The sequence below is a fragment of the Telopea speciosissima genome, chromosome 2 (assembly GCF_018873765.1).
Source record: "Telopea speciosissima isolate NSW1024214 ecotype Mountain lineage chromosome 2, Tspe_v1, whole genome shotgun sequence".
Classification (NCBI taxonomy): Eukaryota; Viridiplantae; Streptophyta; class Magnoliopsida; order Proteales; family Proteaceae; genus Telopea; species Telopea speciosissima.
The window spans coordinates 9,095,354-9,167,442 of record NC_057917.1 but is presented as its reverse complement, the minus strand read 5'-3'; the positions used below and the strand labels follow the sequence as shown (position 1 = coordinate 9,167,442).

At 38.0% G+C, this 72,089-nt stretch overlaps 4 protein-coding genes across 8 annotated transcripts in view; all 4 read right to left on the bottom strand.

The window, feature by feature from the left end:
• Positions 1–1,689: 1,689 nt before the first annotated feature.
• On the bottom strand, positions 1,690–2,127 carry LOC122650418. The gene has a single exon (XM_043843834.1). It carries the CDS (start codon positions 2,125–2,127, stop codon positions 1,690–1,692), a length of 438 nt encoding a protein of 145 aa, XP_043699769.1.
• Positions 2,128–8,367: 6,240 nt separating this feature from the next.
• Positions 8,368–9,461, bottom strand: LOC122652500 (probable aquaporin PIP2-5). The gene is made up of 3 exons (XM_043846260.1): positions 9,155–9,461; positions 8,776–9,071; positions 8,368–8,689 (listed from the first exon to the last, which is right to left on the bottom strand). The coding sequence occupies exons 1-3, from the start codon at positions 9,459–9,461 to the stop codon at positions 8,429–8,431; spliced, it is 864 nt and encodes a 287-aa protein (XP_043702195.1). The 3' UTR covers positions 8,368–8,428.
• Positions 9,462–23,366: 13,905 nt separating this feature from the next.
• LOC122652498 (probable aquaporin PIP2-5) lies at positions 23,367–53,679 on the bottom strand. 4 transcript variants are annotated; one of them, XM_043846255.1, is made up of 5 exons: positions 32,636–32,713; positions 28,042–28,047; positions 24,146–24,404; positions 23,753–24,048; positions 23,367–23,667 (listed from the first exon to the last, which is right to left on the bottom strand). In XM_043846255.1, exons 1-5 carry the CDS (start codon positions 32,675–32,677, stop codon positions 23,407–23,409), a joined length of 864 nt encoding a protein of 287 aa, XP_043702190.1. In that variant the 5' UTR covers positions 32,678–32,713; the 3' UTR covers positions 23,367–23,406. The 4 variants fall into 4 exon arrangements, with proteins under 4 accessions (XP_043702190.1, XP_043702192.1, XP_043702191.1 ...); XM_043846257.1 differs by lacking the exons at positions 23,367–23,667; positions 23,753–24,048; positions 24,146–24,404; positions 28,042–28,047; positions 32,636–32,713 and adding exons at positions 30,652–30,934; positions 42,183–42,188; positions 52,972–53,261; positions 53,366–53,679; XM_043846256.1 differs by lacking the exons at positions 23,367–23,667; positions 23,753–24,048; positions 24,146–24,404; positions 28,042–28,047 and adding exons at positions 30,652–30,934; positions 31,020–31,315 and having other exon boundaries at positions 32,371–32,713.
• A 10,511-nt stretch (positions 53,680–64,190) lies between these two features.
• LOC122652499 (aquaporin PIP2-1-like) overlaps positions 64,191–72,089 on the bottom strand; it is a 10,553-nt gene continuing 2,654 nt past the window's right edge. The window contains exons 1-3 of one of the 2 annotated variants that reach the window (XM_043846258.1): positions 64,954–65,288; positions 64,560–64,855; positions 64,191–64,469 (exon numbers count right to left, since the gene is read on the bottom strand). In XM_043846258.1, coding sequence (XP_043702193.1) covers positions 64,191–64,469; positions 64,560–64,855; positions 64,954–65,260 — 882 coding nt within the window. In that variant the 5' untranslated portion in view covers positions 65,261–65,288. Of the gene's footprint in view, positions 64,470–64,559; positions 64,856–64,953; positions 65,289–72,089 lie in introns of those variants that run through there. The other variant, XM_043846259.1, reaches the window with a different exon arrangement.

The window sequence follows — 72,089 nt, the reverse complement described above, 5'->3', positions numbered from 1 at the left end:
CTTTCTATGGAGGCGTGGCGGTCATTTTGCACGGTCCTCTGTCTCGGTGTAGGGGCTGCGTGCCACGCGTGACCAGGTAGCATTCTTTCTCTTGAAAAATTATTAGGTAACAAAAAGTTTCTTAGTCTAACTAGTTTAGGGATCGAACTCCTAAGCATTGCCAATCATGGGACACAAAAATGAGTCCAATGGATATTCTGATCAATACAAATCATTGCATCTCATCAAGTAACAGATTTTGTTCATGTTTTTTTGGGTGGAATAGGTACCAGTTAGGGCTGCAACAGGGTCGGGTTGGGCCGGGCTTTTTAAAACCCTAGCCCAACCCTGAGTCCCCTTAGCTGGGCCCAGGCCCACCCTGATCCTGACTCAGGGCCTAAATACCTTGACCCTAACCCTGACCCTGATGGGCCAAGCCCACCTTGATTGGCCTGGCCTGCAATAATTAAATTAAAATAGACTATATAAGATGTGAGACAGATGGCTTGAACTCAAGACCTTTGATAGTAAGTATTTTTTACACAACACAAATTGCCAATTGTGCTAAACACTTGAAGAATAGCTTCTATTTTTTAATAGATAAAGAAATTTCTTCAGGGCTAAAAGCAAGGTCAAAATCAGGGTCGGGCTGACCTGAGGTCTCAACCCTGACCCGACCCGACCTTGACTCAGGGCCAGGAATTTCTGGCCCTAACCCGCCCTCAGGGCCAGAAATCTTAGCCCAGGCCCTGTTAGGGCTCAGGGCGGGTTCGGGCCGACAGGGCCAAATTTGCAGCCCTAGTACCAATTAATGCAGTTGGTAAGAACCTCAATTGGCCATAACAAGGTTTGGGCTTAAATCCCTCCAATATTCGATACTATTTTGCTGCACCTCATTGGTACATTCCTCTATGCAACTTGTTTAGAGAACTCTCTCTCATTTTTTCTTATTCTAAAAATAATAAAAATATGTAAGAAAAAGATCGATGCATTGAAAATTTAATGTATCGACGATTCATCAAATAAGAAGAAGGGTGCAGTTGTCTGTTGTCATTTCGATGAGGCTTTTGTCCCCATCTAAGGGCTTGTGCATCAACCATGCACGATCATGCACAAGACCTCTTGCTGTATATGTATCATTCCACCTCTTGAATGCGACAATTTTTTTTGCATAATCAGATTCCTAATTTAAATCATAGATGGTCTAAACCCAAGGATCTTTGATTCCTGGTTTATTACTCCAGATTTTGTTCCAGGCTTTCAGCCAATATCAGCCGTCAAAACAAATTCTTCTTCTATAGACATTTGATTGGCGCGATTATTGCATCATCGTATTTCAAATTTCATCATTCTACCAACAACTGCCTAGTGTAGTTGGTGACCTGTGGTGCGTTTCATGCCCATGCTCACCAGGAGGTCTCGAGTTCGAGCCTATTTCCCCCCTCCCTTAAAAAAGTAAGATATATATAAAAGCTCCCAACACCAAAAAAAAAAATTTCATCATTCTTTGATTTCTTGATCTATTCTCCCTGATTCTGTTTCGACCAATATTAACCATCAAAACAGAATCTTCTTCCGTGGTCCGATTTCAAACTTTAATTATATGGAAGTGATCAAATATAAAAAAAACCTCTCTAACAACACATCTACATGAGTTCTGAACACCACAAAAAAGAAATTGAACTAAAAGAAAAGGAGTCTAAGAACAAATCAAGCATCAGATCGAACAGAATTAGCGCGAGTAATGTTAGATCTACGTGTGATCACTACATAGTAGACACCCATTGCTAGAAGCACTGCAAACATAAAACCAAAAACAATCCCAGCAATCCCACCAGCTCCCACTCGGCTTCTAGTCTTAGGGTCCAAGAAGTTGCTTTCGTGTGCTTCAGTGGACTGTGCAATAGCTGAAGCAGAAGAAAATGTTGATAGAGGCAAAGGTGCGCAATCAGACTTGACACAATGGCTGTGAGTGATACTGTGGCTGGGGCTTTGGCTATTTGGGTGGAAGAAGTCATAAGCAGCTGGAGAGAATGCTGTGGGGTTGTTATAGACAAGCCCATGAGGTGCTCTGCCTTTGGCACAAACCAGAGAGAGAAGAGGAAAAGGAAGAAGAGAGAGGAAGAAGGTCAGTAAGAGGGCTGACATTGCTTTGGTAGTGTTTGAATTACTATGGATTTTCATGGATGCTAGGGATGGGTTTTTATAAGAGCTGAGGAAGTGGATGTTGCTTGGTTTTGAATTTTCTTGATGCCTAATACTGTTTTCAAAGGAGGGAACAAGATGATGGGAGGTAGCTTCCCAGTTACCCATCAGGCCATCAATAAGGAAGAATGATGATGTGTACTTAATTTCCCAAAAATGACCACTCATCAAAGGTTAACAAACCCACATTGGTAAGAGAGTAGTTTAGTTAAGGGAATTAGTGTTTGAAGTTATTTTTACCACATTAGGTTCCTTAATTACATTCTTAATTAGCAGTTCTACCCAAAAAAACAAACATTCTCATCAGACTTGGTATTGATTTGGTGCCTCAATGTGAGATTAAAATCCTCTACATGCAGTTCCTTCATCTTACGGTGCCTTGCAGGTCGAGTCTGAGAGCTGGACATGTAGAAGATGTTTTATCCAACGGTTTGAGCTCGATTGACCCAATTTTTTTTTTCTTCTCGAGTTCAGCACCGTTGAATGTCTCATCTTCCACGTGTCGAGCTCACAAGCCCGAACTGCAATACACTGCAGAGTATTTTTTTTTTCCCCTCAATGTGGCTCACAAAATTATGTGTCTTTACTTGATTGCCGTATAAAACATATGATGAAACCAATAGAGGATCGCTTTGATTTATGGGCCAATATCACACATTTAATGCACATATAAAAGGGCGAGAGGAGCATAAGGTCCCACTATCTTGGAGCAGCAGAAGCAATAAATGAATAAGTAAGAAGTTTGATGTGTTGTACAAGTTGTAATTATAATGGGCGGCCAGGCCCGACCCATTCAATCTTTCCTCTGTTCTCTAGTCTCAACCTTTTGAGGAAACAAGCGCAAGAGCTAAGCAAAATCAAATCTCTGGTAGGCCCAGTCAATATTAAATTCCTTCTCCTTTCTCCTATGCGCAGTGCACTGCACTGTACTGCACTTCCAAGCAGTTGTAGTTGCAGACTTTTCAGCCTCTCTGTTCTCTCTTGTGACTTTGAGAAAGATAAAGTCTTCAGTAAAACACTGGAAGGTGGAGGCCCAATTTAACATTTACACAAGAATTTTGCTGTAGTTATTGGGCTTTAGTGGGCTTCACAGGTTTTGCTATGCAACTCTCTCACAAGTCACATGAAATAGTCTTTCTGTGATAAAAGAGGAACCTTTCCATGCTTTCATGTATTCATTACTGTTGGACTGTGGTGTGGTAAGCACACACGCTGCACTTGTGATACCATCTTAATGTTTGGGAGTGTAAGGTTAAAGGAGGCCTTTGTATTATTGATTGATGGGCTTGCAAGGCCCAACTTAAAAAGAGTGCAACTTGGACATGGATACTTAAGTTGCATTCGTTTTGTATTTTTTGAAATGCATTCTATTTCGATAATGCATTCTGAGATGATAAAGAAAGTGAAAATTGTCATCTTCGAATTAATGCATTATAAACCTAGATTGCATTTCAAGAATATATACCAAATGAAACCTTAGTGGGCTGTGTACTCATTATATATGCATGGATTGACCGTTTCTTATTCCAGGGAAGCCTTGAAAATAGAGCTTCTTAAAGTTGCCAATCAAGGACATGTGGGTTGACCCAAGACTCAGTTGAATAGTGCACACAGTGTTTTAGAACCCTAACACCCCCCGCCCCCACTGTCTAGGTTATTGGTTGTGTCCGGTATGCATTCTCGGAATAAATTATGTGTCTAAAACGTATTCTAAAATGAGAAAATAGAGAATAATTGGGTTTCAGAATGCATTATATACCCATAATCTATTTCAGAAATGCATACCAAACATGGTCTCTCTCTCTCAAATACATTGGTAGGGGTGACTCAAAATTATATTGAAATATCCAACCCAAAAACTTGAGCTAATAGTCAGAGAGGTCAAACTGGTTTATGACGTCATCTTAGGTCGCAGACTTAGTCGATGTTGAATTATGCCCTATCAATCAACACTATGAAATTCTCTATTAATAGCTATAACAACAATAATCCTATGTGTTTAGGGGGGGAAATGTTGATTTTTTAGGTTTAGGGTTTATTGCCACATTTTTTTATAGAGAGTTTGTTGGAATGTAAATATTTTTGGGAAAAATTGTATTTTAACAGTCATTAATAGAGTAACATCCTAATAGGCTAAGGGGAAATTGTTTATTTCTTTTGTATTTTTTAATTGTTTATCTATGTGGGATAAAATGATTGGACTGTGAGGCTAGAAAAACATATTTTTGTGTCCTCTTCCTCAATGATTCCCTTCTTAAAAAATCACATTTATTGCTATTCACCTGGGTTTACTTTGAATCATAATGAATATTTCTTGTATAAATTTATTCAATTAGGTTAAACTTATTTTCATATAATTTCCATTTCCTTTACTAATTTGTAAAGTCATTTTCACTTACATCTTCTTTTTTTTTTTTTTTTTTTTTGGGGTAGAACACTTTCACTTACATCTAATATTATGAGAAAGGAAGTGGGTATGTAGTTTAAGTATTCCCACCCAATGAATAATAAGGATTTGTTTCGAATAGAATCTTTTGCAGTTCGTAGGTGTCATCATTCCTATCGCTTCTCGATTAATCGCTAAGCCTAAACTTTGCAATAATCAACAATAAGGTCACTTAATAAATAATTATAGGCTAGTGTGTACTACAAAATACTCTATATTATGAGGAAAAAAATGTATCATGTAGATTATGAATTGTTGTGATACACGTCCGTTAAAAAAATTATATAACATAGAAGTATTTGTGCATATATTAAATAATATAACTTTTTTTTAGCAATGCTAAATAATATAAGATAACATCAATACATATAATGCATGCAAATTTTTTTATTAGAGTAATATTACGATAACTATTTTATTACGCTAATGGAAATGCAATTAAAATTTTAATTGCTAGTTTAGCATGTATTATAAGGTGATTGATATATCTTTGAAAGTTATTTGTTGATAAAAGATGCTACTTCTTCGAATACCTATTATTAGAGGATTGAATGTTGTTATCACTTGGCTCACCCACAACACCTAAATAAATTTTTTCATTATTAGAGGCTATGACTTTATTTAGTTTTCATTATTAGAGTACCCAATTATTAGAGAGTATGCTGTGGTATGGAAGATCACCCATGTAACCTATATTTTTAGTTATTTATTTATTTTTGTGAATATATAGTATATTAGCGGTATCTATTTATTACAAAAGATTCTCCGAGCTAGCGGTATAGAGCACACCAATCAGGATATGCTTCAACGGTTCGTCAATAGGGGCAAGAGGAGAGAGAACCCTCTCTCTCTCTCAACAAATAGAGAAGCCTTAGTTCTCCCTTGGGGCAACACGCACACACACACACATACACACATATACTTAACAAATAGAGAAGCCCTTGCTCTCCCTTGGGGCAAAAAGATGCTACATACTTCAAGAGAAGGAATCCTAAGCACCCCAAACCTAACACAGCTTAAATTTTCTATTAGAGAAGTAAATATATTTTTAGGGTCATCATTTGCAACCTCATCTTGTTTATTTGGATTTCTAAACATAATTAAAGAGACTTAACCCAATAGAATAAATAGTGAATAAAGATAAATAATGTTAGATTTCCTCGACTCATTTCCAAATTTCAGAACATCAAAACCAAAAAATTCCAAAAAAAACTCATCATCACTAAACCTGTTAATATTAATTAAGCCTTCAACATCGATTAGAGTAATCTGTAGTTGCAAAAAGCTTAATTTTCAAGGATGACATGGATAAGCATGCATGGTACGTGTTGGAATTGAAGCCCGTGGTTTCAGGCATTTTTACTTTCTCCAAGGATGTGTTTGGTGATTTTTTAGATAAGAGACAAAAGCCAGATAGGCTGAGGGTTGTCCTTGGGTCTTCTTCTTCTGGGTCTATTCAAGATTTAGTTTCCTTCTCTAAACTTTTAATCAACTTTTGTTGCCTAGTGACTTCAAAATTTATGACAAATTAATTGAAATGAACCACCAACGAAGCCTACACCTCCTCACATTAAAAATTTGGGCAAGAGATCTCTACTTGGTGGCATGGAATCTACTCAAGCGTTTGGGTCAATGGGTGAACACGTCTGGGTATCTTTCCAGGGGCAGAAGTATCATTTCATGGTGCCCTGGGAAAAGGCGTAGGAAATACCACCAAATAGAGATCTTTTTCCTTAAATTTTTTATTAATTTTTTTTCTTCTGAAAAATTAAAAGGAAAAAGGAACATGCACAGGAACATGGTCCCTGAGTCCAGAAACAAGTCCCCACGAAATGATTGCCCCACCCTCATCAAAGGTAGAAATCCCACCTCTATTGATGCTTTTGCACAAGTTTCATTGGCTCCCGCACTGATGTTGGGGCTACGCCCCCAAACAAAAAATTCTCCCCCCAAAAATAAATAACTCAATATGAAGAGATGTAGGGTACGCTGATGGTTCAAAGAAAGCAAGACAGAAAAATATGGATAGAAATATACAATAATGAAAGAGAGTTCATTCTCATTCACCTTGTGTTGCATATAGTACAGTCCGTATTTCCCTTGGTTGCTACTTATGATGTCCTAAGTTTCAAACTTTATGCATTTTAATCATTGAAACTATCATTGTGAATATTAAAGCCGTTTTCCCAAACTTAAATTTGAATGAAAAAAAAAAAAGAATTATTTCTTTTAATCATTGATTCAGGGGACGGTTAAAAGGTGGCATAGGCGTAATGGTAAGGTTGCTCTATTGCAACTTGGTGGTTTGCAAGTTCAAGTAGGAAAACAACCCATAAGCTACGTGGAGGTAAAACTGCATACACTATGACTCTTCTCAAACCTCGCAATGGTAAGAGCCTCGTGCACCATGTACACACTTTTGTTGATTTAGAGGACGGTCGATGAATGACATCCTCAAAAGTGTTGCACCGATCTTTTAATATCTGAGACTCAAATCAACTTTTTTGTACATTTGTATGATATTTCCCTCCCCAACCCCCACCCCTTTTTTCTGTTTTTTTTTTTTTTTTTTTTTTGAGTACTTTGATAAGTTCTATTGTACTGAAATTTTGTAGATTTCGATAATATCTAGTGAACATTTTCAAAGAAATATCTTCTAAGGTGTTGAATCCCTGACCCACAAATCAATCTTTGGTGACCATTTTTTTGTTTGACTTGATTAAATTAGTTCTGAGATCAATTCAATCTTTTCGGTGGAACCCATTCAAAGGCAATTGAATCACCGGCATGTGGTTGGTTAATTATGCATGTGATAGGGATTTCTAACCCCCACCTACTCGAGACACACACTATTTTTCAAACGAACAGAGAAAATCTTGTTGTAATCAAACTTGGTGAAAAATAAGTTGTAATTATATAATTTTTTTCTATCAAAGAGGATAAAATAGACTCGACTTTGGTGCAGCACCTTGCCCGCTTTGCACGTGCAATGTCAAACACAGTGAGGTGTGCAAAGACCGCCTTATCCTTGCCTAAACGTCCTGCCCGAGCAGAGGTAAGGTGATCTTTGCACACCTCGCTGTGTCTGACGCTGCACATGCAATGCGAACAGGATGCAACCCAAGAGCCTTTTCGGGATAAAATCTAATCATTTCACTTGTATTCGAAAAAATAGATACAAATTAATTTTTTTTTATATCTTACATAAAAATAGGCAATCAAAAGAGGTTACTATAAATGCACCTATTAAAATCAACTGGATATTTAATATGGATGAATCATTTTTCTTCCGTTAACTATATTCAATAAACGATTTGTGACTTTTGGGCAAATCTCAAATCTACTTTGGCTCAGAGGTCAAAGATTAATAATGTCTTTACCCCCAAAAAAAAAAATTAATAATGTGGAAAACCTAAATGAGAAAAATTGCAACTGAGTCAAATGAACTTGAAGAAGGGGGGGAAAGAAAAAGAACACCACATTTAACTAAAATTAAGGTTTAAAGATACATACAGTGATGATAGAAAGAAAAAAAATTCAGAAAAGCAAAAGTGATACATAGAAAACAGAGCACTCCCCCCCACTCCCTAGACTCTCCCACCTCCACCAAATAAGACTTGACTTGGAAAAAGACATATTTGTTTGTTTCTTTTATCCACAATTTCCATGAATCTTCAAGACTTGCAGACACTACCCTTTATTACAAACAATTCTCTCTTGGACACAACATCAAACACCTCATGACGAAGAACCAACCACGAACACCAGAGTGTCTCACTGAAGAAGAAGATGGAAAATTTAGTTGTGGGGGTTGCTTCTGAAGGAACCTAGAGCTTTAACAGCTCCGGCTCTAAGAATGAATTGGTGGTAGAAGGCGGCGATGCCTGCCCCAATGAAAGGTCCAACCCAGAAGATCCAATGTTCATCCCACACCTTATCATTGTTGTAGATTACAGCAGCTCCGAAACTTCTAGCTGGATTGATGCCTGTGCCATCGATTGGGATGGTGGCCAAGTGAATCAAAAACACCGAGAACCCAATGGGGAGTGGCGCCAACACCTTTCAATACAAAATCCAAAAAATTATATTCATCATCATCGAAGAAGAAGAAGAATGAAAATTTTTTGGTTATGTGTTTTGCTTACGGGGATATGAGAGTCTCTGGCGCTCCTCTTTGGGTCGGTAGCGGAGAAGACGGTGTAGACAAGGACGAAGGTGCCGATGATCTCAGCCCCTAAAGCAGTTCCCTTGGTGTAACCTGATGCAACTGAGTTGGCACCTGCACCGTACCCGTCGAAGTAGGACTTCTGGAATCCCTTTGCCAACCCTACACCACAGATGCAACCAAGACACTGTGCTACCATGTACATCACTGCTCTGATCAGCGACACCTTCCTTGCTAGGAATAGCCCGAACGTCACTGCTGGGTTTATATGTCCACCTGTTCACACATAAATAAAAATAATTTATAACTCTGATATCACTTGTTAGGGACTTTGATAGAACTTGAGAGAGAATACGAACCAGAGATACCGGCGGTGCAGTAAACGAGGACGAAGATCATGCCACCGAAAGCCCAAGCGATACCGAGTAAACCAACACCATTGCAACGATCAGTGGTTTTAGTCGGATCAGACTGGTTCTTGTACCCGATTATGGTTAAAGTTCCGATATAAAGGAAAAGAACGGATGCGACGAACTCAGCTATGAGGGCTCTGTAGAAAGACCACTTGGTGAGTTCATCACAGTTGAAGAAGGGTTCTGGTGGTGGGTCGTGGTAGTCCCTCGCTGCGAACTCGCTTTGCGGCCCTACCTCCATTTCCTTTGCCATATTTAAGTTTCCTTCCTTCACAAAATAATAGGACAGAGAGAGAAACCTTGGAGGGCCGGGAGTGTTAGTGGTTTCAGGGGAAGGAGAAGGCAAAGCTTTGCTTCTCTGTGTTTGGTTGAAGACGAGGTTAATGCGACTGATTGGATAGTGAAGGGGGAAGGGGGGAGGGGCCCCTATTTATGGAAAATTCAGCTTACAGACAGATTGTGTTTATTATTATTTTTTCAATTAATAATTGGGCCCCACCGCTCTCCCCACCAATTTCGGTGATTTTAATTCGCTTTCACGGCCTCCACCTCTCTCTAGAGCCTCCTGGCCCTCCTCGTTATCCCGTAATTTCGATTTTTCTTTATAATTTAAGGATTATAATAAATTTTTTATTTTATGACCGTTAGATAGAGAGAAGTTTTTTTTCCTTCTTAGTACTATCGACAAAAACATAGGGACACTTGCCGGAATCAATTTGTCAACTCTGTAACGGAATTAACTTGACGTTAATGCAACCTCACTGCAGGTGTTAAATGACAGCCTGACCAACTGCCAAAGCACCCTGGCCAGATGGGTGTCCATGGATCAGGATGTCTCTAGGGAGCCCAACGCCCAAGCTGACAGAGAGCATCCAGCGGTTGAGTTGTGCCATAAATATCTCGATGCATATCTAGGGATGTGTGCGGCATAGTCTAACAGGATATGTTGGGTTCTCCGAAGACGAGTTAAATTCGGTGTTCACACCCTATCTGTGTGAGGCCGCAACCGTGGCTGCTCGACAGCCAGGTCATAGAGGATCCAAATTGCAACAAATAGGTGAAAAGTCATTTTTTTTTTCCATTTAATTATATGATAGACAATGAAACTCAACGGTCTAATATGCAACCAAAGGGATTGGAGTTTGTATCTGCACCCATACATTTAAATATATAGTTTTCTCATAACTTGCGTTTTTTCTTTCCACAAATGTTCCTCTAAACACTCTTATTGACAGCATGAGCATGGAAGAACATTTACATAAACAAGACGACATATGTCATTACAAAATGCATGAAGCCTTCATGCATGGGGAGCTAATCTGGGCTAAGGTTTGGAGCTTTATTCATGCAAAAACATTGAACTTTTTTTTATAATAAATAAAGGTTTTGTTCATTAAAAACGAAAAAAAGGGGGGAGGGGATCCCCACGACCCTACCATCCTAATCCCTATTGTGAGGGTGTCCTAATACCTCCCCCATGGGGATCTTTATCCCCTACAATTCCTTGTGATCCGTCCATTTCCTCAATTTCCTCTCGTGGGGGAGGAGAGGGGGGAGGGCAAAAATGACCACCCTACCCCCTTCTCGGACATACTGGCTGGGTGGGGTCCACCCCCCCCCCCCCCAACCATATTAGAGGAACTTGGGGAAATGGATTGGACAGGGAATTGTAGAGGATAAATTTCCTTCCCCCTTCCCTTCCAATGCCCAAAATTGCACAGGAACATCCGAGGGAACCCTCTCCTAAGGTTTAGGGTTATACTTCACTATTTAATAAATTATGAACTACTATTTTTATTATTATTATTATTATTATTATTATTGCATTACTACATAGTGAAGTATAATGTTATATTATTACTACTTGGCATTAGATGTGTAAGTCCATGTGATAGATGAAGTCATATGCATCTCAATGGCTAAATTTTAGCCTAAAATAAGCAAGGAAAGTGGCTTAAACTCTAATTCAAATTAGAATGGTAAAATCAATGTAACTTGATGGAAATGAATTTAAAATATGAAACCACTTCTTTTGTAATTTTAGCTATTTCCTATACTAATTTTGAGTTAAAATTGTATTAATGAGCTGGTTCTCTAATCCTCATTCACAGGGATTTATTTGTGTACTACCGTATGATTGTTAGTAAAACTCTATAGGGAAGCAGTTTTCTGTTCGAGAGAGTGGCCTACGCCAACACTTCCATGTGTCTATCTCTCTCCTCCTTAAAATAAGTGGTAGAGGTGTCTTTTCACGTGGAGAGGAGAGAGATGACTTAGGGAAGTGCTGGCATAGGCTACACTCCCAGATAGAGATCTTTTTCCCAACTTTATATTTCACTGTGTATATAGTGATATCTAGATTTTCCCCATTAAATAGATAATGCAGCTTCTCGAGAGTCTTGTGCTTTAGTTGGTGAAGCATTATTGGAAAACTAGGTTTTCTGACTCGACTCGTCTCTGATGACTCGGGGGCTTGTCAAACCCGATCAAGATGAGTCATGTTTCTTAATTTATAATGCAATAATTATGTATAAAGTAGTTAAAAATCATAGAAATACAGAAAAATATGGGGGAAAAAAAATCAAGTAATCACATATCAATGCATTTTGAGTTTATACCATTGAACAAGAGAGAGGATTTGAGGAGTTGAGGCTTTCTTATTATTTTAGATTATGGATTTACTATTTAGTTAACTCCGTTTCTAATTGAACTACTTTTATAATTTTCTTTTAAAACGACTAAACTCGTCGATTTTGTCATGACTCGAATAAAAAATACCGAGTCTTATTTGATTCAGACCATTTATCCTAGTCTCGTCATTTTTTACCCTATCTTAGTCTACACGATTCTTGACCAGATTTTCAAAATTTTGACTCGAGTCAAGCAGTTCATCCCAGTCAAAACCCGGCCGATTTTCCAACTATGTGATGAACAAATGGACCTTTTTAATTTCGTCCTAAACTATTTAAGAATATATTAAGAAATTTTGGAGCAGCCTATTTTAGAGTTTGAGTCTTTTGAAAGGCTTTTTCACTTCATTATTGACTGTATCTGCCTCCTTGTGGAAGGTTCCTGTTCCTTAGATCAGCACTGTTGGATGGTATCGCCAGGTAAACTCACATGTGAATCTTAAAAAAAAATCTTAACTACCAATTTTAGTTAAACGCGCGCTTTCTAACTTATGCGTTTGCTATCTTTTACCTTCTCTCAATACCAAAATCGAAAGAGAATACGCAAGGGCCAACTCCTCAAACAAGAAATCATGAGTTCAAACCACATTGGGGTCTATCCCCATTCCCCATCCCCCTATTAAAGTTCTTCAACTTCAAAAAATAAAAAAATCGACAGAGAGAAAGGTCGCAAAGAGCAAATACTTTCTCTAAGTGGGCCCTTAGACCATCACCACCGTTGGATCTCTTAAGTTCAAAACTTTTCGAGACGTTTGGGCTTGTGTGTTACTCCGTCAAGGTTCTAACGTCTTCGGAAAGGAAAGCATATGTCAGCGTCTCGAAGACTGAAAACTTATACCAACGACACGTGGAACATTCTCCCCCTTATGTTTTGTATCGGAAGTCTCGGGGGAGCAAAGAAACAGATACTATATTAATTAATTCCCAATAACTCCATCTACAGAGATAGATGGAGACACATTACTGAGCGAATGGACGGATGCAGATCCCCAGGCATTAGGCATGCTTTCGGACCTTTCTTCATTGGACCCCACATCGTCCTTAATGGATGGATGGCGTTGATGCACCGTCGTTGTGGGGTCACATCGTACGTAGCGGTTCTCCCTTGGCTCCTTCTTTCTTTTTCGTTTTTTTTTTTTTTTTTTTTTTTTTTGTGGAAGGCCTTTTCTGATTACTATTCGGCTTTTTAGGTTTTGATTTTTTCTTTATTCTTATTTTTGGTGTGAAAAGATTTATTCATTACAAGTGGAACACGTGGTAGGTGAAGTACAAGACTCCTTTAACTACGGAACGGAGAATGACTATAATGTCTTATTCGTAATAGACCGTGCCTTTCTTGTAAGGATATTCGAAAGACGGTTGATTTCACACGTTATTTGTCTCGAGTTTGGCTGCATGTACATCCCAGCAACAAACACATTGTCTTTTTTGTTGAGAAATTCCCTCTTTATACAGTGAGTGAGAAATGTGTTTCATTGCTAACCAGTGTTTTAAGATTCGGGATTGAATCGATCAAGATTAATCTCGATTCTCGCCAATCTGAATCAATTCATTCCTACTGGATTTTTAGGGATAAGGTACATTTTAAGTTTCCGGGTAGTTGAAGGAGGCAGTGGAGTTAGATTACAGAAATGCCTACACCATATCTATATGCAACGGAGGTTAATTTTGTCATTTGAGGTTTGGGTGGTTTCTTTGGATTTGGGGAAGTTTCTAGACATTTTGTTATCCCAACTTGTAGTTAAAAGTTAAAAACATTGACGTCGTCGTCGTCGTCGTCGCAATAAGGACCCGCGACGATGATGATGATGATGCATGAGGGGGGGATTGAGGACTGACTAAGTCGAAACTGGACTATCAGATTAAGAGGATGAATGAGATGTGTATGATCAGCTATGACGTACGCCAAAGAGGCAAAAAATATGAAATAGATAATGAGAGTTGACTCAGTCCTTAAGACCAAAGCCACGTCTTTTCTTACAGGGAAGTGGGGGCCCCACAGCAGACTCAACCTGAGGTCACGGTTCATAATTTCGGATCAGTATCAGTCGAGGCCAATCCTAAGAATAGACCGATATGACAACGTTTGATTGGATCGTTCTCTGGATCGGTCAACTCAATCCGACCCTTGATCAATCGGACTGATTTTTTTTTGGAATTTTTTCAAAATTTTTCAGTTTTTATTTTTTATTTTCATATTATCTTGATCGATACTGACCAATACTGATCGATACCAACCGATATTAACCGATTTGATCTAAATAATATTGGCTAATCTGATCCTGAGATCACAACACCCACCAACTATGGCCGATACATGACCCGATCCATAAAAACGATTTTAAAGGATTTTTGACAGATCCAAACTGATATATACCGATCCGATTCCAATCTAAAAAGGTTTCGACCATGACCGATACCGACTCCAATACCTAGATTTTGAATCTTGACTGAGATATCCTGATGGATACGAGGAGCATTCAGCAGAGTGATCCGATCCAGACCCACCCGCCTTAAATGAGTTTATCACGCATCCTCGAAAGAGTGACACCTCACTTAACCTCCATACCCACCTGTACATAGCTCCACACATCTTCTTTTCCTGGGATTCGTATCCTCTCTTTCTTAAAAAATAATAATAATAATAATTCGGAATCTATCCCCATCTTAATCGTGGGGGTCCATTTGCCTAGGCCAAGGAAAGAATCAGATAAGCATATTTATAGATAATGTCTTTATTAAGCCTACCTCACTTGACCGAAAGCTGTAAATGGTTCGAATACGGATTAAAATTGATTGGATCCTGATACCTTTAAATGGATATGAATATAAATGTAAATTGAATTCAGATTTTTGATTATCCATTTACATCACTAATTTGTGTAACATAGATTTTTCTCTCTCTCTCTCTCTCTCTCTACTTCTACAAATATGCTTTCCCTTACAAATACGATTCGATCTCAATCTATATCTTTCGATCATTATGGTTCATTTCCTCATTCTCATGAACATGTGTAAATCTTCAAGAACCCTCAAAATCATTAGTAATTTTATATTTTATAATTACTAGGACACTTATTCGAATCAGATAAATTATTTTTCAAATTATCCAAATTCGGATTGAAATACCTTCTTACCAAATATGGGTATCCCTAAATTGATACAAATGCAAATCAGCATTGGATTCTTGTGTATTTGTTTGCATTCCAAACTGAGATAAAATATAAGGTATATAAGGGCAGAACATCGTTGCCAAGTTGTATGGCCCATATACAGGAACTGAAACCAATGAGAACTTATACATAGGCATCAAAATGTGTGGGAGGAAACGAGAATTTTTCATTTTGTGGGAGTTGAGCCCTAAGTATATATTGGTAAACGTACATTAACCCTTTTAGTTAAAAGAAAGTTTTCCGCATGCAGTTATTCCTTGAATCTGAAGTTTTTTATTTTTTATTTTGGGAGAGGTGTCTATCCTAATCTACTAGAGCGTACAACTATCAAAGGAACCAAACGAGTAGCTGTTCACGTTGCACTTGAAGTTTGTCTATATCATTTTTGGGAAAATGCTCTGAAAGACTAAGCCGTACACCCGTCTTCTCACATGAATTATTATATTATTTAAAAAAAAATCAAATAAAACTTAAAATAATCAATATGAATGGGTATAGAGTACCTTGTTTGCTCATAGAACCTTATCCCATCATTTTTTATTTAAATTTATAAGTTTATATGATATTTAAAATAATTAATGTGAGAGAGTATAGAGTACCTAGCTTGCCTAGAAAACCCTCTCCCTTCATTTTTTATTCAAGTTTATACGATCACATGAATTATTATATTGGTTTTTTTTAGAAAGAAAAATAATACTTAAATAAAATAAGAGAAGCAGTTTTCTGTATGGGAGTGTGGCTTACGCCAGCACTCCCATGTGTCTATCTCTCTCCTCCTTAAACAAGGGGACAAAGGTGTCTTTTCACATAGGGAGGAGAGAGATAAACTCATGGGAGTGCTGGCATAGGCCACATTCTCGGACAGAGAAGCACTCCCGGACAGAGAACTTTTTCCCATAAAATAATCAATGTGTGAGACCTAGAGGGTATAGCGTATCTAGTTTGCTCATAAAACCCTTTCCCATAATTTTTTATTCAAGTATATATGATCACATGAATTATTATATTGGTATATTAACAAAAAAATAATAATACTTAAAATAATCAATGTGAGAGTACGAGAGGGTATAGAGTACCTAGCTTGCTCAGAAAACCATATCCCATCATTTTTTTATTGAACTTTATACCATCACATAAATTATTCTATTATTTAAATAACCATGTTAATAGAATACCTTACTTGCTCTGGAAACCTTCTCTCATAATTTTTTATTTAGACTTATACAATGAAAACAAAACAACACGAAAAAGACCCATCAAATTACACAAGTTACCGAGGGTGAGTCATAAGAGAATGAGTCTAAAGGCTTTCGTTCCCGTTCTTGGTTTGAGGGCATTTGGTCCAATCTTGAAGGTCCAAAAAGAGTATTCCAACTATTGGTTTAGCGTGGGAACGTGATTTCTCCCTTTCAAAAAGGATTTGGATCTTTTGCGGCCTCGGTTGTGTGGCCAACGTGCTGCGCGTAATTCTCAAGTCACCACCTTAGCACAGATGTCTATCCAATGTTTGGGCAACAAGTTTCTAAAAAATGCTCTTCAGAATTCAAAATTTGAAAGGAGCTCGATGCCCAACCACTGGATGAGCATATGTGTTGAGGTGGTGACCTAAGAGCTATGCACAATACGATTTCCTTGTACAAGTACTGTCCAAGGCCTTTGGGGCCACTCACATAGAATCCATTCCTCCTGTGGGTTCCACAATGGATTCCATCTAGAGGGCCTTGGACCATACTTGTATAAGAACATGATTCACACTCAAAAAAACATGGGTGATGTTATATGTGAAACCAATGCATGCAGAATTGGGATATTTTCCAACGACATTTAACAACCAGAGTCGATGTCACACAATCCATATAGGATGTGGGGACCACCTCTGGGTGGGAACACTCCTGAGCATGCATAGTGCCATAGAGTTTTGACCAATCAGATTGGTATGTTGGACGTACACTCCCCCGTAATATGGATGGGAACCATGCATTAATGGTGAACGAGAGCACCTGCGAATACCTACGTCGACTCTCCATTTTGCTACCAACACTTACGTTGCAGAAGCAGGTCACTTCTACGAACGAAATCATTATATTTATATCATTTGTAGACATCGGCATTGATACATGTGAAATAAATTTTATAAAAAAAATCAAAATAATAATTGTGAGAATTCAGAAGCTTATTGAAGGATTTTGTTCTTAATGCTAGCATTTCCCTCTTAAATACATTTTAATTAGAGTAATGCATGCCATGCCATTGCCCGTTAAGGGTTTTGTTCCTAGTGCTAATATTTCTCTCTCAAAATACTTTTTAACCAAGGTGATGCATTCCATGCCATTGCCCATAAGGCAACTATATATGAGAGAGAGAAAGAAGTCTTGTAGGTTAGAGATTATATTATGGATTGAGATTCATTAGTAAATTGATGGAATTATAGGTATCAATAATTAGATAGAAAATAATTTATGCCCAAACGAAAGCTGAAGGGGAACTGCTATTAATTTATTGCCAAATAAACCCTGGAAACAGGTGGTGAGTCAAAGAGGAACACTCACTTTATATATATTTTGCAGAAAAAGAAGACATAAGCAGTAAATCAGATTTATTTAATATATGCTCATATGATACTTTGACAATGTTTTCATGGAATTCTAGATAGTACTTGTTACATTTAATCTATCTGCATTCTTTACTAATTCTAGCTTCTTCGTTTCATTATTTATATTTTTCTCTTTTCTTATATTTCCACATCTGGCATGCATGGGTCATGCAAAACCTAAGATATGTATAAGAGTGGACGCAACGTGTGAGTATTTATTCTTAGGGTAAAGTACACGTACCCCCTTAGAATGCACCCAATATTCCTCGTACTCCTCTAAGCGGCTCAATATTTCACGTACCATCCTTCAATATTCCACCTTCCACCCTTGCTTTACACCCCAAATGCCATTTAAGTCCACACCAGGTATTAAATGCTATAAAATGACCAAACTACCTTTTCTTGCATCTTTTTTAAAATTTGAAAAGACCTAATTGCCCTGACCTATTTGCCAAAATTTGAAAAAACCAAAATGCCCTCATCTTCCCCAAATCATTATCTTCTTTTACATACTCACCACCACCACCATCTCACCGGGAAGCCCCACCTCACTGTCTCTCCTCCCCTCCTCTACTTCCTCCACGTCTCCCAGCCGTTCATCACTCCAAGTTGCAGCATCTCTGTCCTCTCCTTGCTTTGAGCTTTGAGCTTTGAGCAAAGCGAGAATATACCTCAGCTTTGACCTTATCTTTCTCCTTAAGCATGGATTCGTGATCGGAGAGAAGGGATTCGTAAGATGACTTGAGAACATCATAATCTCTGTCGAGCTGCTTCGTCTTCCAACGAGCCTGCGGTTCTGAAACCACACATCAGACCAGTAATGGCTCACACTTCGTCCAATCCCTATTAATCCTTTTAGGTCCATGCATCTAAGATGCCATACGACTACAAATCTGAATATCATTATCCGTTATCCTAACGGTTCTCAATTCTGAGTTCCGATTTCTGGGGTTACTAGAATGAAAAACAAATCCTTCTCAGCAGGAAATTCAAGAGGAATTATTTCAAGACGCACGTAGTTGTCTATCAGAACAAATCCTCCCATGAATGCTGCCGTTAAATTTTCGATGTGACAGTCGTCATTCGACGTCAATACAGAGAGACTTGCTTGGATTAAATCTACGACCGACAATTTTCTTCCAAAAATCTCATTAACAGCAACAGTAGCATTAGCAGCACTCGATCCCTAACGGTGATAATACCTTCTCGATAGTGAGGGAAAGACCGACGGATTTGATTTTCAGTCTTTCCATGACGGACCTTGCTGCTATTCCAGCGGAATTAAAACAAAGGTTTAGCGTATCGTAATTCCATAGAGGGTCGAGCTCGCTCAACGGAATCGATTGATACTGAAGAAGTGATTGGAATTTCTCCAAGAAGGGCACTTAGGACAATGAGCTCTCCCTCTCCAAGGTCATCTGATGAAGATATTGATAAGAAAGCAGATTTGTCTATTGAGAATTTCTATAATCGACTTCGGATGGAAAGGCAGGTTTCATTGAATCTAGGATATTGCAGAACAGATAGCTTGGAAAAGCAATGGATCGGATTCGTAATAAAAGATGGGTTTTTGTTGAAGGGTGGAGGAAGGCCTGTGTTTTAGAAGGGAATACCTTGATTTATTTCACTTTTCACTCTGTATACCCCACCCCACTCTCTTTTCTTCCGCTTTTCCTGTTTTATTTTTTCTTCATTTGTTCTTCGCCTTCGATCAGTTGCACAGAGAGAGAGAGAGAGAGAGAGAGAGAGAGAGAGAGAGAGCTGGTGGTACCTGCATATCCATTCTACAACGCTGGTGGTGGTGCTGGTGGTGGTGCTGGTAGTGGGCATTTAAATTGTAAAAGAAGATGAGGGTATTTTGGTCTTTTTAAATTTTAGCAAATAGGTTAGGGCAATTAGGTCTTTTTAAAATTTAGGAAAGATAGAAGAAAGGGTAGTTTGGTCAGTTTTTAGCATTTAATACTTGTTGTGGACTTAAATGGCATTAGGGGGGTAAAGCAGGGGTGGTACGTGGAATATTGAGCCGCTTAGGGGGTACGAGGAATATTGGATGCATTCTAGGGGGGTACGTGTACTTTACCCTTATTCTTACACTGCTCTAGTAGGACTTGTTCTCCCATTTATTATTTGGGCTGATGTTCTCTCTGCAATAGCGCAAGCTGCGCCCAGACACATGGACCTGCCACTCAGGGGGACAGGGTGGTCATTGTGCCCACCCCCATGTGTCTGGGTGCAGCTTGCACCCCCGACACAAAGAACATTCTCTTAAATTATAGAAATTTATATGTACCTCCCCTATGGTATCGGGTATTTACAAAAACACTTGTGAGTTGATATTTATGCATACCACCCTTACTTTCCAAAATATTTAGTAGCTAAATTAACCCAGTCCGAGTTGTTCTCGTTAGTTGCAAATGGTAAGAGTTTTTTTAGTCAGTATATGACCAATATACCCTTGATAGGGTAGAATGACATGACCGATGTGCAAGAACATAATTCCATTGTTTAGGGTTTGAAGGTGCATCATCTCTGCGCAAGAACATCTCCAGACAAAACACCTGTAACCAAGGTTTAAAAACTCGGGTTTTGACCAGGTTCCGACCTGGCCAAAACTGAGTTTTGGTAGGTTTCGGTCGAAACCAGGGATTTTTTTCCCATTGATGGAGAAACCAAGGTTTCGACCACAAAACAAGGCTTTTTAGGTCTGATTTTTTGCAACTTACCTATTTTTCACATTTTAAACACAATCCATCAATTACATTCATTAAAAAATCACTAAAAATGGTACTTGTGGTTATTGACCCAAGTTTACTAACGTACGTGCTGATACGATACAGACACTTAAGTGGTATTACAATTAGTTCACATAATTATAAAGTACTTGAACCCTGCATAATACATTGAATCCAAATAAAACATTAAGATGCCCCTCTTTTTCCTTTATGTAAACATTGTCTATCATCATCCTTTCAATGGGTATCCTAAAGATCTACAGACGTATACACTTACGTGAGAGTCTCAAGTCGAAGTCTGAGTCTGACCTCTCACCCACATTTTTAAGTTTAAACTTCAAAACAGAGATGCATAACTACGAAGTCAAAATTCAGCTTGAATGCTGAGAATTGAATTGGTTCAAGAATTAGGAATCGACCAATGAATCGGTTTAATTCAAGATGAATAAGAAAAAGAAAATGACTATGAATCAACCAATTCGGATCCAATTTGGACTATCCGATTCCAATTCAGGTAATAACAATTAGGATTGGTGGAAATCGGAATAAGTGTCACCTGATTCCAAGCCAAATTTCCCGATCTTCCAATCCGATTCCCGATTTTTAAAATCATGAACTAAATACTTTCGGCAATGCTTGATTATTGGACAAACCGTGGTGGTGGAAGCTAGAGTTAACTCTGCAAGGTATTTATTTCGTAAATTTTTATTTAAATGAAGACTTGCGATCGAGTTAGGTGATTTTAGAACCTAAAGAAGATAGGGTTTGACCAGGTTTTGATCGAAACCAGGTGTTTCGACCGAAACCTGGCCAAAACATGGTCGAAACAGTCGAGTTAAGGGCGAAACTAAGGATTTTTAAAATTCCCATTAGGTTTCGTCTCAGGCAGCCACGAAACCGAGTTGTCTCGACCGAAACCACAGATTTCGATCGAGTTTTTGTTCCATGGTGCAACTCATCTTCCCCGCGGACGATGATGGATTAAGAGCCCAACACAGAGATCGATCATTTCGACAGGATATGGGAATCCTCTTCAGACGAGTGATGTTGCGAGAAGGAGAGTGAATGTGAGAGAGAAGTTGACGAAGACGATTCCATATTGTCTTTTGTCTTTTTAACTTCATCTAATGGCAGAGTGAGGATTGGCGAAGATGGAGGGGAAGATCCAACACCGATGACCAATTCCACTTTGACGAATCGACAGAGAGCTTCGCCGACATCTTTCAGTGATCGGAACTACGAGACAACACTACAGATGAGGGCGCACGTAACAGTTATCGACGACAACTTTGATGTACTCTTTTTTCTTTCTGTAGAGAGTCACCAGAGTTACCTTGGATAGACGGTGATGAAGATGGGGAATTTACTGTTGTCGACGCTACTGCTGTTCATTTTAGGCCGAAACAACAATGCATAATGCGTGTTCGATGGAATCAAAGACAGTGCCAAAGATTGAAGGTTTAATCGCAGAGAGGGTTTACAAATTGAGGGGAAAAGGTGAAGATCTAGTGCAAAGTAAAAATTAGCTATTAACTCTCACCAAACATTACCCACGAGGCTAGGTATGCTAGCGGTATACTGCATACTAGAGCTGTAAACGGATCGGATTCGGCTCGGATAGTGTTATATCCGCATCCGCATCCGCATCCGATTAGCTATCGGACGGATTCGGATAGTGCTAAATGAATACGGACACGGATACAGATCGAATATTTTATCTGTTTACAAGTAAATGTAGCTTTTCAGATAGCTATAGTCTATCCGTATCTGCATCCGTTTAGCTTTCAGATGGATTCGGATAGTGCTAAACGGATACGGAAACGGATTTCGGCTATTCATTTATGTGTCTATCTCTCTCTTCCTCCCTTTGAGGTGTAAGAGAGTCATTTCTAAGGATGGAAGAGGGAGATAGACACAAAAGGTGCTAGCATATGGCAAACTGCTAGCATACTCATCACCCTCTCTCTTTCTCTCTCGGTGGAAGGAATCGAACTCCTAAACCCAGGTTTGAGCCGAGCCACACTGTGAGGTTGGTTTGGGTTGAGAATTCCTAACCCAAGGTTGGTCTGGGTTTGGACTGCAAGTTAAGATGAATATGGGCTCAATTTTGAAGCAAATGAGCCCAGCCTGCCTCATCTTTGTAAAAAATTTATCAATTTCTCGGCCCAGCTACAGCCCAACACCAAAACTTATCCCATTGGGTATTAACATCAACTCGCTAAACTTACGTATGCACTCTCATTTGTGTGTTCCTTCATGTTGAACTTAGTGTTATTCTAACCAATGCCAAAATTAGGTTTTCAAACTAGGCTTGGACAAATTTTTATCAACTGCGGTTTCCCTGCCCGGTACAGTTCTCTAGTGTCTCTAATAAATGGGAGGTGAACCCCACCTGGACAGTGTGTTCGGTCAGGGGGTGGAATGGTCATTTCAGCCCCCCCTATGAGAGGAACCGCACAACCGTAGCGAACCTCAAGGAATAAAGGTTCAGCTTGGACTCCACTGAGCTCAGATGGACTAACTAGATTTGAGATATCTAAGCCCACAACATCTGAGCGTAGTCATTCGAGAAATCAGGCAATGTGTTCGGATAGGGGATTAGGTCGTCATTTCCATCCCATTATGAGAGGATGCACTTTTTTTTATTTTTTATTTTTACTACCTTCCATATTATTCCCAAAAAGTCTTTTAATATTGGAGTAAAATAGGATTTTAAAAATTACTTACAATTATTGTCAAATTACGCTTACACGCTTTTCAATTATACATGTAAAATTACTTACAATTATTGTCATGAAAGAGAAAAAAATAATAATAATGTGTTTTACAAAAAGGGAAAGAAAAAAAAAATACTGTTACAATTTCTATGGTTCTCCAACTCCCTCTCAACGTTCACAGACAGACTTGCGGACACCTCCCTTTATTATAATTCTCTGAACATCCATCGAACACCCCCATAACGATGAAACAACCACGAAGACTAGAGCGTCTGTAAAGAAAGAGAGAAAATTTAGTTGTGGGGATTGCTTCTGAAGGAACCCAGAGCTTTAACGGCACCGGCTCTAATAATGAATTGGTGGTAGAAGGCAGCGATGCCTGCCCCAACGAAAGGTCCAACCCAGAAGATCCAATGCTCATCCCAGACCTTATCGTTGTTATAGATTACAGCAGCTCCGAAGCTCCTAGCTGGATTGATGCCCGTGCCATCGATTGGGATGGTGGCCAAGTGAATCAAAAACACCGCGAACCCAATGGGGAGTGGCGCCAACACCTTCCAATACGAAAACCAAAAATTAAAATCACCATCGAAGAAAAAGAGGAAGAATGAGAATGTTTTGGTTATGGGTTTTGCTTACGGGGATATGTGAGTCTCTGGCACTCCTCTTGGGATCGGTGGCGGAGAAGACGGTGTAGACAAGGACGAAGGTGCCAATGATCTCAGCACCCAAAGCGGTTCCCTTGGTGTAGCCTGGTGCAACTGAGTTGGCGCCGGCACCGTACCTGTCGAAGTAGGCCTTCTGGAATCCCTTTGCCAACCCTACACCACAGATGCAACCCAGACACTGTACTACCATGTACATAAATGCTCTGATCAACGACACTTTCCTTGCTAGAAACAGCCCAAACGTCACTGCTGGGTTTATGTGCCCACCTGTATTCATATTATTAAAAATAAAAAATAAATTATAAAAACTCTGAAGGACTTTGATAGTATTAATCGTCAAAAGAAATTAAGATAGAAAACCAACCAGAGATACCGGCAGTGCAGTAAACGAGGACGAAGATCATACCACCGAAAGCCCAAGCGATACCAAGGAAACCAACACCATTGCAAGGATCGGAGGTCTTAGTCGGGTCTGACTGGTTCTTGTATCCGATTATCGTTAACGTTCCGATATAAAGGAAAAGAACGGATGCGACGAACTCAGCGATGAGGGCTCTATAGAAAGACCACTTGGTGAGTTCATCAACGTTGAACAACGGCTCTGGAGGTGGGTCTTCGTAGTCCTTCACTACGAATTCGCATTGCTGTGCTACCTCCACTTCTTTCGCCATACCTTAATTTCCTTCCTTCACCAAATGTAACAGAGAGAGAGAGAGAGAGAGAGAGAGAGAGACCTTGGAGAACTGTTCACAACAGCCGCTGTGTTAGTGGTTTCAGGGGAAGGGAGGAGAACGCAAGCTTTGCTTCTGTGCTGCTTGAGGATGATGCGAGTAATTGAAGGGGAAGGGGCCCTATTTATAGAAAATCCAGCTTAGTCAGTTTGTATTTGTTTTTATTAACTTTTTATTAATTGGGCCCCACCCCTCTCCCAATTATTTCCGAGTCCACCTCTCTCCCTTCTCTTTGTGTTTTCCTGTATGAGATCACTATTCAGTTAATTTGGATTTCTCTTTATAAATTAAGGATTAGTATAAATTCTGCTGTATAATTTGCTTTTTGACTGTTGGATGGAGAAGTTTTTGTCCTCCTTGGAATTATGGACACTTCTGGGAATCAATTTCTCAATTCCATTTCAAAATTTACTTCAACCGCAACAATTAGGTGAACACTCTTTTTTTTTTTTTTGCCTCCTAATAATATGATAGTCAATGAAACACAACGGTCTAATATATATAATACACACACACACGTACGTTATTCTTCCCCCTTTTTTTGACCAAAAAATATAATTCATTACCCTTTTTTCAGTAGAATCCTCGGTCCAAACGACTGCAGATAGCAGCCAACAAGAATGAAATCCCGAGGGTTCCAATAAGATGTGTATATATATTGATCAAGTTTTCATCCACTCATGCTGAATGGGATCCCATTTACCAAGTGACGGGAGAGGACGGGAATAGATATCAGGAGGGTATTTTGGAACATTCAAACACCATAGGAGGGGTTTGTGAACCCTTGGATGGTGGGTGAACTATCCTCTAAGGGTTGAAGAAAACTTTGTCCTCTTTTTTTGTGCTAGAATTTAGCCTGCTAAGGATAATCCACAAGAGGGCCCTTAGCGAAAGACACACGAAGGGGCCAGAACAATAAATACACAAGCAGGCCATAGAGGAGGAGGGGTCTCGAACTTAAGACCAGCATACCCAAGCTGGCAACACTACGACCAATGGTCCCAACCTTCAGTCCAAGACCAATATCCCTCAATGATCTAATATGGTAACAGAGGGTTCAAAGTTTGTTACAGCTCTCGTACATGGAGGGTAAATAAAAAAGATTTTTCCCATTATTCTCGATAGTCTTGTGTTTTTAGTTAGTGAATAAATGGGCGTTTTCAATTACGTCTAAAGATGCATGAAAATATGTTAAAAAATTTTGAGCAACTTACTTAAACACCTAAAAACTTCGCCAAGATTTCGTACAACACTCGTGTACAATTTTGGGCTTTGAAGGGAGAGATATTACGAGAAACCCTTACAATAAGGGATACATACAAATTTCAACGAGGATGTTACAGTAAAATAGAAGGGTTACAAAAAAGACATCTATGCCCCTTGTTTTGAGGGGAGAGAGACAGACACATGAAGAATGTTGGCATAGGCCACACTACTACAGAGAAAACTACTTCCCATTTCTTTACTACTCTCTAATCTCTATCCTGCCCTGCCACGTTCCCTTCGGACTTACCTCCCTCTTTCCGACATTTCCCAAGAAACGCTTATACTTTTGGAAGGCTTTTTCACTTCATTGTTGACTATATCTATCTCCTTGTTGGAGGTTCCCGCTCCTTAGATCTTCACTGTTAGATGGTATTGCCAGATAACCTTATAGGTAAGGGTGTTAATGTGGAATTGAAATCGAAAACTGAATCTGGTTTCAGAACGAATAACGTGAATCTATCCGGACTGAATAAAATCTAGACAAGTCCTGGATCTAAAAGATGTGTTTATAATTCGGTTTGGTCTAAATCCAGATCCAATGGCTAAACCGACGAATCCAAACCGAATTACCCGACTCGTTAAAATCCTAATAACTTTTACTGCTTTAAGGCTTACGCCTTAAGCTAACCCTATGAATACGATTCTACGGACTTCTTGTCCGCTACTTCGAAATTATAGTTTCAATTTCAATGGAAATCGAGAATTACAAACGAAGAGTCGGATAATTTGACAAATTTGAAGTTATTCGACCAAGACTATGCTTTGGAGATGATATTCCATCATGAATATTCATTTCTCTACTTACGTGTAGGGTGCTCTCTAGTCTACAAGAGCCATAACAGCCATTGCGCCTTAGTCCTTGTATAATGTACGGATGGAGGTAATGTTGTAGTACCATTGCTTTGTAAAAATTAATGCTTCATGAAACTCGAATGTATTTAAATAAAACTAAATAAATTAACCATATAAGAACCGAATATTGGAACAGAATTGTAGCCACTTTCAACCCAAATCTATCAGATTCGATTAGAATATTCAATTTTAGAATCGATTCCCGACTTGATAGGGGATCCTGCTGCCATTAATTGGAATCGAACCGATTAAAACCCTTGAGGTACAGGTGAATCGTAACTACCCATTATATTTAAAGAATAAATAAACGCCTTCTACCTTCTTCAAATGTCAGCGTCTCGAAGACTGGGGAACTTATATCGACGACACGTGGAACATTCTCCTCCTTATTTTTTGCATCGTATTGTCTCGAGGGACCAAAGAAACGACAAATACTATATTATATCAACTAAACTAAGAGCTCTAGGTTAGGAAGGCGATGGAGACACATAGCTGAATAGACGGCTACAGATACCCAGGCATTATGCATGCTTCTTTGGGACTCTCTAATGGAGGGATGGCGTCCCTGCATCGTCGTTGTGGAGCCCACTCTCATTGACCTTTGTTGAACTAGACACATGTCCTTTATTTTTAAATAATGGATAAAAATGTGTCTGACTCAGTCCTCAAAGCCACGTCATTTCTGACAGAAAAGTAACACCTCACTTAACCTCCATACCCATCTGTCCATAGCTCCACGCATCTTTTCCTGGTTTTCGTATTCTCTCTCTCCCTATCTCTATCTATTCGTGTGGGGTCCATATCCTCGGTAAGGGGAAAAAAAAATATATATACATATAGGGCTGATGTTCTCTGTGCCGCACAGCACGCTATGCCAAGACACATGAGCTGCCACTCAGGGGGGTAGGGTGGTCATTGCATCCACTCCAATGTGTCTGGGCATAGCCTATGCCCTCGGCACAAAGAACATTCTCCTATATAAATAAGGAAGTAGTTTTCTGTATGGGAGTGTGGCCTACACTAGAACTCCCATGTCTCTCTCTCTCCTTAAAATAAGGGGGCAGAGGTGTCTTTTCAAATGGGGAGAAGAGAGATAGACTCATGGGTAGGGTGTCAATTTTGGACTGGAACCGGTAACCGGATCGAAATCGTCCCATTAGGAATCGGAACCGACCCACCCAATAGCTTATTGGTCCAGATCTGGTCTTAGTGATAGGTTATTGGTCCGGATCTGATCTGGTCCTCGGAACCGTTAAGGAACCGTTGGAATCAGAAGAAATGCATACACTTGAACTTGTGTTGCACCATTTTTTCTATTTTAAAATGTTAAAAGACTATCCTTGCTATTTTAACGTACAGTTAAAGTGACTTTTATTATACAGTTGTGGTCCGGTTGCTATTAGAACATGACCCAAGACTAAGCAAGACACTTGGCCCCTCAAATTCTAGTATCCTACCCCTCTCATATTTGTTGTACATAGAAGACACACACCAGTAGTTAATGAATTGCTTTTGAAAGATTCTAGCTTGCTTGAGATTTCTTGTTCCAATGGGAAAAATGATTTGCATTTGGATGCTCAACAAGGGCATGTTTGGACCCGATTAGGAATCGGAACCGAACCACCCATTAGTTAATGGTCCTGGATCTCAGATTTGGAACCAGTGGGCTTATTGGTATAGATCTGGTCTTGACACCTTAGAGTCGGAACCGCCAGAGAACCGGATCGATAGCCCAGAACCAGACCAGTTGACACCCCTACTCATGGGAGTGTTGGCATAGGCTACACTCCGACAGTCTGACAGCTTGTCACTGAACTAAACCCACAATTATCATCTCTTATGCTGTATAGAATATGGATAATGTCTTTATTATGCCTACCTTAGTGGACATGGGCCTGATTTGGTATGGTTTCTGTTTCAATTTTAGGGGGTGATTTCTATTTCTGAAATTGTTTAGTTTGATTTTTAGACCTTAGTTCAGTAAAATACAAATCAAGGGGAATAGAATTTCTCAAATAGTTGAGGAGTTGTTTCAGAATTTCTATTTCATTTGATTTCACTCTTGTACTTTAATAAGCACATGGTTAATTTCATGGGCAAAAAAGAACTTTTATGTTAAAATAAAACACCACATTTCTTCTTCTCCTAATAATCTCACCACCATCATGCTACTACCACCACCCCACCGCCAATACCCTTACGCCATCACAACCACTACCATCACCACTACCCTGTCGCCACCACCGTCACCACTACCTTGCCACCGCCACCGCCACCAACACCACCACTACCCCACCAGCACCATCACCATCACCATCACCATCACCACCACTATCCCGCCAGCACTGCCACCACCCTTCCCAAATAAATATAGTGAATCTATTCTCAGAAATTGAACTACGTTTTCTTTATTCTTGAACTATTTCATATTTATACAACTAAAACAATTTTAAATTTTTGACCAAAAATCTATTTGTTGACTATTTCATCAAATCAATCCAAAATTGAAATAGAAATCATGCCAAATATAGCCTTACAATTGTAAACAAAATGAATACGGATTGGAAGTGGTCAAATCCAGATATGGATGCAAATTGAATCCAGATTTTTGACTATCTGCATGTTAACATTCTTGACTTGTGTAATGCGGACTTTCTTCCCCTCGGCAAATACGATTCACTCTCAATCCATGTCTCTTAGGTTGTCGTAGTTCATTTCTTTATTCACTAGAAAATGTCGAATCTTCTGGAACCCTGGAGATCATGAGCAACTTGATATTTTATTATTAGTAGGACATTTGTTCGAATTGGATAACTTATGTTTTGGATTATCCGAATCCGAATTTGAATACCTTCTCACTAGATACAAATACCTTTAAATGGACACAAATGCAAATTGAAAATCGGATTTTCGCGTATCCGTTCGCATCCCTAACTGGATTAATATAAATAGAAACAACATAAGGGTAGAAGATCGCTCCCAGGTTGTGTAGCCCCTACATAAACGCACAGTCCAATGAGAGCTTGCAAAAGGGTATCAACATTGGTGGAAAATTTCCATTTCAAGGGGGTGGGGCCTTGTAGGTGCAGTGGATGGAGGTTCGCTGGCGTGCACCGGGCGGAAAAGAAAGAAAATGGAAAAATGGGAGTCGCCACTTAGATTTAGGGTCTAGGACCCATGAATGGTGTCCTTCCTTTGGAGAAAGGGGCGCTAAATTAACTCCAATGACTTAATGCATGGCCTGCCCCAGATCTCTAGGTAAGTGTCAAGTTACGAGCTGGGAAGGTGTTAGGCACCGTACCCAACTGCCCGAGCGACGGCCGGTCTTCCTAGTCCAAACTCTATTGTGTACTGTTGCATTATGCATATTATGTACCTGATTAAACTAATTTTTTTTCAAAGATTTTGATTATCAATGTTGAAGTTTAGGGACCAAAATACGCCAATTAAGATTAATATTTTAATCCTAATTACTACTCCTAAGTGAAGTTAGGTGATTATATACATTGTGCTTCCTAATTAATCTAGTTGATATATTTTATCTAAGTTAGAAAACCTAACTCTATGGTAAAAACATGGTCAATTGTACAGAAGTGATTAAGATCCTAAGCCCTTGATTATACCATGGAGGAGGACAATTTTTTAGAAGAAAAAAAACTCACTTAAAAGCTGAAATGAAATGATCAAAATTACGAAAATGCCAAAAATTCTTAAAAGTTTGGAGTAAAATAGGATTTTAAAAATAATTTAAAAATTACTTACAATTATTGTCAAATTACGCTTACACGCTTTTCAACTGTACATGTAAGACAATAGAATTTTTCCCTTATTGAAAAAGAAAAAAAAAATAATGCGTTTTACAAAAAGAGGAAGGAAAAAGAAATACTGTTACAATTTCCATGGTTCTCCAACGCCCTCTCAACCTTCACAGACAGACTTGCGGACACCTCCCTTTATTATAATTCTCTGAACATCCATCGAACACCCCCATAACGAGGAAGCAACCACGAAGACTAGAGCGTCTGTAAAGAAAGAGAGAAAATTTAGTTGTGGGGATTGCTTCTGAAGGAACCCAGAGCATTAACGGCACCGGCTCTAATAATGAATTGGTGGTAGAAGGCAGCGATGCCTGCCCCAACGAAAGGTCCAACCCAGAAGATCCAATGCTCATCCCAGACCTTATCGTTGTTATAGATTACAGCAGCTCCGAAGCTCCTAGCTGGATTGATGCCCGTGCCATCGATTGGGATGGTGGCCAAGTGAATCAAAAACACCGCGAACCCAATGGGGAGTGGCGCCAACACCTTCCAATACGAAAACCAAAAATTAAAATCACCATCGAAGAAAAAGAGGAAGAATGAGAATGTTTTGGTTATGGGTTTTGCTTACGGGGATATGTGAGTCTCTGGCACTCCTCTTGGGATCGGTGGCGGAGAAGACGGTGTAGACAAGGACGAAGGTGCCAATGATCTCAGCACCCAAAGCAGTTCCCTTGGTGTAGCCTGGTGCAACTGAGTTGGCGCCGGCCCCGTACCTGTCGAAGTAGGCCTTTTGGAATCCCTTTGCCAACCCTACACCACAGATGCAACCCAGACACTGTACTACCATGTACATAAATGCTCTGATCAACGACACTTTCCTTGCTAGAAACAGCCCAAACGTCACTGCTGGGTTTATGTGCCCACCTGTATACACAAAATTAAAAAGGGACAATTACTATCACTACCCAACATTTAACCTATATTTATTAAAATTATCCTAGTTTAAATTTTTTTTCTGAAACTACCCTATTTTAAAACTTTTACATCTCCTTCTACCCTCATCTCTTTCATCTCTCTCCCATATTTTATTCCATTCGTTTTTTTTGTTTGATTTTTCTTCAATTTTTCTATTTAATTAAATTTATATTCAACATTTCATCTTCATTGTTCTTCGAATAGATCATGGTTCTAAGTATGGGTACATACTGGTTTTGCTAGTCACCGATATCGTATCGATAGCAAGGTACAGACAAGGAGTAAAATTGTTAGAAAACTTATTTTTAAGGAGATTCAGGGGTAATTTTGCCCGATAGAGCTGATCTAGGGCGATACCGTGTTGGTATCGTATCGATTTTGCAAATTACCAATACCGTGCACTAAATTCATGGAACAGATCGACTCTCTTCAAAGCACCCCACTTCTTCTCTCTCTTCCTCTTTTTATTCAATTTACTTTTTACTATTTTTGAAGAGAGTCGATCTGTTTCATGGTTTTAGTGCATGGTATCAGAACGAGTATCGATAACCTGCAAAACCGATATGATACCGATACGATATCGGCCTAGATCGATTGTATCAGGCAAAATTACCCCTGAATCTCCTTAAAACTGAGTTTTTTGACCATTTTACTCCTTGTCTGTACCGTGCTACTGATATAGTATCGGCACGGTTTCAGTATCGGTGACTAGTAAAATTGGTACGTATCCCCCGATATGGGTGATACGATACCGATATTTAGAACCATGATTTGTTCGAAGAAGAACGATGAGGATGAAATGTTGAATAAAAAATTAAATAAATAGAAAAATTGAAGAAAAAAAAAATGAAATAGAATAAAAAACGAGAAAGAAAAAAAGCGGGTGGATGCTTTCATTTTTAACTATTTTAATGATAAAAACAATAAATAAAATGTTACTCTGATATCACTTGCTAAGAACTTTGATAGAATTTATCATCAAAACTTAAAGAGAGAATACCAACCAGAGATACCGGCAGTGCAGTAAACGAGGACGAAGATCATTCCACCGAAAGCCCAAGCGATACCGAGGAAACCAACACCATTGCAAGGATCGGAGGTCTTAGTCGGGTCTGACTGGTTCTTGTACCCGATTATGGTTAAAGTTCCGATATAAAGGAAAAGAACGGATGCGACGAACTCAGCGATGAGGGCTCTGTAGAAAGACCACTTGGTGAGTTCATCAACGTTGAACAACGGCTCTGGTGGTGGGTCTTCGTAGTCCTTCACTGTGAACTCGCATTGCTTTGCTACCTCCACTTCCTTCGCCATACCTTAATTTCCTTTCTTCACCAAATGGAACAGAGAGAGAGAGAGAGAGAGAGAGAGAGACAGAGAGCTGTGTTAGTGGTTTCAGGAGAAGGAAGGAGAAGGCAAGCTTTGCTTCTGTGCTGCTTGAGGCTGATGCGAGTGATTGAAGAATGAAGGGGAAGGGGCCTATTTATAGAAAATTCAGCTTAGTCAAATTGTATTTGTTTTTATTAACTTTTTATTAATTGGGCCCCACCCCTCTCCCAATTGTTTCCGAGTCCACCTCTCTCTCCCTCCTCTTTGTGTTTTCCTGTATGTGATCACTATTCAGTTAATTTCGATTTCTCTTTATAAATTAAGGATTAGTATAAATTCTGCTGTATAATTTGCTTTTTGACTGTTGGATGGAGAAGTTTTTGTCCTCCTTGGAATTATGGACACTTCTGGGAATCAATTTCTCAATTCCATTTCAAAATTTACTTCAACCGCAACAATTAGGTGAACACTCTTTTTTTTTTTTTTGCCTCCTAATAATATGATAGTCAATGAAACACAACGGTCTAATATATATAATATACATACAAACATACACACGTCATTCTTCCCCCTTTTTTTTTCACTAAAAAAAAAATAAAAATTTTGTTTTCCCTTTTTCAGTAGAATCCTTGGACCCAAACGACTGCAGATAGCCGCCAAGAAGAATAAATTCCCAAAGCGGTCCAATAAGTTTGTATATTGGACCGGGTTTTCCTCCACCCATCTTAAATGGGATCCTATTCACCGAGTGGCGAGAAAAGGCGAGGATGAATATATATATATATGGATTGAGGAAAACTTTGTCATTTTTTTTTATGCTAGAATTTAACCCACTAAGGATAACCCACAAGGGAGCCTGTTAGGGACAGACCCATGAAGGGACCAGAACAACACAAACCCACAAGCAGGCCATAGAGGATGAGGAGTCTCAAACTTGAGACCAACATATCCCATCGGGCACCACTACGACCAATGGTCCCAACCTTCAGTCCAAGACCAATATCCCTCAACGGTCTAATATGGAAACAGAAGGTTTGAAGTTCATATTAGCTCCCATACATGGAGGGTAACAACTCTTTATGTATAGTTTTCTAACAATATGAAAGAGCATTTTTGAAAACAAAAGGACATGTATCATTACAAAACCATACATGAAGCCTTCACGTATAGTGAGCTAATCTGTACTTAGGGTTCGATGCTTTATCCATGTAAAACCAATATGAATTTTTTTTTATAAAATAAATAAAGGGTTTTTTCAGCTAAAAAAAAATTAGAGGTTTTGATTTTAGGGTTGATGCAAGTGAAGTATAATGCTTTACTATTTACTAAATTAAGGGTAGTTTTTTTTTTTGGGGGGGGGGGGGGGCGGGGAGCATTACTATTCCTAGTGAAGTATAATGCTTCACTAATTACCGTTTGATATTAGATGGTTAATCCATGTGATAGAGAAAGCCATATCCTTCTCAATTGTTAGATTTTTGCCCAAACTAAGTAACTAAAGTGGCTTTAACACTAGTTCTAAGTTCCAATAGTAAAGTCATCCAAATGTAAGCAGATAGAAATGAATTTAAAATATTAAATGGCGTCTTTTGTAATTTTATCTATTTACTCTACTTCTTATCAACTGAAATTGTATCAATGAGATTTTTGTTTAATCTTCACTCAAGGGATATGATTTATACATGTGCCAAAGTATGATAAATAATAAAACGTTTTACTTCACTAGGCAGAGTGGTAATTAGATTTTTCCATTAATTACAGGATTATATAAATAAATAAGTTTTTTCCCATTATTCTCGATAGTTTTGTGTTTTAGTTAGTGAATAAATGGGCGTTTTTAGTTACGTCTAAAGTTGTATGAAAATATGTTAAAATTTTTTGAGCAACCTACTTAGATACCTAAAAACTTCGCAAAGGTTTCCTATATAGCTCGTGTACAATTTTGGGTGTTGAAGGGAGAGATATTACAAGAAATCCTTACAATAAGGGATATATAAGAATTTCAAAGAGGATGTTAAAGTAAAATAAAGGGAATATAAAAAAAGTCCGGCATCTTAGAAACTTTTTCTTCATTTTTTTAAAAGAAAAAGAACTTTGTCCGAGAGTGACTTACGTCAGCACTCCCACGAGTCTATTTCTCTCCTCCTCATATGAAAAGACATTTCTACTACCTTAGTTTGAGAGGAGAGAGAGACACACATATGAAGGAAGAGTATTGGCATGGAGCACAGCTAAACAAAAAACTACTTCCCATTTCTTTATTACTCTCTAATCTCTATCTTGGCTTGAGGCCTCTGCCACGTATCCTCCGGACTTACCTCCCCCCTTCCGATATTTCCCCAGAAATGCTTATGCTTTTGTGAGGCTTTTTCACCTCATGATCGACTGTATCTATCTACTTTCTCCAAATGTCAGCGTCTCGAAGACTAGGGAACTTAAATCGACGACACGTAGACCATTCTCCCTCTTATATGTCTCGGGGAACAAAGTAAGAAACAAACACTATATTATTAACTTACTAACGTGGGAGCAGCCAACGGAGCGAAAGGATCACACCATCCTTCTCGTAAGACTATTGACACCTCACTTAACCCCATACACACCTGTCTCCATAGGAGACCTCCACGCATCTTTTCCTGGGGATTCGGATTCTCTGTTTCCCTATCTCTATCTATTTGTACGGGGTCTATTTTCTTGGGCGGGAAAGAAGAAAATTATCTGCTCCATTTCCTATCTGTTCCTGTTCTCAAGTCCCTCTAATAGGGGATGGACCTAGGGATGTAAATGGATATTCAAAAATTTGAATCCGATTTGATTTCGTATCCGTTTAGGAACATCCGTATTCATTTAGAGATACATCCCAATATTTTGATAAAAATCTGTTTAGAAAAAAAAATCCGAATATTTAATAATACAAAATGGGAAAAGTTTTCATACACAGCCGTGTAACTCGTGTATGTGAGAAGGTGAGAGTTTCAAGGCATTAATTAATGGGTGGGGGTTTATGATTTTTTTAATTTTTTGTGAGAGGGGACACAACCGTGTATGCTTACATAGCCATGCATGAAAATTTCTCCCATAAAAAATTAAGTAAATAATGCTCTTGGGGTTTTTTGAAGATTTAACAGGTTATAGAATATGAGGAAAACAGAATCATGATCTAAGAGATATGGATTGAGAGTGAATTGTATCCGCTAGGGGGAGAAAGGTCCGAATTACACAAGGCTGAGATGTAAACGGATGGTCAAAAATCCAAATCCGTTTAGAGGTATCCGTATCAAGTTAGGGAATATCCGGATCCGAACACATCTGATCCGGTTATATCCCTAGGTGGACACCACCCAGATAGTATGTTTGGGCAAGGGTAGAGTGATCATTTCCATCCCCCTATTAGAGGGACTTAAGAAAATTGACCGAGCAGTGAAATGGAACAGATAATGATGATCCGGGGAAGAATTAAAAAAACAAACATATTTTCACACCCTGGCTGTCTGACAGCTTATCACTGAACTAAACCTACAATTTTTGTTTTTTGGATAACAAACTAAACCCACAATTAACATCTCTTGTGTGCTGTATTACTAGAATGTAGATAATGTCTTGATTATGCCTACTTTACTAGACTTGGGCCTGATTTGATATATTTTCTATTTCAATTTTAGGGATCATTTCTATTTTGGAAATTGTTTGATTTGATTTTTGGACCTTATTTCAGTGAAATACAAATCAAGTGGAATAGAAATATTGAAATAGTTGAGAAGTTGTTTCAAAATTTCTACGTCATTTGATGTCACTCTTGCTCTTTAATGAGCACATGATTAATTTTGAGGGTGAAGTAGTAATTTCATGTTAAAAAAAAAAAAAAAAAAACACCCTTCTTCTCCTAATGGTCTCACCACCACCACCCCACCAGACCCTACCACCATCGCCACCACCACTACCTTCACCCTTCCCAAAGAAATATATAGTGAATCTATTCTCTTAAATTAAACTACAAAATGGATTTTTTATTCCTAAAATATTTCATATTGATACCATCAAAACAATTTCAATATTCTGACCAAAAATCTAGAGCCCGCTTGATAAACTTACGAGAAACAGTTTCTGGTGTTTTTCCGTTCTAAGAAACGGAAGAACATCTAAAAATCGTTTGATAACGAAGTGTTTTTTGAAACATAAATCAAAATTTATGCTCCATAGAAGACTTTTGACAGAACATGTTGGACATGTTCTGTCGTTTCTAGGCTGAAAATTGGAAAACTGTGCCCGATAAAAACTCCTATATTCGTTTACTATGCTCTTTTGTAAAATTGGAAAAGTGTGTCAAACATATTCTTTTGTTAATGTTTTTTTTTTAACAAAAAAAGGTTTTGCTTGTTTCCAAGAATAAGTTTACCAAGCGGGTCAAAAACGGTTTCTCAGCACAGAAAATGAAAAAATTGTTTTGCTGTTTCTCAGCATATAACCAGAACAGAAACACCCGTAAGGTTATCAAGCGGGCACCTAGTTGTTGACTATTTCATGAAATCAATCCGAAATTGAAATAGAAATCATACCAAATCTAGCCCTCGAATTTTTAACGGATTGGAAGTGGTCGGATCCATATATGGATGCGAATTTAATCCAGATTTTTGACTATCTGTTAACATTCTTTACTTGTGTAATGCAGATTTTCTTCCCCTCGGCAAATACAATTTGCTCTCAATCCATGTCTATCAGGTCGTTTCATTTCCTCATTCTCTAGAAAATGTCCAATCTTCAAGAACCCTCAAGATCATTAGCAACTTGATATTTTATTATTAGTAGGACATTTATTCGAATTGGATAATTTATGTTTCGGATTATCCCAATTTGAATTCAAATACCTTCTCACTAGATACGGATACCCCTAAATGGACACAAACACAAATCGAAATCGGAATTTTGCATATTCGTTTGCATCCCTAACTGGACTAATATAAATAGAAGGGATATAAAAGCAGAAGATCGCTGCCAAGCTATGTAGCCCTTGCACGAACGCACAGGCCAATGAGATCTTGCACAAGGGCATCAATAGATGTGGGAGATTTTCATTTCAAGGGTGTGAGGCTCAAATATAAATAGGAAAAATTAGATAAACGTAAATTATCTTTTTAATTAAAAGTTGGTTTCCACATGCAATTATCCGTTGCACCTAAAGTTTGTCTGTATTATTTTTGGAAAAAGGCTCTGTGAGCCTAAGACGCACTCATGCACACACGCCTCTTCAGTCTTCACATGAATTTTTTTTTTTTTTTAAGTACTTAAAATAATCAATTTGAGAGGGCATAGAATACCTTAGGTTGTGTTTGGTTGAGGGTTTCTTCGGAGACGGATTCGATGGGATCTGGATTCCGCTGTTCTTTTCGTGTTTGGTTACTCGGAACATGGTTCCATCTTGGATTCTAAGAATCCACTAAAATCCATTTTACTATGTAATTTTAGAATCCATTAGAATTCATCCCAAGGGGCGAATTCTAAAGGTTGTGTTTGGTTGAAGGTGTTAGACGAGTCGGATTCTTAAATTGGATCAGCTTCTTAAGAATCTAGTTTATGTGGATTTGGATTCGAATAAAAAACCTGTTTGGTTATCCTGGGTCTGTCAGGTGAAATCCAACTGAAAAATTGTTTGAATGCCCTGGGTCTGTCAGGTGGAACCCTTCTGAATCCATATGTAAGACTTTTTGGTTACCCTGAGTCTGTCAGTTGGATTCTACTTGAATTTTATCTGAAAAAATATTTTAATCTTGTTTTGTTATATAACGTACATATGCATACATTTAATATGACTTTATAAAAAATTAGATAATCAAAAAATTAGATTTAAATTCTTAAAAGAAAGTCTTTCCTAATTTTTCATGTGTTCATAAAAATTACAAAATTAGCACTAAGTGGTGTTATGTTACTTCAACAAAGCAAAACTCATAGTACGGGCATTTTCAAACAACAGAGATCTCTACATATGGTAAAAATTCCATATCCATTTAATTTAAGTATATACATAAAAAAATTTTGTCAAATTTCAAAGATGGCATTAATTTTGGGTTCCTGTGTGGATTAGTGTCATAACTGACTATGCTATGAACAGTTGAATAAAAACGGCCTTGGTGGATTTGAACCACCATCCCTGGAACATGCTCATGTACCAAGTGCTCTACCAATTTGAGCTAAAGACCCATCAAGTGGAGCTTGGAATTTAATCAACAACAAATAAAACCACTAACTAAGAGGACATGACATTCCAAGACTGATAGTATATTGCTTTCTAGTCTAATGAGCTCTCAAGACTAATAGGAATGGACCAAGAGCACAATGAATGTAAGATAAAGAACTACCATACCTGAACTCCCCATCCAACACCAAATGAGGAAATTGCAGAGGGTGGAGACCATGACCCATCTTCTCTACGAGCAACTACAAGCCCCGTTCCAACGTCATAGGTAACCATCATGCCAACTTTCACAACAGTAAGTATTGCAAGGTCTTTTGCTTGCCTCAAAATCGAATCTGGAAAATTATGGAGAGAAAATTGTGGAGAGAAAATTACTGTAAAGACACTGATGCTACAGAAGGAGACTGTCGACGGTTAAACAAATTTGCAAAGTGTCGGTCAAGAATTAACAAGGGAGATTACCCTCTTGATTGTGGACCTGATACAGATGCTGATCACCAGTGCCAAGGGGTTCCTTCTTCCCGTGAAGAGAAAGTTAGCAGCCCCAAAACTGAGGGTTTGCTTCTCACTAAAGTTTGATTCTTTCTTTCCCTCTTTCTACATTTACTTTTGATTTGTTTTGAGAAACTACAGAGACACACACAACACTAGGAAATTATAGGTTCACATATGGAATACTTTCTAGTTTCCCATTCCCACCCACCCAATCTCCTTGTAAGAAATGGTGAGCATGGAGACCGCATTGAAACAAACTATATAATTTGAAAGGGATGACAAAGGGAAGTAGTGGAATAAAATTGCTAGTTTAAAACAGTAGCAAAGGTTCTTACAAAATCTAGGGAGAACAACAATCAGCTAAGAAACTTGATGGATATATGGAGGGAAATTATAGTGGTGACTATCTGCAAGAACAAGGGAGATGCTCAAAGTTGCAGATTATTATCATGGTATCACACTTAGAAGTCAAATGCTGGGACACTGGAAAAGAGTGATGCAGAATAGACTGAAGACCAAGCCTAACCCTTTGAGCCCTAGTCCATAGATGTGGACCCCCTACATCTTCACCACATGGAATTATAGTAAACAAGAGAACAAAATAAAAATATCAGAATTGATCAGTCCAGTTCAAGCACAAAATTATTTTTCCAATATTTAAAATACCAAAAACAAGATGCAATTAGAAGCAGGGTCAAAATCTTAGTTTCCTGGACTCTTGGTGCAACATCAGCAGTATCTATCTTGTTAATTTTGATGGAGCTACTAAAACTACAAGGTTTTATATTGCTACAGAACAGTCTCTTCATCAAGTTCAATAGCTCTCCCAACAGAAAATGCTTTTAAGGAAGCCTGACCAATCAAATAGAACAAAAATCAAGAAAGAAACAACAAAAATTTCAGATATTTGTTCTACATGAAGCAAAAACCTTCAATATAAGTTTCAACATGTCCAAAAATATATTTTTTCCAGATAGACCATTTAAGACAGCTATTCTAAACCAAAACAAAAACTTAAAAAAACACTTCAGATATCAATAAATAAGTTACTTCGGTTGCAGCTGTTACATGTCGATCTCTTCCAGTATGGTGCCCGACTAAGAATACAAATAGCATACTTCGGTCTACATATATACCTTCCCAATTGCTTATTAATCCAATTAAGAAGGCGATTAGCTGTCCGTCCATCATCAATGAGACGTATTTCGCTTTTGTCTTGTTTAGGTTCCCAACCACCAGATGCAAATTTAGATGGAGGACCCCAAAGGAGCATGTTCCACAAAGCTCCTAAACAAATTAAGCTCTGTGATAGATTTTCAGTTGGCCATTATCCATCTTATTGAAATCCTAAACATTAACTCCTCATGAATATCACCTAAGCCCTACACAGAAATTGTTGGGAGAGAGAGTGGCCCACAAGGTTAGCGCTCTCTTAAACCTGACTTCCTGATTTCCCAATGCTTAATCGCTACTTCACTCTTATTGCTCACTTCTTCCTCTCAATAACATTTACTCCTCATGAATATCACCTAAGCCCTAGACAGAGATTGTTGGGAGAGAAAGTGGCCCACCTAGTACCCTGAGCAAGCTCAAATGAGACAAACAAACTAATTTTGAGTTGTTCCCAACCACCACCAACACAAACCCACCCTCTCTCTCCCCTACCCCCCCCCCCCCCCAAAAAAAAAATCATATTTCTCTATCCTCGGAGTGATGTTTTATAGTAGTTAAATTCTACCAACTTCTTGCAGTAAATTAACAAGGAAAAGTTATCTCTGTTGATTATATTTATCGATAACATAAGGCATATTTTTCATTACATACTTTGGCATTTTATACCAATTGTCCATACTAATCGCTACTTATTCACAAAGCTCTACTTGATGGGTCTTTAACTCAAATTGGTAGAGCACTTGGAACATGAGTATGTTCCAAGGGGATGGTGGTTTAAATCCACCAAAGCCCTTTTTATTCAATTCTTCATACCATTTTAATGGCACTATGATACTAATCCACATAAAAACCCAATTTTAATGACACCTTTGAAATTTGACATATTTTTATAATTACTTTGGTTATTTATTTTTTTGCTAAGATTGGTAAGATAAAAGGATTTTACAAGTATTTTTTTATATAATTTATAAAGAAATTGCATTATTATAATTAATATCAAATAGGGAACAACAGATTTTACCAAACATCATTTTCGTTCTGAACGGCGTTTTTAAGACCGTTACCAAACGATCATTTTCAGTCTCAAAATGCCATTCCAGACCAGAACTATTAAAAAACGGGCGTTCTTTGTTCAAAAATTTACCAAACTTAGCCTGTATTACTTTATCATTTTTATGTAAAAGTAAATTACTCCCTCCCCTGGATTATGCCTGAATAACAAACCCCACCCCCTGGATATTGAATTCAGAAGATTCTATCAACCACCCATTCCGTTAGAAATCGCTGTTAAATGTTAGAAAAGGACTATCTCCTCCAACTCCTTTCCTGCAACTCCGCCCCCATAATGCTTCCAACGCAACACATCTCACCGCCCCGACTCATGCTCTCACCACAACCCTTCTCTTCTGACCGGCCTCTTTTTCTTCTTCCTCCTCCTCCTATTGCAAACCAATATACTGCCTATGAAGTATAAGAACGGAATCGGATACAGATAGGCTATGCTTGAAGAAAGCCTTCGTCGTACGAGGAACTTGAATTTTTTTTCTCAAGCAATCCTCCTCTCTTCCTTCAACGGACTCAACAGCAGATTTGAGAAGCTGACCCTGTGATTCTGCTGCAATTACAGGTGGCCGGAATCTAATGTAGTACCGATACCTGAAGGGGGAACATGTTCTGGGCTCGGCGTCAGTAGTGGCACTTGTGTAATTTGAGCGTTTAAAATGGACGATTTCCTGAAACCTGACGAATTCATTCATCTTCAGAAACGTAAAGTGATTGGAAATCAAAACCAAAACCAAAACTTACCTCTGATGGCACAATCGGAATGAAACTCATCGGCTCTGCTCTTTATATTTTAGCCATTGCCTTACCACTGTTTTCGACCAATAAAACTGCGATGAAGGAATGCGGTTTCAGTTCTCTAATCCTCAATCAATGAGAAGAAACCAGGAAGAAAAAAAATATATTAAATAGAACGGAATCGGATACGGATGGGTTTTCTCACCTTCTTGTTCTTGACATGCTCTGTTCCCATTGCTTCACCTTTGGATCACTAAACTGAACCGATTCCAAAACAAGAACACCAACGGAATAAGATCTCCCTGTAAGACAATAACACAGCAAATGTTTCTTATTCCGTTTTCTTCATGTCGATATTTATATCCCCTACCCTTTTCTTTTTTTTTTTGTTTACTTTTTATTTTATTTTATTTTTTTTAGTAAAAACTAACATATTTTATTAATAGATATGATAAACAGGTTTTTTTACCGCTTCTGAGTATATGTATAGTATAGAGATAGTGGTGACCGTGGCTACAGAAGTGGTGGTGGCCATGGTGGTGGTAACTTATACTCATGCCGGAGAAACTAGAGTTTCTAGAGATATTTTTAGAGTTTTGATATGGTTTGGGGGTATTATTAGAATATCACAAACACAAGGGTATTTTAGGATTTAATTGAATTTATTTAGGGTGATGTCATCACTTAACATCGATGTTTAACGGAATGGGTACGATTGATAGAATCTTTCGAATTCAGGGGAGGGTAGAGTTATTACTCAATAACCGGAGATGGGGTTTGTCATTCTGACATAATCGAGGGGAAGGGGGAGTAATTTACTCTTTATGTAAAATTGATAATTTTCTCTCCGACCCAGCCCAGCCCGTGCGTCTCTCCCTTCCCCTTTTTCATGATCAGGACCAATCAGGGTCAGCCCAGCTCGACCTTGAAAACAGGTCAAGATTGGATTTTTCAGACCATAAGTTAGCATGGAACCAGGGTTAGGCCCATTTATTTATTAAACAGTTTCACAGTTTCGATTTAAACGATTCGATTCAATTTCGATAAACGATTTCAATTTGATTTTTACACCCTTACCAAAACCAATGGAATCACTGCTTAAGATTTGCCTTATACCTTCCCTTCATGGAAAGGAAAACTTAATCTGTAATTGTCCATTTAGCTCTTATCTTTTCATTTCCTTTGCTTGCTTAAGGCTTTGTGGAGCATCTTAGCTTATTGCTAAGTTGGTATGTGTCCTATCTTTTGGCTTTGTTTTCTCTGTTCTTTTAATAAATTATTTTATTTACATACAAAAAAATAATTGATCTTTTTTTTATTAAAAAAATAAATAATTTTTATTGTTTAGCAAAAAATGAATAAAATTTTTAAAAAAAATAATGTGCTCCATAGAGATCATTCAAATATTTACATCAAATACATGAGTGGATGGAATTGATGGTGAGTTTGAATCTAACGGTTTAAACTTCGATCGGACTATATACGTTTCCAATCATTTTTCACAGTAATACACAGGGTTGGAGTGGCTTCAACATCAGAGCAAGGATTGAACTTCCATTCCTTTAAACTATTAAATAATTCATCGAACACATCAATATAAATAAAAAAGAAAGTTAAAAAAAAAAGGAATGATGTAGATCCGCCACCTATTTCTTGATTTGGCTCCTGTCCTGCAATGGCGGGACTCGGGAGCTGGAGCGTCTAGCGTCACTTAAGATTTTGACATTTGATATGTAATTAATCCAACGATAAAAAAAAAATGAACATAATGTAATCTACTTTTATCTCTCACCCTCTCGTTCTGCCAAAACCCGACCCGAACATTTGACACCATTTGCAAATTTGAAACCTATAGATTCTCGTTTTTAGGTTTCTCTCTACTCTTCCCTCTCCATCTTCCCTGGAGGAACGAAGTTCAAACCCACGGCGAACGGTGACGGCGACCGGTTGGCAACCTATACTGTTTGTGGCGTTCTTGAATGGCTTCCACATTTGCTTTCTTGAGTTCTAGAGGTTCGATTTGGTGGTGGTTTTGCTAGAAGTGAAAATCAGAGAAGGTTTCTACTTTTGGTGGACCATTGAAGATAGAGCTTCTCTGAAAGCAGAACAGAACACCCAGAAGGAGGAACAACCATCTTTTCTTTATATCAGGAAGCAACCATCTCGTTTAACCCATCGTTCCAAAACCCTTATAAACCCTATGTCATGTAATTAAATCCCCAATGTCAACTTTTCCACTCTAATACATTCTGTATGTAAACTAAAAGTACAGCAGGAAACAAAATCAGTATTGCCGTGCTTCTTGGACCTGCGTTATTGCTCAAATGATCCTGCTTTGTCGAATGTAGTATTGCTCAAAAACCCTTTTATCCAGATCTTCTTGCAAAGAGGCCTTCAACCACCATCTTATATCATTCTGCTCAAATCAGAGAATGGGAAAACGAAAGTGAAAATCAGAGAAGGGAAAACGAAAGTGAAATAGACGATTCACATTACCTGGTTCTGCCTCGCCGGCGGTTAGGAGCTTCAAAATCTTCTTCCACTTCCCATGTACCAAAAACAAAATCCATTTTTTAGGGTTTGAACGAAAATGAGAGAGAGTGAAGAATTAAATTTCAGGTTAATCTCGCCGTCACCCATCGCTGGTCGCCGGTCGCCGGTCGCCGTTCGCCGTTCGCCGTTCGCCTAGGGTTTGAGCTTCGTTCCTCCGGGGAAGATGGAGAGCGAAGCACCGAGAGAAACCAAAAAATGTACGGATCGTCGGGTTTTGGAGAACAAGAGGGGGTGAGAGATGAAAGTGGATTATATTATACCCATGTCTTTTTGACTTTTGGATTACTTAGATGCTAGATGTCCAAATCTTAGGTAGGTGCTGGATGCTCCCGCCACGACAGGACAAGAGCCAAATCCCCTATTTCTATCATGTGGATAGATGGTGATGTGACAATTTCAATTAGTTGTTATACAGGGAATGATCTAGATTGACTACATCTCAAATTACATATTCAAATCCAATCAATTTCTTTCTCAAACATTCTTATCTTTTTCATTTGTCAATGTCTTCGCATCCATCTTCTTCTATTGTCTTAAATTTTTTCAGTTATTTTTGGGTCACTGGCTAACTTTCAAGGGTGAAATTTGACATGAGCGCAGGAAACCCTAGATTCCATTTGTCCATAAAATTGCAGCCTTAAATAACTTCCCTGGTGGTAATACCAAGGATCACTTGGAAAAATTTCTTTAAACATGGCAGCCAACAGTTGTTTCCTAGAAAGAAAAGTGTAGTAGATAGAACAACAAATATATGATTTGATAAACTAAAATAACATTATAAAATCTTAAGAAGTAAAACTCACTGATGATATCAGAACTCTACTAGTAAAACACTTAAACTACTGTAACTTGCTCTAAATGAATCTTCAAGTGATGGTGGAGCTGATTCGTGCCACCGGTCAATCGATCACTATCCTTAAGATTGTATTCACCCTCTATGGTGCAAGAAGGTTGTTGTGTATTAATCCCCAAAATGAAACAGCCTTTTAGGCCCTCTAGTAATTATTGCACTCTTTTACTAGGTCATGTCAACGCACTTTTGACACCGGATGACACTAACTGGCACCTGGTGAAGTGTACTGAGACCAACCAACGTCGGCCTATCTGACAATTGTGCCAGAAAAGGAATTTATTAGATTCCAAGGTCTCGCCTTGCCCCAGGTCCAACCCATGTGTGAAAAGCAACTTGAGGGTTCTCACATTTTTTTTTATTGTTAGTTTTTTTATATGGTAAAAATATTTTCCATTAAAGATTCAAGTTTAGAGTACTTTTTCCACCTTACATAGTATAAAAATGGATAATTATATTACCAACTCCAAATCATTTTATATTTGGTTATAAAAAATCACTTTACTCTATATCTAGATCTTTTGAATTGAAAAAGTAAAATAAAAATTAAATCTAAAAAGTATTATTATTAAATATGATAAGAAATTTAAATATGTTATACAATCATGTTCGATAATAATTACCAAAATTTCTTTTTAGGTTTAAAATTTTTTCACTTTTCTTCCCTTTAATTTCCTTTGCAGCCAAACCGAAAGAAGCCATAACTTTTTTATAGTAGAAAAAGATATATTAGATGATATATCAGACATAGACTAAAAATAATGCTAACCAATGTTGTGTCTTGGCATGTACCTACGCCCAAACACAATCCAATGCGAAAAGATCAATGTGCCCCCTGAAAAGGTGGAAAGGATTAGGGGTGCACCAATCTTTTTGTCCTAGGCTATGTCTGGATACATATGCACGCCGAGCCACGGCACCAGTTATCATTCCTTCTTCCAATAAATAAATAAAATTAATGGAAGAAGCTAGTGATCATGAAATGGACAAAAGCCCAAACGCGAGCTGCTGTTAATTTTTTGCCGAATAAACCTGGAAACAATGGAGAATCAACGAGGAATACACCTTTTTATTCATATATAGTTGTAATTTTGAAGACATGCTAATTAATGCTGTCCTACTCCAACTAATCTCTACCAACTCTCATATCCCGGTTGGACCACATGAGGCCATCAGGGTGGGGTACGGGGTATCGTTTGATCGGTTTGGCTCGGTGTAGTTCGGTTTGGATTGATTTTTTTTTTTGTGTTGATATAATTAAGGATGTAAATGGATCAGATTTGACTCGGATAGTGCTATATCCGCATCTGCATCCGATTAGCTTTCGGACGGATTCGAATAGTGCTAAACGGATACGGACACAGATACAGATCGGATCTTTTATCTATTTACATGTAAATATAGCTTTCGGATAGCTATAGCCTATCCGTATCCGCATCTGTTTAGCTTTCGGATGGATTCGAATAGTGCTAAACAAATACTGACACGGATTCGAAAACAGATTTCGACTATTGTATATCAATTTTGGGTTTGATAAGTTTTGATTTATATTGATCTCAAAAACCTCAAACCAAATCAACCCAATATTTTTTATTAAAATCTACTACTAACGGAAAGTGGGGAACATATGCCTATTATATATAATCTTCTGTTTCCATCATGGGTTTCAGTTTTGGAGCCAAAGAGAGAACCGATTGAGGCTCTTTCTCTAAAAAATAAGAAAAAGAAAAGAGATAAGCAGGAAATCGGATGTCTTGTCATCTTCTCATGATTGATAATATTTTAATGGAATTTTGATAATACCATCTGTATTCCTTTGTATTTCTAACTACTTCCTTTTATTATTTCTGATTTGTCTTTTTTCTCTTATATTTCCATATCTGGCTTGCATGAGTCATGCAAACCAAATATATATTTATGGGTTGACGCAATATTTACATATTTTTATAAAGAAAAGAAGTTCTTTGTGGGAGAGCCCAGCCACAAGGGGAAGAGGTTGAAATGACTACCCCACTTCCATGAAAGGTAGAAATCTCTTCTCTCATGATGCCAACCCACATGCTCTCATTGTCTTCCGTGTGTACACAAGAACCATGCTCTCCTACATAGAACACTATAGCCAAATGCCTCCACATGCACTAATTGCACCCGTCTCTCTCTCTCTTACTGTTGTTTGCACGTAATGGATTGAAAACCCATGCTTGAGAGTCTCTACAAGAAACCCCACGACCTTTCTTGAGTAGGCTCTATTATATAATCAACATATTTATGTTAAGATAAATTTGTTATTTTTATTTCTTTATCATATCTTAAAAAATTATTTCATGTAAAAGTAAAAAAAATTTCAAAAAGTCTAAAGTCATTTAACGCATCTGGTTGGTGCAATGATAGGATCACCCCAATGTTAAATACTACAAATAACTATTGGGAATAAAACGAGGGGTTAAAAAGTAAGATTTCAAATTCTTAGTTCATCTACTTTGTGAGTAGGAGTGCAAGTTTGGCCCTATCGACCTGAACCCGCCCTGAGCCTGAACAGGGTCTGGGCTGAGATATTTGGCTCTAAGGACGGGTTAGGGTTGGAAATTTCTGGCTTTGAGTCAGGATTGGATCAAGCTAGGGTTGAGGCCTTGGGCTGAGCCCGGACAGCCCTACCTTGTTTTAAGTTATATATATATATATATATTGATATACTATATATATTATAAAGTTTAAATGTCACGCATATTTTGTTATATAATATATTATATATGAAGATAATAAGTGATCATTATTTTATTATAATGTTATTTTATGTAAAATTGATAATTTTCTCCCCGACCCTGCCCAATTCAGTCTAGTCCATGCATCTCTACCTTCCCCCACTCCATGATTAGGGCCAATCAGGGTCAGCCCGACCTAACCCAGAGGGCGGGTCATGGTTGGATTTTTCAGGCCCTGAGTCAGGGTCAGGTTGGGCCTGGGCCCAGCTAAGGGGAGTCAGGATTGGGCTGGGGTTTTGAAAAACCCAACCCAACCTGACCCTGTTGCAGCTCTATTTGTGACAACAAGATGCACCCTTCAACATTAACCGGACCATTGTGGCCCAAAGTTGGGTTTTCAGATCTGGCTTGGACTCAGTTGACCTCGCATGGGCTGGACTGAATTATAGGGCCTGGTCATTTGAGAAATCGGGCTAGGCCTGGGTTTCCAAAAAGTTCAATAGAAATTCAGTTTAGCTATCCTAAGTGTTTGACCATGCAAGAATAATGCTTGGCATTATAGTGTTTTTTTTGGTAAAAAATAGTTGTTGTAAGCCACCAAATTTGATATGTGGAACATCCAAAGGATTTCCAATCAATTCAACGGCTGAGATAACAAATTAATTAGTCTACATTGTACAGGGTTTTTCCTTGAAGCTTGTTTTATTTTTATACATTTTTTATTTTGAATATAATCTGGGACTTAGGGAAGCCCCTAGATTTTATTAAGATAAAAACGCAATAAGAACAAAGGGGGGGGGGGACATAACCCACCTTACCCCAACCCATGGAGAAAAAATTACACTCAACTCGAAACCAAATCACCTCACCCTTTCCCATCACAAAACTAAAAATACAAAATTACATACGAAACACTGGAAGTCCATCTTTGTCCTCCCGAATAATATGACAAAGATCTTGAGGAATTCCTTATCTACAAAGAAGGTAGAAGAAGTCAAAGAGATACAAGCAGAATTAAGCAAGTAATCAGCTGCCCGATTGTTTTCTCGCGAAACGAAAAGAGAAGGTTTGCCCTAAGGAAGTCAATCAAATAAAGATTAATCTCCTGGAACCAATACCAACAAGTGCATAAAGGGCAAAATCTCTGAGTGACAAAATGCAATATGGTTTGAGAATCAGAACTGATATGACAACATGTATAACCCAATTCAGCGCACACACAAAGACCATCTAAAAGTGCCCTCATTTCCGAAGCTTTAAATTAAGGATCTTCAATATCAATTTTCTTGAAGCTTGTGAAAAATCCTTCTTTGGTCCAAAGTCTAGAAACATCATTCAACTTTATAATAATCCAAGGACAATTCTACTAGTAAAATTGGAAGAAAAAAAAAAATTAAACTCATTTCCCCTTTTCTGGTCAATTTAACGTAATGCAAGACTTCATGTACAAAAATGTTATCGCAGATTTGCCAACCTTTGACAAAGACACTTTGGTAAGAAGAGATAATTTTATCTAAAGGTGAGTTTACTCTAGACCAAGGTTTTAAAACTCGGGTTTCGACTAGGTTTCGACCAATCAGAAATTGAGTTCGTCTCGGTTTCAACCATATCTCGGTCGAAACCTGCGACTTTCTCTTGGCTAACTCGAACCTTGGTTTCGAGGCCCAAAAATTTTTTTTTGCCCCGATTCTTGTTGTGCTGCCTATTTTTGACATTTTAAACCTAATCCATCAATTAATTTCACATAGAGAACACTAAAAATATTACTTGTGGTTTTGATCCAAGTTTGATACTTTATATTGTTCTTGGACATGGTATCGAATAAGGTTTGACCGGAACATAACTCCTTCAATATAAATGAGATTTAAGCAATCTTTAATTTGTTAGAAAGCTTTGTTTTGATAGCTTTCCAACAAGTCCAAAGATTGCTTAAATCTGATTTATATTGAAGGAGTTATGTACTGGTCAAACTTAATTTGGTGTGTGCGAATGCTGTCAAAATCACTCTGAATGAAAATATTTTTTTGGACATCAAAACAAATGAATATTTTACCGCACTTTTGGTTTTTAGCAATGCTTTACCATATTAAGATTTATGGAATTTTTAAATTTGAGAAAAACCCCAGCATTAGAAAGTTGAAAATTGCACCTACCGTCGAAAATCCAGTTTTTGTTCTTGAACTGGGGGGTTAACTCTTTTTTCTTTTGGAATTTTATTTTTTAACTATTTTTATTGGATTCAAGTAGGGGGTATTTACTTATTTATGAATAATATTTTAAGTAAATGAATCATTTAGTTAAATGTTATTAGACATAACTAAGTGTCTGTCTTGGTTTCTAGCTAGGTTTCTAGTTGTTCTAGTTTCGAGCCAAGTTTCTCCTAGTTTCGATGGTCATATGTGTCAAAACCATTGAAATATGGTCGAAACCAATCGAAACCCGATCGAATCCAAGGATTTTATAAAATCCCTCCTCAAATTGTCTCGAAAACCTGCGAAACCGAGTTAACTCAGTGGTTTCGATAGGTTTCGATCGAGTTTTTCTTCCATGGTCTAGACTCTAGAAAGCATCTTGTTATGACCAAAGTGGTAAACCAAGAAGTGCTAACCTTTTTTTTTTCATTGCCTTTTGTATTATTCCGTAAATATTCATTGCCCTTTGTATTAGTCCCTAAATATTTTTTAAGTTGGGTAAAAAAAAAGTATCCAAAATAATTTGAAAACTACTTACCATTATGTTATTGTTTTGCACGTTTTTCGAGTACACACATGAAATGACTTGATTTACCCCATTGAAAGAAAAATACGATATATTAAAAGATCAAAAAATTGGGTGGAAGTTCTTTGTGCAGCAGCGCAGGCTGCGCCCAAACACATGGGCTGCCCATTCAGGGGGGCAGGGTGGTCATTTCGCCGACCCTAATGTGTCTAGGTCACAACTTTTTTCACCAGTTTTGATTACAACAATATTTTTCCTTTAATATATTGGCTAGAATTTTGGCAATAATTTTGTAAGTTGCACTACACAAATTAATAGGTCTAAATTCCTCCACAATCATGTTGTTGAGTTAAATTTTAGAGATACCAGTAGTGCATGATATATTCCAAACGGGAGACTACCATGGTTGAAGAAATCTGACAATAAACAAAGAATGTTAGAGCTAATAAGATCCCAACGAGATTGGTTGAAAGAGGTTAGCATCCTATCATTCTTTACCCTCCAAGAGATTGTTTAACTAAGAATATAGGGTGAGATTCAAACGGAATATCTCATTTGAGGGAGGAGGATTTTGAAGGAAAATACTGTCAAATTATTTGTGCACACAAATTACTCAACTTCATTTGTCTTGAAGTTCAACAAAGCTTCAAACAAAGAAATGGACCCAATTTCTTTTCACCCATTGTGACAAGAAAATCTCTTCAACCATGCATGGTATTTGATCCTGGTTTCGGGAAGGGTTTGACCTCATTCAATAGAGGTGGGAGTTAATGATGAACCCAGAGAATCCGAGCACTAGTGTCACATCACCCATGGTTGAGATCGGACAAGAAAAACTTAATACCGAGAAAATAATGATAATTTTCAAGACAAGAAATCTCTAAGAAAACCAACCCATTGTAGAGATTTGAAATCGAAACCAGCTATTGATATTATGTTAGTTGTAGCCATGGCGGCACTTAAAACCCAAGCAATGCACCATCTGCGTATGTCTATGATGTCCTCATTTCGAAGGTGAATTAATATCCACACCATCAATTATATTCATTTTCATATATATTATAAAAAAAATTACTCATTTGTTCTTTGCAAATGATTGTTTGATATACCTACAAACTAAGCTTTGTCGTGTTTTTGGCAACAATTATTGGAGTTTGTGGTCTTACCAAGCCCAAAAGTACTTGGGACTCTATATGGAAAATGAGAAAAATAAGAAAACTGCTTTTCTGGATATTAAGGATAGGAACTCTTAACAAGATTGCAAAATGTAAAGATAGATTATTATTTCAACAGGTTAACCGATTATTAAAAATCTCCCTTGAAAAAACCTTAAATAAATACCACCCCATGACAATGAAAGAACCATGAAGACCAACAATGTCCCCGAGAAGAAGAAGAAGAAGAAGAGGGAAAAATTCAGTTGTGTGGGTTGCTTCTGAAAGAACCCATGCTTCTGAAGGAACCCAGAGCTTTAACGGCACCGGCTCTAAGAATGAATTGGTGGTAGAAGGCGGCGATGCCTGCCCCAACAAAAGGTCCGACCCAGAAGATCCAATGCTCATCCCACACCTTATCGTTGTTGTATATTACAGCAGCTCCGAAACTCCTAGCTGGATTGATGCCTGTGCCATCGATTGGGATGGTGGCCAAGCTAATCACAAACACCGCGAACCCAATGGGGAGTGGCGCCAACACCTTCCAATACAAAAACCAAAAATTATATATAATTAATTACCAACGAAGAAGAAGAAGAATGAGAAGTTGTTTTTGGTTATGGGTTTATAATACGTACGGGGACATGAGAGTCTCTGGCGCTCCTCTTGGGATCGGTGGCAGCGAAAATGGTGTAGACAAGGACGAAGGTGCCGATGATCTCAGCCCCCAAAGCAGTACCCTTGGTGTAACCTGGTGCAACTAAGTTGGCGCCACCACCGTACCTGTCGAAGTAGGCCGTCTGGAATCCCTTTGCCAACCCTACACCGCAGATGCAACCCAGACACTGTGCTACCATGTACGACAATGCTCTGATCAACGACATTTTCCTTGCTAGGAACATCCCAAACGTCACTGCTGGGTTTAGGTGTCCACCTGTTGAAAAATAAATTTTAATTCTGATACCACTTGTTTGTTATGGACTTTGATAGATTTTTTCACTTTTCACGGCAAAAAAGAAATTAAGAGAGAATACTAACCAGAAATACCGGCAATGCAATAAACGAGGACGAAGATCATGCCACCAAAAGCCCAAGCAACACCAAGGAGACCAACACCATTGCAAGGATCAGAGGTATTAGTCGGGTCTGACTGGTTCTTATACCCTATTATGGTTAAAGTTCCGACATAAAGGAAAAGAACGGATGCGACGAACTCAGCGATGAGGGCTCTGTAGAAAGACCATTTAGTGAGTTCATCAACGTTGAACAACGGCTCTGGAGGTGGGTCTTTGTAGTCCCTCGCTATAAGCGCGCCTGGCTGTGCTACCTCCACTTCCTTCGCCATACCAAATGGGAGATCTTTAGAGCTGATCAAGAAGTTCACAAGAAGCCGGAGTGCTGCTCGTGGTTTCAGGGGAAGAAGAAGAAGAATTAGAAGAAGGCAACACAGGCTTTGCTTCTGTGTTGCTTGCTGAGGTTGATGCGAGTGATGAGAGAGCGAGGAGACGAAGCCCTATTTATCATCCAAATTTTAGCTTAGACAAATTCTGTTTATTAATTTAAATTTATTAGGCCCCATTTCTTTGTTTCCTCTTTATAATATTCTATTTGAAATTGAGTTCGGTTCTTATGTACATAGCAATAGGTGAACGAACATGTGAGAGCCAATCATTTATTTTATTTTTATCATTTATTAAAAAAGGAGGGATTTTATGGAACCAAAATTAAAATGTGATTGACTTGAGCTTTTCTAAATAGAGATATTTCCGAAAATCAATTTGTTAACACCATTTCAGAATTTACTTTTCTTTAATTAATACAGAGAATAAAGGGCTTGGAGTTTAGCTCCCCGAGTCCCCCATGTAGGTGGAGACCAACAATTCTTCTTTCATGGAATTAAATGCGTTAGTATCACCTTCCTCATGATTGATAATATTTTAGTGGAATTTTGATATACTGTTTGCATTCCTTCTATCTCTAACTACTTCATTTTATTATTTCTATTTTTCTCTTTTTAATTTACTTATATTTCTTTCCTTTTTATTTTTTCATGAATTTTCTTATATTTCCTTACAAAAATTCTGTTTATTAATTTAAATTAATTGGGCCCCATCTCTTTGTCTCCTCTTTATAATTTAGGTATTAGACTACTAATTATTATATTCCGTGGTATAGTTTGTAGTTTGACCGGTAGGAAGCTATTTTTTTGTTTATAAGGTGAGCTGAGGGTATTAAATGACTGGAATACTACATTTGGATAAAGAGATTTCATCCTAAATGTTATGGACAAAAACATAGGGACACTTCTGCAAATCGATTTGTTAACTCCATTTCCAAAAATTTACTTTTCATTAATATCAATGGCAACAAATGGTGGTTCGCTATTTGTTTGGTAGAACTACGTCAGGAGCTTGATCGGTGGTTCAAGTCTCGTTAACGGTACCAAATTCGCATCTACCTGTTTTCCAAGAAGTGGAGCTCATGTGGCTACCATATTGATCCCTTGTGAGTCTTTTCTTGTCTCTTTGTGGGACCCGGATGGCCAATAGACCCTTGACAACTGCACCAAAAAAAACAAAAACAATACAAAATGGCAACAAATAGGTGAACAGTCTTTTCCATCCTTTATATGATATGATCGTCAATAACACTTAAATGGGTTAGTGTGTTTTTTTTTTTTTTAAAGGGGTTAGTTCTTATGATAGAGAAAGTTATATCAAAGTGACTTAAATTCTAATTCAAACTTTAATTAGTAAAGTCAACAAAATGTCACATGATAGAAAAGAATGTAAAATATAAATTAGTCTAAGTATAAACTGTACCAATAAAATATTTTCCTAGTCCTTACTCGTACGGATTTTTTTATATACTAATGTCTAAAAACAAGGAAAATTCGGATTCAGGAATTATTTGAACAGAGAATTATTCGAAATAATTCGTTTTGTTAATTTAAGAATTCAGTACGTCAAAGAAGCGGACAAAATATAATTCGGATTCGACAATTATTCGTTTAAAAAAAAAAAAATTCGGATGTTATTTTTAATATTTATTGTACATGTTTATCATTTTCAACCAATTATCATATGCGGATAATATATAAATGATATAAAAATTGGGATAACATGCGCATTTGTTTCATTAATCAAAAAACATAACAAAGATTAAAAATCATAACCAATAGGATCTCCCTGTAAGAGGATCTCAAGTTAAACTTTGGGATGACATACAATTCTTGACTATATGATTGTGATTAAAACATTAGGCCATGTTTTTTTTACCTAAAATTCAAGTTAAGACCTTTTTAATTGACCATGGATATTTTATTGAGACGCGTGTGCCAAACTGTTTGTTCTTAACGATTATCTGGTTTTAAACTCTCAACCACACACCCAAAAAATTTTTATAGTTACTCAACCCTTTTTTTGGCTACCGACTTCTAAGTTCTAAGTTCTAACCAACAATTTCTACAAAAAAAAAAGACTTCTGACCAATAATTACATAGTGGTTAATTAATATTTATCTTTTTAGGCAGTTATAAGCAAAGTTGTTTAATTCGCTTAATTCCCAAATCTAAATACTTTTTTTTTGTTTACCAAAAAAAGGGTTTTCAAGGTTTGTTTTTTTATAATGATTGAATAATTCGGATTTGCCGAATTATTCAAGAATAATACGGTAAGTCTCTATATATTGCAATTTTTTCCGACTCTTAGAGTCTGATTTGGATTCGGATGAATAATTCGTAAAATTTGAATCCGCAGAATAATTCAGCGAATTAAACAACTATGGTGTGGATCGATTTTTATTGTGTTGACATAATATGCTCTTATCAAATTCTTATCGGTTTTAATATTTCATATATATGCATTTAAAAAAAATAATAAATTTATTTTTATACTATCTGTATTCCTTTCTATTTCTAACTACTTTCTTTATTATTTCTGTTTCTCTGTTTTTCATATCATACTTCCACGGGTCATGTAAACCATATATATATATATATATATATATAACTTCTGTGTGGGGGAGCCCAAACACCAGGGGAGGGGTTGAAATGAAAGGTGTAAATCTCTTCTCTCATGATACCAATGCACATGCTCTCATTGTTCACCGAGTTTGCTTAAGACCCATGCTCTCTTACATAGAATGCCGGCCCTTTTATTAATAATAATTACTATAGCCAATGCCTCCACATGCGCTGGTTGCATCTCTCTCTCTCTCATGGACAACCAATGATGGTTCCTTCTTTCATTTTTTTTAACGTATTAAATTATAAGTGGTCATGACATTCTAACTATGATCAAAGCAATGACTTGGAGTAGTGCACGTAATGGTTTGAAAACCCATGCTTGAGAGCCTCTACAAGAAACCCCATGATCTTCCTTGAGTAGGCTCTACTATATAATCAACATATTTATGTTAAGAAAAATTTGTTATTTTTATTTTTTTATCATATTTTTAAAAGTTATTTGATGTAAAGGTAAAATTTATTTTTTTCAAAAAATCAAGTCATTTAATACAAAATTTAATGCATCTTGTTTGTGAAATGATAAGGTTACCCCAATATTAAATACTACATATGACTCTTGGGAATAAGACGAAGGACAAAAAATAAGATTGCAAATTCTTAATTCACTTACTTTGTGACAACAAGATGCAACCTTTAACATTAACTCGCTAAGCTCAGATATGAACTCTCATTTCTGTGTTGCTTCATCTTGAACTTGGGATTAATCGGACCATTCTTGCCCAAAGTTGGGTTTTCAGATCTGGCTTGGACTCTTGCAGAGCTCGCATGGGCTAGACTGAATTATAAGTCGTGGTCATTTGAGAAATCGGGCTAGGTCTGGGTTTCCAAAAAAAAATCAATTAACCCGCATGACCTGCACACCTCCTAGTAAGTTTTTTTTATTTTTTTTATTTTTGGTGCCAAGTGGGCTCGGGGTAGGGATAGCTAGATAGTGTTACATGGCAGGTAACGGTGCACTTGTGAGGATTTGATCAAGCGATTAAACCTCGGGTATGCCTTCAAGTAAGCAATGCCAAACCGCTGGGCCAAAGCCCAAGAGACTCAGCCAAATACAGTGGAATTTCTCCATGTTGGGACTGATATAAAAGAAATTCAGTTTAGCTATCCTAAGTTTCTGACCATGCAAGAATAATGCTTAGCATTATATAGTTTTTTTTTTTAATAAACAATAGTTATTGTAAGCCACCAAATTTGATATGTGGAACATCCAAAAGATTTTCAATCAATTCAACAGCCAAGATGACAAATTAATTAGTCTACATTGTAGGATTGAGCTCCTCTCCATGGAGCCCAATGCCCAGGGAGTACCCAGGGGAGCATCCAACCATTGGACTGTGTCGCACACATCTCGATAGCTGACTGGATGCTCATCAGGATGTGTGTGGCACAACCCAGTCCTTTGATTTCCCTATGGGCACTCCTTGGGAGCTCAGCTCCCTAGAGAAGAACCGGATCCCTAAGTTATATAGGGTTTTCTTGAATCTTTGTGAAAAACCTTTCTTTGGCCTGAAGTCTAGAAACATCATTCAACTTTATCATAATACAATTCTAATTGTAAAGTTGGAAAAAAAAATAAAAAAATCATTGTCTCTTTTTTGGTCAATTTAACGTAATGCAATACCTCATGTACAAAATAATGTTGTCACAGATTTGCCGACCTTTGACAGACTCTTTGATAAGAAGAGAAAATTTTATCTAAATGTGGATTTAGTCTAGACTCTACAAAACATCTCGTTATGACCAAAGTGGTAAACCGATAAGTGCTAACCTTTTTTTTCATTGCCCTTTGTATTATTCCCTGAATATTCATTGCCCATTGTATTATTCCTTAAATATTCTTTAAGTCACATAAAAAAAAAAGTACTCAAAATAATTTGAAAACTACTTACCATTATGTCATTGATTTGCATGTTTTTCGAGTACACACATAAAATGAGTTGATTTTACTCCATTGAAAGAAAAAAATGCAATATATGAAAAGATCAAAAAATTAAGGGAAAATTCACAGACACCCCCTGTAAGTATACAATATATCATAGACACTCCAAACATTGCCAAAATATCAACCTCCCCCATGATGTTAAACACAGTTAGCACCCAAAGTTGAAATATCCATTTTAACCCCATTAGTTATTTAATTAATAACTTCTCATTCCATCTTCTTCCCTCTTTTTCCTGGAAGCATCTTCTTTCCTGTTCGACCATCACTTGTGCCACTCCAGCTCACAATCAAGTGCGGCAACTCCATCTCAAGCGACCATCGATCATCTGCTTTGTGGCCTTCTCAGCTGAGTTCCACTTCATTTTAAACTCTGCAGGAACCTAATAGAGAAGTCCAAATGACGAGGCCGATTTAATTCCATTCCATTCTTGTGACGACAAATCGAGGCATTTGTCTGAGAGAAACCCTTCACTCGAAATTGATAATGGGTTTTCATTTATTTTTTCGGGGGTTGCTTTTTTTATTTTGATTTTGATTTGCTCTTAGGGCTTTATTGGTTTAACCAAATTCTCTCTCTCTCGTTCTTCGTCCCTGAGATCGCGATCGCAGACACTGAACCGAGGGAAATATATCACCTCAATTTGCTTACTCCTTAATTTCCTCAATTCCCTCTAATAGAGGGAGGTGGATCCCACCCCGAACACCGGATCCCACCCCGAACAGTATGTTCGGGCAGGGGGTAGGGTGGTCATTTCTGCCCCCTATTAGATGGAATTGAGGAAATTGAGGGGCAGGCAAATTGAGGGGATAAAAATCCCCGAGAGATTGATTGGTTGCTCTATTTTTTTTGGATATTGTTTTTCTAAGAAAAAATTACTTGGACATCCCCTAGACTCTAGCCATTTTGCTTATTTTCTCCAATTTTTCAAATAATTACTTGCACACCCCCTGCAGTTTACCATTTCTTTCAAATAGGTCATGTCCCTTAGTTTAGCGATGATGTCATCAGTTAATTTTTTTGTAATGCCAAAGGGTAGTGAAGTGACCCTTTTACCCTCTTCCTCATTCTTCTTCTTCCTGCAAACCACCAATTTCAGAAACCCTAATCGATTTCAGAAAATTTCTCTGTTCTTAAACAAATTTCAAATCAAATAACCCAAATCCTTCTTCTTCCTGCAACCCACCGGTTTCAAAATCAAACCCTATTCGATTTCAGAAAAAATTCTCTTTTCTTAAACAAATTTCAAATGAAAATAACCCCAAACGCTTAATTGATTTCAGATTCTAACCCTAATAAATCTCTTTCATGGCCAATTCGATCAAGTTATGATCTCTTTGTGTAGCTCTGTGATTCCTCCTTCGGGCATCTCATTGTGAAATTTTTAGTAAGAATACTTGAGGGCGTAAGAGTTCATGTGCAGATTTAATTGTTTGGTCTTGTGTTTCAGGTGAAAACAAAAGAACGGGACAGTGTAGGGGCAGGTACCTTACTTAAGCTTGTGGATCTGTTCTGTTGAGTGCTGAGCAGTTCATGAATGATTTAAGTGGGAATTTATATAATTAGGAAAAACAGAGACGAAATAAACAGATTTGAAGGATTTTTTTTTTTTTTTGGTGAATGATTTGAAGGATTTGAATTGTACTGTATCCATTGATTTTCTTTCTTTTGTTATAAACTCACTTGTAATCTAAGAATCAAGCACTTATGCATTGTAGTGTGATTTGTTTGCCCCTTTAGGTCTAAAATCTACACTTAGACAAGTTGGGGGTTGGGGGTTGGGCTATAGATTGTTCAGATTCAGTCCGATATTCACCGAGACAACATGGCAGTTTTCCACTAGAAGGGTCTAGGGGTGTAACCATGTCCCAATCTATTAGGGTAACAATGGCTTCGTTTTTCATCGGCATTTCGAAATCGTCGTAGCAGCAGGAAATGGTTCAACAATGAAAGGGATGGGTTGCAGCAGGAGGTGTGGTTGCAGTAGGAAGAAGAAGGGTAAATAGGTAATTTTAGTTTCACTGTTTTCTATTGAATAGGTTATAAGGGTAAAACATTAACAGTAAACTAACACTGTCAGGTTTTAGGGGGTGTCAAGTAATTGTTTGAAATGTTGGTGATAGTAAACAAAAAGGCCATAGTCTTGGGGGTATCCAAGTAGTTTTCTCTTTTTCTAACTCCAAAATCAGCGCCTCCTTATGTTGATTAATAAATAATTAAAAAGGTACTCGCTAATTATATAATTTCATGGAAAGTGGAAGAAGATTGAATAAAGTCTGTGGATGATCATTAATCATTTATCAGTTTTGTTTATATTTTCTCTTTGTAATTTCGACAAACATGTGTAATGTATAATTTAGTTGTTTGTTGGATGATTACTGAAATCTCTCTTAGTGCTCAAGACCCATCTGTGTTTGTTAGGTGGTGGAAGTAATTAGGGTTTTTTACAATTACCATCTCAAAATCTTTACTATCTACTATTACCCCTCTCCCCCCAAAAAGTTTCAAACAACTGTTACCCCCCTCTGATGCATACTAACCACTAACTAACCCCCACCGTTATATTTCCGTAACGGTGGGGGTTAGTCGTGATAATATGCCGTTGTCACGAATTTTTTAAAACCAAAATGCCCTCTTGGGGTGGTAATTGTAAAAAAAATAAAAAAACCCCATCACCGTCCTTCTCCTCCTCCTTCTTCTTCTTCTTCCTCCTCTACAAGCAACCCCAAAATGTGACTACCATCAAACCAAAATCAAAAACCTTGGATGGAATGAAACCACACCGCGAGGAGGAACTGAAGAGAATTCTAGAGAATGAAACCTAACATGAGTACCACTAACATAATTATTACTCCCACCAACAACACTAGCACCGCCTGCAACACAACACAGATGATCGACTTGCAAAGCCAGCAATGGGAGCAAAGCTACCGGCGACTGATCAGGAACAAAGGGAAGAACAAATCGAACAAAGGGGATGGGGGATTTAATTACAAACCATTACATGAAGAATGAATGAAAAGAATAATAAAATAAAAATAAATCCAGATACAAGTTCTCCAACGTAATCTGCAGCAGCACCAACATTGATTTTTCTGACTGTGCTAGGTGTGATCGAAGATGGAGCATCTGCAAAATCCTTCACCAAAAATCACAATCGAGCGTGATGAACCAAGACTAGGATTCGGTTATAGACGATGGGAGCTGGGATTTCGGTGGGCGAAAAGAAGAAAAGAAATAGAAGAGGAATAAGGAAATAGGTTATTCCGAAGAAGAAGTTTACAAATGGGGTAGGAACAGTGGTTTCAGATGGGTTTTGGAAGATGGTTTTTTGAAGAGGAAGTGGGTTGTGATGAATGGGTTTCAGGTGATTGAAAGGAGAATCAAAAAAATAAAAACGAAATGGAAGAAAGAGGGGTTTCAGGGATTGATGGGAAAGAAGAAATGGAGCTCGCAATAGGGAAGAACCAGAGAAAGAAAACAACAGGGGATGGTATGATGCTGCTGCTGGTTAGTCATGGCTGGAGTTAAGCAAAATAAATTAAAAGTAAAGTGGAAAAGAAGAAGAAGAAGACGAGGGAAGAAGCTGGTTATCTCCCAAGGGAATATAATCAGGTTTGGGGTTGCAGAGGAGGAAGAAGAAGAAGTAGAAGGAGGAGGAAGGTGATGGGGCTTTTTTTTTTTTTTTTTTTTACAATTACCACCCCAAAAGGGCATTTTGATCCTAAAAAATTCGTGACAACAGCACACTGTCACGACTAACCCCCACCGTTACGAAAATGTAACGGTGGGGGTCAGTTAGTGGTTAATATGCATCAGAGGGGGGCAACAGTTGTTTGAAAGTTTTTGTGGGGGGTAATAGTAGGTAGTAAAGATTTTGGGATGGTAATTGTAAAAAACCCAAGTAATTATTGAGGTGGTCGGTGAGCCAAGGGGGAATTTGGATCCTCTACTGCCGAGCTGCCCGACAGGATTGTGCTGCCCTGACACGGGGCTGCGCGCAATGTTCGCCTTACTCCTGCCCAAACGCCTTGCCCGAGTGGGGGTAAGGCGATAATTGCACACAGCTCAGTGTCTGGGTAGCACGGTCCTACCGGGCAGCTCGGCAGTAGAAGATCTGGACTTGCCAAGGGGGGGGAGGGGTGGGGGGAATGTTTCAAACACTTCTGAGCTACATCCTCCCCATCCCTCGCCCGCTACCTCCACTTTTCTCCTTTTCCCCCTTCCCTCTCCTTACCGTTTTGTGCATAAATTATCTAATTTTAAAAACCCTAAATCTGTATTAGTCAATTTGGATCAGATGGGGGAGGCATTAGGCAATTAAGCCCTGGAGTTACAGGTCAACTAGGGTTTCTCTTTTCAGGTCCAAATGGGGAGGAAGGGTGTTGGGGTTTTACCCTTAAGGGTATTATGGGAAGTTCACCCTATGGTAAGGGTAATTTCATCATTATAAAAGAGTTAATAGTGACTTAATTGCACAGACTTAACAGAGTGGACTAAGTCGAAATAAAGTCATAAAATAAGGGGTGTCTGATAATTTGTGATAAGTTTGGGTGTCCGTGATATATTGTATACTTACAGGGGGTGTCCATGAAGTTTTCCCAAAAATTAATGTTACAACTTTTTTACCAATTTTGGTTACAACAATATTTTTTCTTTCATATATTGACTAGAATTTTAGCAATAATTTTGTAAGTTGCATTACACAAACTAATAGGTCTAAATTCCTTCACAATCTTGCTGTTGTGCTAAGTTTTAGGGATAACGATAGTGCATGATATATTCCAAACGAGAGAATACCATGGTTGAAAAAATCTGACAATAAACGAAGAATGTTAGAGTTAATAAGATCCCAACAAGATTGCTAGAAAAAGATTGGCATCCTATCATTCCTTAGCCTCCAAGAGGTTGTTTAACTAAGAATCTAGGGTGAAATTCGAATGGAATACCTCATTCGAGGGACGAAGATTTTGAGGGAAAATACCATCAAATTATTTATGCACACAAACTACTCAACTACATTTGTCTTAAAGTTCAACGAAGCTTCAAACAAAGAAATGGACCCAACTTCTTTTCACCAATTGTGACAAGAAAATGCCTTCCACCATGGTATCTAACCCTAATTGGTTTAAAGAAGGGTTTGACCACATCCAATAGAGGTGGGAGATAATGATGAACCTAAAGTCCGATCACAGCGTCACATCACCAATGATTAAGAACGAATGGACCGAAAAAATGGTGACAAGTTTGAAGACAAAATATCTCTTTGAAAACCAAACTCATTGTTCACAGTTGAAAACAAAAAGAAGCCACCTATGTTATGTTGGTTGTAGCCAAGGCCGGCACCTAAATCATAGCAATACACCATCTGCGGATGTCTATGAAGTTCTCATTTTGAATATAAATTAATATCCACACAGGCTATTATATTCAATTTCATATTTTTTTAAAAAAATTACTCATTTGTTGTTTGCAGATGATTGCAGTTGAACACAACTCTCTTGGGAGCTGAGAAAAAACTAATGTCAATATATTGTGGTGCATACAAGCAAGTTGTTAATTGTCGAAAGTCCTCAATGCCTTCAGCCTAAGTAACCGGGCTAGGCTTTGTCGTGTTTTTGGCAACAATTATTGGAGTTTGTGGTCTTACCAAGCCCAAAAGTACTTGGGACTCTTTATGGAAAATGAGAAAAATAAGAAAACTGCTTTCCTGGATATTAAAGATAGAACTTTTAACAAGATTGCAAAATGTAAAGATAGATTATTATCTCAACAGGTTAACCGATTATTACAAATCTCCCTTGAAAAAACCTTAAATAAATACCACCCCATTACAATGAAAGAACCATGAAGACCAACAATGTCCCCGAGAAGAAGAAGAAGAAGAGGGAAAAATTCAGTTGTGTGGGTTGCTTCTGAAAGAACCCATGCTTCTGAAGGAACCCAGAGCTTTAACCGCACCGGCTCTAAGAATGAATTGGTGGTAGAAGGCGGCGATGCCTGCCCCAACGAAAGGTCCGACCCAGAAGATCCAATGCTCATCCCACACCTTATCGTTGTTGTAGATTACAGCAGCTCCGAAGCTCCTAGCTGGATTGATGCCTGTGCCATCGATTGGGATGGTGGCCAAGCTAATCACAAACACCGCGAACCCAATGGGGAGTGGCGCCAACACCTTCCAATACAAAAACCAATAATTATAATTAAACACCAACGAAGAAGAAGAATAAGAAGCTGCTTTTGGTTATGGGTTTATGATACGTACGGGGACATGAGAGTCTCTGGCGCTCCTCTTGGGATCGGTGGCAGCGAAAATGGTGTAGACAAGGACGAAGGTGCCGATGATCTCAGCCCCCAAAGCAGTTCCCTTGGTGTATCCTGGTGCAACTAAGTTGGCCCCACCACCATACCTGTCGAAGTAGGCCGTCTGGAATCCCTTTGCCAACCCTACACCGCAGATGCAACCCAGACACTGTGCTACCATGTACGACAATGCTCTGATCAACGACATTTTCCTTGCTAGGAACATCCCAAACGTCACCGCTGGGTTTATGTGTCCACCTGTTGAAAAATAAATTTTAATTCTGATCCCACTTGTTATGGACTTTGATAGATTTTTTCATTTTTCACATCAAAAGAAATTAAGAGAGAATACTAACCAGAAATACCGGCAATGCAATAAACGAGGACAAAGATCATGCCACCGAAAGCCCAAGCGACACCAAGGAGACCAACACCATTGCAAGGATCAGAGGTATTAGTCGGGTCTGACTGGTTCTTATACCCTATTATGGTTAAAGTTCCGATATAAAGGAAAAGAACGGATGCGACGAACTCAGCGATGAGGGCTCTGTAGAAAGACCATTTAGTGAGTTCATCGACGTTGAACAACGGCTCTGGAGGTGGGTCTTTGTAGTCCCTCGCTATAAGCGCGCCTGGCTGTGCTACCTCCACTTCCTTCGCCATACCAAATTGGAGAGCTTTAGAGCTGATCAAGAAGTTCACAAGAAGCCGGAGTGCTGCTCGTGTTTTCAGGGGAAGAAGAAGAAGAAGAAGAAGAAGGCAACACAGGCTTTGCTTCTGTGTTGCTTGCTGAGGTTGATGCGAGTGATGAGAGAGCGAGGAGACGAAGCCCTATTTATGATCCAAATTTTAGCTTAGAATTTTTTTTTTATTAATTTAAGTTAATTGGGCCCCATCTCCTTGTCTTCCCTTTATAATTTAGGTATTAGACTACTAATTATTATATTCTGTGGTATAATTTGTTGTTTGACCGTTGGAAAGGTGTCTTTTTGTTTATAAGTTGAGGTGACGGTATTAAGTGGCTGGAATTGGATAAAGAGATTTCCTCCGGTATTTAACTCCTCTACTTCTGCCTGCTCGGTACTGTGTGCGCCAAATAAACCCAGTAGGGCGATAAAAAGATCGTCTTATCCTGCCCGAGTGGAGGTAAGGCGATCTTTACCACCTTGCTATGTATAAGGTGCACAACAGTACAGGGCAGGCGAAAGTAGCGGAGTCAGATCCTTTCCGCCTCAATCTTGTGGACCAAAACATAGGGACACTTTTGGAAATCGATTTATTTACTCCATTTCCAAAAATTTTACTTTTTATTAATATCAACGGCAATAGATGGTTCGCTACTCACTTGGGAGAACTGCGTCAGAAGCTTGATCGATGGTTCAAGTTTCCTTAGTGGCACCAAATCCACATTTACATGCTTTCGAAGAAGTGGAATCCATGTGGGAACCATATTGATCCCTTATAGATCTTCTTTTGCCTCCTTGTGGGGCCTGATGACCAATTGACCCTTGACAATTGCACCCAAAAAAAACAGAATACAAAACGGCAACAAATAGTTGAACAGTCTTTTTCCACCCTTTATATGATATGATAGTCAATAACATTTGGATAAAGAGATTTCCTCCTCAATGTTAGGGACATTTCCCGAAATCAGTGTGTCAACTCCATTTCAGAATTTACTTTTCAATAATATCATCTTCCTCATGATTGATAACAATTTAATGGAATTTCGATAAACTGTCTGCATTCTCTAACAACTTCAGTTTATTATTTCTATTTGTCTCTTTTTTTACTTATATTTCTTTCCTTTTTTTTATGAATTTTCTTATATTTCCTTATTTGGCTTGCATGGGTCATGCAAATCAAATTTATATATGGGTTGACGAAATATTTACATTTTTTTATTAAGAATAAAAATTCTCAATGGGGGAGTGTATCGCCCATGCCCAGACACAAAGGGAAGGGGTGAAATGACCGTCCAACCTTCATGAAAGGTGAAAATCCCGTCTCCCATGATGCCAACGCACATGCTCTCATTGTCCCCTGTGCGCAAGAGTCATGCTCTCTTGCATAGAACACCAACCCTTTTAATAATTATAACTACTATAGCCAAATGGATTTGACTCTCCTCCAGCTATAGCGGGAGCTAGAGGGTCCAACCCAGCAAAATAAAGGTGGTTTTGGTCATAACATTCTAACTATGATCAAAGGAATGACTTTGAGTAGTGCACGTAATGGGTAGGAAACCCATGCTTGAGAGTCTCTCCAAGAAACCCCACGACCTTCCTCGAGTAGGCTCTACTCGATCTATAATCAACATCAACATATTTATGTTAAGAAAAAATTGCTATAACCAATGTCGGTTACAATAAGGTATGTTTTTATTTTTTTTAATCGTATCTTCAAAATTTTGTTATAACCAACGTCGGTTACATTAAGACTTGGAGCAGTGAATGTAAAACAATTATTTTTATCATCAAAAATGCGGAACCGACTTAGAATACATTCCAAGAATACATACCAAACACAACCTAAATTTTTAACCATGCAAAAATAACGCTTAGCATTATATAGTTTTGGTAAGCGATAAAAGTTTGATATGTGGAACATCCAAAGGATTCCCAATGAATTCAACAGCCAAGATGACATATTAATTAGTCTACATTGTACAGGGTTTTCTTGTAGCTTGTGAAAAGCCTTCTTTGGTCTGAAGTCTAGACACCCCATTCAACTCTATCATAATCCAAAGGCATTTTCAGTTGTAAAGTCGGAAAAAATTAATAAAACTCATTTCCCTTTTTCGGGTCAATTTAACGTAATGCAAGACTTCATGTACAAAAATGATGTTGTCACAGATTTGTCGGCCTTTGACAAAGGCTCCTTGGTAAGAAGAGGGTTGAGTTTAGTCTAGAAAGCATCTTATTATAACCAAATTAGTAAATTGAGAAATACTAACTTTTTTTTTATTGCCCTTTGTACTATTCTCCAAAACTTCTTTAAGTCTGGGGTAAATAAAAAGTTTTCAAAATTATTTGAAAACTACTAAGACTCCGTTTGGTTGCAAGGGGAATGAAAGGGATGGGAAGGGAAAATTTTCAAAAAGAAACTTTTGTAATCATTATCCCATGTGATTGTATAAACTACTTATATTTCTTACCATATTTAGTAACGATACATTTTACATGTAATATTTATTTTACATTTTAAACCAACGATAAATGGATGCAAAGTAAAGTGGAATTTAATAACCAAATATGGAATGATTTGAAGTTAGTGATATTGTCACATGGGGTAATGATTGCAAAAATTTCTTTTTCAAGTATGAAAATTTCACTTCCCTTACCTTTAATTCCCCTTGCAACCAAACGGAGCTTAAGCATTAAGTCATTATTTTGCATGTTTTTCGGCCAAGAACACACTTGAAATGACTAGAGTTTACCCTCATTGAAGAAAAAAATTGTTATACGAAAAGATCAAAAAATTAATGTTACAACTTTTTCACGAATTTTGGTTATAAGATTTTTCCTTTAATCTATTGGCTAGAATTTTGACAATAATTTTGTAAGTTGCAATACATAAATTAATAGGTCTAAATTCTTCCAAAGTCATGTTGTTGTGTTGAGTTTTAGGGATAATGACAGTGCATGGTATACTCCATACAGGAGAATACCATGGTTGAATAAATCTGACAATAAACGAAGAATGTTAGAGGTAATAAGATCGATCCCAACAAGATTGCTAGAGATAGGTTGGCATCCTATCATTCCCAAGCCTCCAAGAGGTTGTTTAATTAGAGGCTACGTTTGATAAATGTCTGAACAAAGAACTCCCGTTCTTGACTAGAAACGTTATTTGACGTTCTTGGTCTAGAACGGCGTTCTGAGATCAAAAATGACTGTTTGGTAACGGTCTCAAGAACGCCGTTCAAAACGAAAATGGTATTTGGTAAAACCTGTTCTTCCCTATTTGATGTTAATTACAATACTACCATTTCCTTCTAAATTACACCAAAAAATACTTGTAAAACCCTTTTCTCTCTTACCAACCTTAGCATAAAATTAAAATATGTCATTAACATAACCAAAGTAAATATAAAATGCCATTAAAATTGGGTTCTTGTGTGGATTAGTGTCATAACTGACTCTACCAATTTGAGCTAAAGACCCATCAAGTACTCATTGATTAGGGGACATAGGATAAAGTATTCTTAATTAATTTACTGTGTTTTACCAAAAAAAAATTTTAATTTCCTGTGTTAAAAGTAAGTCACCAATGCCAATACTGTTCACTCATGAACTCAATAACTGTCAACCTGATGTAATTTATCTCGAATCAAATCAAGAGCGCCTTTCAAGGCCAGTATATCTGCACCCAAATGGAACTGAACCTAATCAAAACAAGAAGAAAAATTAAACTAGAGAGATCATAATTTACAGTCCCATACACTGGCACAAACATCTCCAGACTCATTCCTGATCCAACAAATTTGTGTGCATATGCACATACACACGGCAGAAGAATAAGGCAAAAAGGAAACAGGGCAAGAATGGCCACCGAATAGTATCAACAGCAATTTGTATTGAAATGGAAACTTACCACTTTTAAGTGCTTCACTTGACTTGTCATTGTAATAACTCTTAAACACCACGCATCATAAAACAACTGGAATAAATATTATAAACTTCTGTCAGATCAGTAGAGCTCATAGTCCATGCATGACCTCGTAATGCAACTGGAAGAACACCATTTATCTCCAAACAGCCTCTGTACCATTCTCAAATCTCCTTCAAGAGCAAATTGTTGCATCAACCCACAATATGTCTGGATATCAGGTAGAATCCCTGATAATATCATCTCTTCAAGTATGTCAATAGCATCCAAACCTCTCCTACACTGGACCAATGTCCACAGAAGTGACTAATACAAAAGCATTAGATTCAATTTTGACACTGCACTACAAACAAGTTCAACACCATGGAAGACCTTCAAAGCATCATCAGCTTTTTTAGAAATACCATATAAGTCAATGATTAATCTCAGAGTGCTGAATGATAACATTTTTAATATTTCACATTAATGAGGCCATCCATATAAACCATAAAGAGAAAAAATAAGCATGCACAACTGCAGATCCGAAATCAATTCTTTTCATTTATTCATGTGATATGTGACCATCAATCCTTAAAAACATTTTTAATATTTCAATACACAAAGTGCTTAGATGAAACCCATCCCTACTCCCACAAAGAGAATAACATAGCAAACTGTGCTTCATTGGCTCATTATTTGTTATTCCTTTTACCATATATAGTTCTGATATCTAATCCTGATTCATTCTTCCCTCTCTGTCTCTCTCTCTCTCTCTCTCTTTTTCCCCCTTCCTTTTTTTTTTTTTTTTTAATACCAATTACATCATAAACTACTAACAGAATAATGTAAATACAACCAACATCTCCATCGATCAGAAACTCTATAGATCCGAAGCTAATGAACTACTAAAGTTGTCATTTTCTACCTTACAGCTCTGATACAGAGTACCTTGAAGCATTCTGATCTCTATCATTTAGTGAATAAAAGTGGTATAAATTACACTTCAAACGATTAGAAAGTAGTTCCTAGTTGCCTAACACCATCTTCAGAATATTTACTTCAATACCCAAAGCAAGTTAATCAAAAAAAGGGAGAAAAAAATATCAAATGAACCAAATCAAACAATACATGGAAACAACAAAAATGGTGAGGAAAATTAGAGAAAATAAAAAATATGGAGGTAAAGCAATATTTACTTGGCAGATATCACATTTAGGGAGCTTGTTGGAGAGGCACTGAAGAAGAAGCCTCTGATGTTTGCTTGCAAGCTTGTTTGCTTCATGAACTTCAATGTCACACTTCGCACACAGAGCTGCCTCATTAGCACAACATATCAAAGTTGTCGGTGCCTTCTCACACACATCACATTGGATTTTCATCCTCTTCCTTCTAGTCTTCTTTTTTTTTCTGATAATTTTTTCTTCTATTTCTCAACACTTAAAATCTGTAGAAGAGTTCTTGGAGCTACCCAGATAGACTATTTTCAATAATCTTTCAAACACACACACAGAGGTTCCCGAGAAACTCGGCAGAAAGGGGAAAAAAGAGGCTTCGAGTAAAGCAGAACAGACAGAGAAGTGGGTTTTGACAACTCTTTAAGCTATGAAACTGGTTGAGTCTCAAAAGATTTAAAGAAGGCTGAGAAAACCCAAAAGAATGGAAAGAGGGAACAAAAAAAAAACTTTGAAGATGTGAAGAAATAAAGAAGCAGAGAAAGACTGAGAAGAGAGAAAAGACGGAAGGAAGGAAGATGGGAATACGTCTAAGAAGAAATACGTGTGGACAGTAAAGTGGTTGGTTAAGAATCACTGTAACTGTGCAATAGGAGATAATGTTTGATTCTCATAATAATCAACGAAGCTTCGGTGCGATCTCCTCCTGAATTCACATGGTAGACAATGTTAGAAATCTGAACAAAAAGGAGAGGACAGAAAGAAGGCCTGAGTCGAACGAAATCGTTCTGTCCTTAAGACAGTATTTGCACCCTCCTAATCCTCTGCAAAGGGTTGCGGCAAACCCCCTCCCAAGATAAATCAGCGATCATTCTTCGGTTGCGGGACAGTAACACTGTGAAGCTATCGAGATATTTTTATCATCTGGATGAGAGAATTCGTGGCCCATTTATAGGCCCACAAGGCCTGTTCGGATGGGTCACACCCATTGGCTCATATGACTTGACCTGACAGGTCATGACTATTGGGCTGGGCTCCCTTGGCTGTTCGTGTGGGATGCAACTCTTGGGGTCAATGTTAAACCAAGGGTTGCACTCCCTCTTTGATCAGCCACCGATCCAACGGTCGGATCGATCTTAAGCACCCTTCGATCAGACACCGTCGATCCCGAAAAGATTAAGGCGACATACTGCGACGATGCGCACGTGCGAAGTGCAAAGTGCGCCATCAAAGCGCCACATTGCCCCTCACGCACGCGCACGCATACGCGCTCGGACGGGTACCGTCCTCGCTCGCAAGTGCATCGTACAATCTCTTCTAGCATTACATGTGATAATAATAACTACTTACTACTAACACATATAAACCCAATGAGCTTTCCTTTCATAGCCGATGTGGGACTAAAAGTCCACATCAATATTTTGAAAAATTCCAACAGACAAGCACACAGCTTCTTCAAAATTCATATTCCATAATCTCAAATCATACCAAAAAAATCCCTAAAATTACAGATCATACAACATTCCCAAATCATACCAAAAAAATTCCTAGCAGAGAGAGAGAGCGAGCGAGACAGAGGAGAGTGAGAGGGAGAGAGCGAGACAGAGAGAGGCAGACAGAGAGATTGAGAAAGAGAGAGAAAGAGAGAGAGAGAGAAAGAGAGAGAGAGAGAGAGCAAGACAGAGAGAGTGAGAGGGAGAGAGCGAGACAGAGAGAGCCAGACGGAGAGA

What these genes read in the sequence shown, in the direction of transcription:
- LOC122650418 (XM_043843834.1), bottom strand. Translation starts at nt 2,127, where the DNA reads ATGTCAGCCCTCTTACTGACCTTCTTCCTCTCTCTTCTTCCTTTTCCT.
- LOC122652500 (XM_043846260.1), bottom strand. Translation starts at nt 9,461, where the DNA reads ATGGCAAAGGAAATGGAGGTAGGGCCGCAAAGCGAGTTCGCAGCGAGG. An exon ending in CTGCACCGCCGGTATCTCTG is followed by an intron (nt 9,072 to 9,154) that starts GTTCGTATTCTC and finishes ATGTGTGAACAG; the next exon opens with GTGGACATATAAACCCAGCA. An exon ending in CCAGAGACTCTCATATCCCC is followed by an intron (nt 8,690 to 8,775) that starts GTAAGCAAAACA and finishes TTGTATTGAAAG; the next exon opens with GTGTTGGCGCCACTCCCCAT.
- LOC122652498 (XM_043846254.1), bottom strand. Translation starts at nt 53,672, where the DNA reads ATGGCGAAGGAAGTGGAGGTAGCACAGCCAGGCGCGCTTATAGCGAGG. An exon ending in TTGCATTGCCGGTATTTCTG is followed by an intron (nt 53,262 to 53,365) that starts GTTAGTATTCTC and finishes ATTTTTCAACAG; the next exon opens with GTGGACACCTAAACCCAGCA. An exon ending in CCAGAGACTCTCATGTCCCC is followed by an intron (nt 52,869 to 52,965) that starts GTACGTATTATA and finishes TTGTATTGGAAG; the next exon opens with GTGTTGGCGCCACTCCCCAT.